Source organism: Pomacea canaliculata, linkage group LG13 (genome assembly GCF_003073045.1).
Source record: "Pomacea canaliculata isolate SZHN2017 linkage group LG13, ASM307304v1, whole genome shotgun sequence".
Classification (NCBI taxonomy): Eukaryota; Metazoa; Mollusca; class Gastropoda; order Architaenioglossa; family Ampullariidae; genus Pomacea; species Pomacea canaliculata.
Window position 1 is genome coordinate 9,838,758 of NC_037602.1, and position 70,662 is coordinate 9,909,419.

The window sequence follows — 70,662 nt, forward strand, 5'->3', positions numbered from 1 at the left end:
AGATATTATACAGTTAATACAGATATCTTTGGAGTTACAAACGTCATTTCTGGCAAATAAGATGTTAATAATAAAAGCGTTTTACATACCTGCATTGGATTCCGTCCATTAGACAACAGTTTACCAGTTTCGTTAAGAGAACAAAAGCAACTCTTTGCCACTTTTGATGGACGGTAGAGGACGGTGAGCGAGTCGTTTGTGGCACACTACTGTTACCACTGACAGACCTCTACTGGCATTAGTTCCTGAGTGTCACTGACTCACACTAATTGCTCAAGAAATGAACAACAACGTCGATGACGAGAATGATCCTATAGATGTCTCACGTCCTCCAGGCAGATGGCAAGAAAATGAACGGGTGGTCACGATGGGTTTGACCAGTCACTGTAACAGTCCAGGAGCGGTGACGATTGTCTTTTGTGAGGCGTTGAGAAAAACTGGGTGATGATCTTACATGGGTGAACTGTCGTCACTGTCACCCAACACAGGTGTGAATGGCAAGTCTTGTCTATTGTTTTGTCTATTGATGTACCCTCCATTACTACTGGGACGAGTGACTACCATTATACCGGCAAAAAGTTTTGTTTGCTCCCATTATAATATGAACTATTATAAACATTTCCTTCTACGCTATAGATTGCTATGTTTGAATAATAATTTTTTTCTGAAAACATAAAATATTCTACTTAAACTACCTTTTACTTCTCTGTATTTTATGCCATAAACTTCGCAGTAGATTCGCACATTCACTTCTAAATTTAGTTCCAGTTAGAAAATAGAGATAGAAATTAATTGCACTGTTTGCAGCACACAGTAGGTATAAGACATAAAATATCAAGTCCTCTTGCATGTTGCTACCATAAGGATTTAAATAAGGATATAATATTATGTATAAACGAAAAGGACCGGTCAATATAAAGAATGTTACAGATAGAGCAATCAAAGTCTTTGTCAAAGAAGAGGCTTTACTCTCACGTGTAGTGACGTGTACCGACTGGCCAATGGAAAGCCTTGACCTCATGTTTCTTGTCGAAGCAAACACAGCTCTGACCAGGACGATGTTGGACACAACCAGCAGACTGAACGGTGCCACTGAGGCCACAACTAGATCAATCCATGAAAAAATATTACTTTTAAAATACGAATATTCATCGCTGACAGCACCACAGTGGCACGTGCATGATGAGCTGTTGCATGACGGCACGACGATGGACACCTCAAACACAATGTGAGAGTATGAGGCCATGATGACCACTGTTATGACGGCGGTGACCACACGGGAAACATTGCGCGTGCAGACCACGTTCACACGATGAGGCCACACCACTGACATCGCCCGCTGCATTGTCATGACAACCAGGTACCATGAAGACAAAGTACTACTTATATAATCTGCACCATATATCAGTTTGCAGGTCAGGGCGTGCAAGCAGGCAAAGACAACATCGAATTGATAATATATCCAATAATGAGTCAACCATCCAAAAGACAGCATCACCATATCGGAGAGGGCCAGTGCAATGTAATAAGTGGACATTGCAGAGTAGTATTTCATTCGACAAAAAACAATTATAACCATAATATTTCCAAAGCTTCCAAAAATCAGTAACAGGGGATAAACCAATTTAATTAATAAAGAAATAATTTCTTCCAAATTGTTGAGAAGCATGATTGTTACTGTCTCATGTAAACAGGAAAAAAGTCCTTCTCAGTCAGCTAAAACTTCATCCAATCGCTAGTTACAGATGCTGAAAGAAAAGACAATACAAAGACATTGTAGTGCTATATGATATAATCAGAAGATGTAAGTTTGATGCTCATCCTAATCTAACTTAGAATTATAACTGATAAATTTAGAATCTTGTCTTTTGTTTAAAAGTATTGTGTGATAATGGTAAATCATGTGCTTGTCGGTAAATCATTGCAACTTTCATTTTAAACTGCATAGGGTGTCACCTGTGTAGTCACAATTTGGCTTGGATATAATTTATCTTCTGTAGATATATATCTATATACGCTGAAGCTTATGAACAGCCAAGCTAACACAACACTCACCTGATTTATAAGTAGACAACGAACACGAAAGTATATTTTGACAATTACTAGCACCGTGAACAACTCGGAAAGTTTTTATACAGAATCTGCCAGAGTTCCTTTTTATAATAAAAGTTCCCATTAGCAGTTTTTTTAAAATAAAACTATTAACTCTCGGAAATTTGAGTAAAGGGATTGTCCGCATGGGTAAACAGATACTGTATTCATTATAATGTGTTTGTTCCATCAGAAGCTATGTAAAAATGGGATCGGTAGATTATCTCAATTAACTTCACGGCAGAAATACATTTGCGAATCAAATCACTATTGGCTAGGTAAAGTTTAAAGCTGTTTGCAAGCAAAGTAATGTATCAGAAAATTAATGTCAGAAGTATTTCAGAATGTTTTACAATGCGACTGTTTACCTTTAGCATGCACAATTAGTATACATGGTGGGCGGCACGGGTGTGCAAAGAGAGTATTTGACTCTAAAATGCTGCTAGTAATCGACCTTAACAATTATATTTTTCAACACCATCACAGCTCTTCAATTTATAATCAAGAGAGAGAATTAAAATGACATGAAAAAAGTATTTTCTACTTTATGAATAAAAATTCCAGTTGTTCCGACTCAATCTATCGTGACATTTAAAATGTAGCTCTTCTGTTGTAACTACAATAAGTACTTGCATTTAAATGTTAGTCATGTGGGATTTTTCGAATTAATTTGTTTATGTTTAAAGTAAGCTTTAGAATACTTCTCAATTAAAGAAAAATGTTGTTAAAATATAGGCGTGACAGTGAAAAGGATAACAATGAAACCTCTGTTAAAAAGAAGCAATGTTTCACTTGGCGAGAGAACAATCAGCATTGTGAAACAAGATGGCTTTAGCCAATTAGTGATTCCTCTCTTGACGGGTACCTGTTGTTGGGAGGAGCACATGAGTAGATGTTGCACGCCTCTTGTCTGTTGTGGATGATAGCAGGTCCTGCACCTGACGACCTGTCCAGTCTTTTATGTTCGCAAGCCAATTCTTTCTCTGGTCCACGCCTGTTCAACTGAGAGATCCCGTGGTACCGAGGTCATGCTCATCAGGCACGGTCCTGCGGGACGCAACCTATGACCCCGGCCCTGTCCAGCTCTGTAGCGCTGACTATTGTAAGACCACCATGCTTTCACATTCTGTGACTTGATCAATTATAAAAGTTAATGAAAAGATGCTATTTAGCTGTTGTACAGCTGATTTGACCATCTCGTCTGAGATACTTCATCTGAATGAGCGTCAATTAAAAAACCCAAAACAAAACCTATTGTATATAGAAGCACTTACACTGCAAATACAGAAGACAATAAAATACAATATATAAGAAGCATATGTTATTGGTATCATGATTATTGCGTGGGCCTTGCATTGAGCAGTCTTTCGATGGTGGCCTTCGCTTTATTTACAATAGGCCAGCGCCACTGAGCTGGACCTCGATACCACGGGTTCGCTCAGTTGAACAGGCGTGGACCGGATGAGATAACATAAGTATAAAACTACTGTCTCTCTCTGCTCCGTACTCTCTCCCCTAGCGATAACCTGCAACTTTTTAACGGAGTTGTGATGTATGTCTTTGTTTTTCCACACGGATGCTTAAACATTTTCAGGCGCGAAGAAAAATCTTCACATGATGTGCTGTATGTGCACAATAACGAATATCTGTACACTTTAAAATGAAAGCATCTGCACATTTTTCTGTAGGGTGGGAGAAAAAATGTCGATTTTTTTTTCACGCCATGAACTACTTTTTACTCAGGTAAAGTACTGCAATTTAAAAAAATCATCTATTTGGTGAGATAGACCAATATTTCCAGACACACCCTGCTGTTCAGTCATCATGTTTGCCTGCTGAAGACAAACACACGAATAAAACGAAAACGTGACAAACAGCGAAATTCACAGACACTTTTAAAGCCATTTTTTCCATGATCGCCTTGATCTTAGCCAAAAGGCAATACTGCTGTCATCTCAAAGCAGTTTATTGTAATAAAACAATGAAATCACTGAAGTTTTTTTTTTATTTATTTTTTTTTTAAATATAAACTCCTCATGAGTAGAATGGTAGTGGTGTGATTGTGTCTGAGAGTGTAATGGTGCGTGCGAGCGTGGTTAAGTTGTAAAATATTTTTTAAAATCCAGTTTTTTTTATATTTCTGTAGTATTTTCGTTCTTGTAAAAATATTCGATATTTGCCCACGCGAGTGGCCTATTTAAAAAAATTAGCCGATTTTAGTTTAAGTCTATAAGAATAATTAAAGTAAAAGTTCTTTCCCTTTATCCAGGCAGTAGAACGCAGTTGTGTGCCCTTTTTATCTCGTTTTGTATTTTACATTGCTAAGATCTTTACAGGTTTAAACCGCTTCTGAGGTAAGTCGCGTTGGGTGAGTTGTCTGTTAACTTTGATGAATGTTTCCAGAAAACTAAATGTTATGCAGCGAAATTTATTAGAGGAAATGAGAAATAAATACTAAACATGCGTGTAAGGTTGGTCTTCGAACAAATACATGATTGCATAGAATAATGCTTGTGGAATATCATTGTATTTTTTAATTTAATAAACGTATTTCATAGTGAGCTATTTTTACTAAGAAATTGGTAAATATCCTAATAACTTGCGAAACAAAATGATTATGGAGTGCTTCCTGTTTTCCTTCTATTTCGAGTTGTATTTTCTGTTCTTAGTTCTAGCTTCTGTCTTTACCTTCTAAAACCTCGAAGGAAAGAAAACGCTCAAACTTATATAGTTGCGTTTGTTTCAGTTGCATTTCCTGAAGCTTTACACCTCTACAGAAACTATGAGAGCTTACCCCACGACCCACTGAACAGAATGGCGTCAAACCAAAGTTTTGATCAATCCATTGTTTTAACGATAAAAGTCGGCTACCCTATCATTCTAATATTTGGTACCTTTGGCAGTATCATGACAATAATTGTATTTCAACGTCTCAAAGATTACTCCGCAATGTCCACTTACTACACAGCACTGGCCATCTCTGACCTGGTGTCGCTGTACTCTGGATGGATGGCTTTTTCGTGGACACGTCTTCAATTTGATGTCTCCATTGTTTGCTTCCACACAGCAATTTGCAAAATGGAAGTTTTTGTAGCATATATAAGCTACGCTTTATCTTCTTGGTATTTGGTTGTCATGACGATGCAAAGAGCGATGTCAGTAGTGTGGCCTCATCGTGTGAACGTCATCTGCACGCGCAGTGTTTCCCGCGTGGTCACGGTTGGTATAACGCTGGTCATCATGGCCTCATATTCGCACGTCCTGTTGGGGTACTCCACATTGCCGTGCAATAGAGAATCTTGCAAAGTTTGTTCATGTGGGATAGCCGATTCCAGTTACATGTATTTTTACACCAAAGTGTGGCCCTGGATTGATCTAATGATCGCTTCACTGATACCATTTGTGTTACTTGCTGTGTCCAATATTGTTCTTGTGAGAAAAGTGCTGACCTCGGTGAGAGAAGCACGCCATAGCTTAGCAGTCGGTCAGTCAGTGCACGTGACTGCACGTGAGAGGAAAGCCTCCTCAATGATCGTGACGTTGATTGCTTTGTCCGTCACATTCTTTGTTCTGACCGGTCCTGTTCGTGTGCAATTAATTATAGCTCCGCATAATTATCTCTATGAGAGGGACATCTCAGTTAGCCAGTTCGTATTTTGTGCACTCCTCATACTGTTTAGTGTAAACTGTGCTATCAACTTTTATTTGTATTGTTTAACTGGTGAAAAGTTTAGAAAGAAGTTGTACGTCTTTTGTTGGGTTTATTTCTTAAAATCTAACGTCCAAGTAAAGGAGAAGCTCTAAAAAAATTGTCATTAAGTAAAATGATATAAATGCTTTTTGTAATGCATTTTTAATGTCTGGATAAATAATCACACAATTTCCCTTTTGATTTTGACAAAAACACCTAATATTAACACCATTTACCGACATCAGGGCGCAGTTGCTCGGCACGTGTTATACCTTAAATATGTTTTTCAAAAGCAAAGTTAGAATAGAAGTGTTTCAGGAAACTGTTTCTGAAACCTTTTTAAAGTATTTTACAGTGGAATGTTAGAATGTCTAGTGGTAGAGTTATTCTGTTGAGTCACGTGATCTGTTACACACTTGCAGTTTGCCACATCAGCAATGCATGTAACTTTATTTGCTTTACTCTTGTTAATTTGACAAATAAACAACTAATGCAATATGAACGGTTTATGTATTGGCTGACTTTTACTGGAGTTTGACGTGTCTTGACGAGAGTGGAAATTTTGTTTAAACAGTTTTATTTTATTTTAAACCCTTTTAAATGAAATGTTCTAACATTCTGTTAGGCGTCACACATTCTATAAAGCTGTTTTAACTAAATACATTAAACGCGTAAGTGTGTTAACATTTCGAAATGAGTTCTGCAACTGTCCCCAGAATTGTACTCGTTTAAATTGTAAAGACCTTAACCAATAGGAAAGCTGAAACAATATGTTCTTTAGTATTACTGCCTTAAAAATAACAGTAGGTGTAAGTATACTGGAATGAGCGGACAAGAAAGATAAATGATCGATATTTACTGAACAAGGAGAATATGTTCTTATTCATATGATACGTAGTATCATAGTGATAATATTATTGTTTACCGAAACAACAAGCTGTTATAACATGGACTATTAGCTTTGAGGCAAAGTCAGTTAGCAGCTACATTTTAAACGAGAACAGAGCCGAGCTTTTGTTTTCCTTCAGACGATCGGCATACTCAAGGGGTGAAGTAACAATCATATATACAGAGAAAACTCACTGGATAAAATAAACTTCAGTAGTTGATTTCGTGATTTACCTTTAATGGTCAACACTTCACATTATTGTGAAGACATAGGCTTTATATTTTAATCAGCTGGACCAGATCTGGTGAAAAATAGTGCTGGAAAAGGTGTAGATGTATGATGTTGACAGTTGTATTGTCAGTGGTCATGGAGTACAGCAGAAAAACCAGCTTGGAAAGAGAAGACATAATAACCCTAATAATAAATGCAAAATTTGCAAAACACATACTCACACTCCTAAGGAGCATGCTCTTTGCGCTTAAGAACAAAAACAAAGCATGGACAGCATACAAGGGACAGGAAAACTAACAAATAACATATGGACTATAAAAGAATAAAAAAAATCATATTAAACGAAGAATAAAATCACATACAAAAAACACGAAGAGGAACCAAATAACAAGAACAAGAGCTGAGAGTAACATGATATTGCAAAAGGAAGGGTGTGAAAAAAGACAAGTATTATGGAAAAGGTTTATACTACTACTACTACTAACAATAATAATAATAAAGTGGGCATTTATAAAGCTCAATATCTCAGCGCTGAACAAGATCATAAAATAGTAATAAAGGTTCAAAACAAAATCACGAAATAGTCACAGAGATTAGAACAAGTTAACAAAACAGTAACAAAGGTGTAGAAGGAAGAACACAATGTGAGGACTCGCTGCGTTCCGGCAGTAAAGGGAGATAACTGTAGATTTAACGCTAAAGACTCCAGAGAATTAGGTTAGTGACATCAGGAGAATACTGGAAAAATAGTGAGTAATCTTAAGAATATGAAGAAATTTTGTCATATAAAACTGCAAAAGCGTGATTATCACTTCAGTTTACTCACTGTAGCTCAAGGTCGCTGCCGAAAGAAGTGAAGCGGGAGGAATGGAATCCAGCCAGTAGATCCAAACAGTTCGCGCTTCAAAATAACAATATATACATTATTTACATTACATATATATACACCATCCTATTGCAAACCAGAAGAAGAAGAAAACGCAGCAGAAGCACATGTAAACATGAAGGTCCAACACTTTTATCCAAATCGAACCACGACAACAAAAGATAAACAAAATCAAGGAGAGCCGATGCTCTCAGTCTGTTGGGTGAAGGGAGAGAACTCCATGCTGCAGAGTTATCAACCCTACAATAAAAATTGTAAGTAATTTGGCTCGCTACAGACAATTTAGCTAATGTGTCAAAAACTTTGGAATATTTTCCGTTTTATCTTTATAATTTGACTAGAATGCATGAATCATCAACTGGGCTTAACAACAGTAAATGTACAATCTTAAAGAAATCATACCTGCTCCCATGTGTAGGTCTAAATCAAGTGCAGACAGTAATTCAACGGCTGCGTCTGTTGGTCGTAGATCAGACCTGTCTTGACATTTATACATGTGGTTGACCAGGAACATCAGCCTGTCCTGTCAGAAGCTCAGACGCAGACCAGTCGACTTGTACGTGTGTAACTTATTTTCATTGTGAGCACTAATGTTGGTACAACTATACAGGTACTGTCGCTAGTAGTCAGCTGTGCACTTCTATTGTCAGCATCGTTCAGATGTGTAACACATCGTTACATCTTTTTGTGACTCTCACTCCAGCTCCAGCACATTGGCCTCACCAAGCAAAATTGTATGAAATAATGAATCGTCTGTTTGACCTTCCAGTTACACCCCTTTTCGTCTCTGAATTTTCTATTTACAGAACAGTTGGTTTCAATTGCTAGAAAGTGTGTGAACAAGAGTGGATGAAATCCTACTAAGCAATGGAGACATATTAAGGCATAACAACAAACGGAATACACACGCAGTGGAAACAAGAACATACAGATGTGTACCATGATGTACAGCTGATATGGACGTTATTTTAGTAACCACCACCAGCTTCAGTCACTCCTTCTAAATATTATGTTTCTTCTGCTATTTCAGCTTTGCTTCTTCGATGCGTTTTCTGTTAATCAAACAGTTAGCGTGTCAATAAAGCTAGCCATCCTTACATCCTCTTAAGAAGATACTGCAAACTATGTCGCCTCTAAATATGCTTCTTTCTATAACACAAATGTTTTTGTGCACACTTCATTTTTTGTCTTAAATCCAGTAAAACATCCAGTGCTAGCTTGAAAACTGCAAATATACTCCTCACCTTCTTTCTCTTGAAAAATCCTCAACGGACTCCTAACACCTGTCTTAATTGTAGTAATCAGCATCAAAAATGTTTACTTTTTTATTTCGAGGCTGTGCCCTATTCGTTGTCTCATAAGCACTGTTGACTTTATTGTTTGCTCGTGCAATCACTTACTTTAGGTGGGAACATAGCCACAAAAAAAGATTGTACAAAACAGTCATAAGACTGCTCTCAAATATGAGTTGGCGATAAATAAAGTAAAATCAGATATTGCATAGAATGTAAATTAAATATTAGAGAACTGAAACTGATATGAAAATTTGTCTATATTTTTAGTGGCAAAACTTTGAAACTTTTCTTTAATTCAGTACTACTGGATGTTCATTTAACATAAGATTTACGACAAAACATAAACATGCGACGGATTTCTGCTCTAAATTTTGCTGCAGTCAAGCAGTACAGATAAACGTTAATAACGGCGTTTGATGAAGACATTAACTCCAGGCAACTTAGCATAAATGAGCTGGCACCCACAGTCATATTGAGTTTAAATACTTTTTGTTTGAAAAATAGAAATAAGAATAATCGAAGAGGAGCAGTCAGAACAAAGAATGTTACTGATAAAACAATTAACCTCACCGACAGAGAACAGGCTTTCTTCTCACGCGCAGTGACGTGCGTGGACTGACCGACCGCTAGTCTGTGACGTGCTCTTTTCACCGAGGCAATCAGGGCTTTGACGAGGAGAAAATTGGATACAAACAGAAAAACAAACGGCCCAAGGGACGCAAGAAAAATGTCGAGCCATAGGAAAAAGGTAGCAAAGAAATTTTGGTAATCTGATCCGGAGGGCATGCATATGTAGCTGACTGAAGATGATGAATTGCCCCACCGGGATGTGTAGACAGAGAGCCCATACAAAATGTGCGAATATGACAAAATAACTACAACGGCGATGACGGCCGTGACAACAAAGGAAACTTTGCGCGTGCAGATGACGATCACACGATGCGGCCAAACCACCGCCACTGCCCTTTGCGTCGTCATGGCAACCAAGTACCACGCCGATGAAGTAAAGCCTATAGTCGATAGAGTAGAAACTAGTTTACATGTGACATCAGAGGAGGCAAAGATGTTAATGTCAAACTGATACCAAATCCAAAATGGAAATACTTCAAAACACAGGAACACCAGGTCTGAGACGGCCAGTGCACAGTAATATGTTGAAAGAGCGGATTTATCATCCATCCGACAAAATACAATCATCGTCATTATGTTTCCGAAAATTCCCAACACCAGCTGAAGGGGCATAGTGATGTTCACAATTAAAAAAGCGGCATCGACAAGACTTTGATCTGAATTCATTTTTTTACAGACATGGATTTTCTTGCAGAATTAATTTATTAGATTGCTCTCTGTTGTGCTTGAGATGTGCTGTCTACAAAACCTTGTCAATAGAGGACTGAAACAAACAAAATTGTGGTCATTTATTTGACTACAAAGAAAAAAAAGGATTTTACTTTTTCGTAAAATTTAGTTTCGTTATGTTCTTTGATTTAAAAAAGATAGCGGTTTTTTTTTGTTGTTTCCAAAATGTTATTTCATTGTGTTCATGATTTCTTCAAAAAAGAGAAAAGAATAAGCAATCTAACAAACAAAATGTGATTAAATGTAAGATAACTTACCTTCTTTTCGATATGTAACATTGGTTGTAGGTGACCGGCTAGAACAGACGATGAGTTCCACTAGTGCTAAACTGGTTTGCTGCTGAAGTTGAGGGAGACTCGTGTTGCCGTCTGCTATTGAAGGCAACGAATGGTCCTCATTACGGATGCGAAATTGCTCTAGACATCTTTTCAAGTAACGGTTTTAAAAGTTCTGATAGAATGCTAATGGCATCCTTGTTGGGTGATGCTGCTGAAGCTTCTGCCACTACTTGGTCTGATACCCTACATTAAACCAGAACACAGCTCTTTCGATGCCTTATAAATTAATCAGATCACGTTCGCGCTCGCGAGCACACACTCACACACGCAGAGTATAATTATCTTAAGAATGTCCTTGAAACCCGATCGCATCTTTCATTTTCCTATTTTGACAGCAATGTTTGTTTCGATGATAGTAATATTTATTTTCCTAAAGCAATCACAATGCAAAATGAAAAATATACATTAATAATTGACGAACAAAACCAATCATTTCTTGTAATCATTATTTTGCCATTTAACGTAGGACCTACAAGAAATACATCTCATAAATTTTATTTAAGAAATTTATAATCTACAAACATTTCTTCATACACTTGTAGTGTACCATTAATATATTAGGTTTGAATTATACTAGAAAGCTATGTCTCATTAGGAACTATGTGATCTATTCGTACATAACAGTAAGCTGAACACCTCTCATCTTATCTCTCGATCCAAAGACAAGAGCTCTCTACAAACATATTCGGACCTGAAGAAAGGCACTAAATTGATAAGACTGGTAACTAGATGACCTTCAGCAAGCTACTAGGTTTACTTTAAGCAAAACCGATAAAACACAGTTTTCAAATTTCTTATTTTTTTCACGTAAGCAAAGAAAGAAGAAGAAAGGGAGGAGATAAGTGAGCTTAAGCGCGGGATTCTAAGCAGCTCATTAGGTTTGATAATCAATGTAGGGTCCTAACAAGCAAATCATTTTCAGCTGAGCAAGTGGTGGAAAGTGTTGACAGTCGAAGACAAATGAATGATCATATGGCCTTTTAAATGTTTTAACAGTAGATTGAAGCGAGTCGTAGGCAGTAGCTTGGGGTGTAGATATATAGAGAGATTCAAACTTTTATAAATTCTTTCTATTCTCCTTCCCTCCTTCGTATTCTGTACATGTCACCTACTTGTATTATTATCATCATTTTTATTTTTATCTGTGGATCCTTTTAAAGCTCCATCAGAACGTGTCGGGAAACACCGTCACGGTTCGCAACCTGTCTTCGCCGGTATTGTGCCCCCTTTTCAACGGACACTTCCAAGATGGCGCCGTTGTTGTCATCATCTAGTATCAGTTTCATTAACTTTGTCTTTATTCCTAGTCGGTATGAGTTATTGCACATGTCTACCAAAACACGATTTTTTCTCCGCGTGAAAATAATAAGGCATGGAAACTTTAGGAGTAAAGTAGACCTACATACGTTAATGACACAATTATCTCCCACACAGCTTACCAGGTAGTCAGAAATTACAGTGTGACATTTGGAATATCGTTATCAAACCTTTGTGCTGCTATTCATCCGACATGCCTTCGGCGCCATAATTTGTTTTTCTTCTTTGACATCGGTAACCTTTCATCGCTCAACAACAGAAACACATCTCGTTAAAATCAGTTTGCGATGTTCGTTAATTCAGTACACAGACAGGGACAGTGGCTCCGCCTGGTATGTAAGAAACACACCCTTTCCCCGAGGGTTAATGAGTGCAATGCGTCATCTGTAATTTGTTTTTCAAAGAAGCTTTGTCGGCTAAGGTCGTTGCCCAACGATTGGTTGAAAACAACACTGCTTACAGATTCCCAGATAAAATAGTGAACCGTGGTGATCCAGACAATTGCATACACAAAAATGTTTCTGTAGAAATATGTGTTTGTTGTTGACAAGAGAGCTGCAGTAGGATAACGACCTTGACATACAACCAGTCAGTGAACTGCAGGGTCACAGCTTCTGAACTTTGCTGCAAAACAACACTCCCTGGTGCGCCTGTCATTGCAGGCCATTTGTCACGAAATAAAACCGGTTATTTTGCAGTTTGCGGTGGTTTCCTCGGATACCTTGACCCTAGCATTCCTTCCTCCCATCCACTCTCATCACCTCCAGCATACTACTACATATACTAGTATAACAAGAATAATATTATTTCATTCTCTCAGTGTACTTTCTTAAAAAGTATCTAAAAAACTGCTTCTTCGCACTTGCATCTGTAACAAATATAAATGATTAAAAATGTGAATTTAGTTACTTAACAATTCAAAAAATTTCTGTTAGACATCACCAGGGTTATATTTATTGTCATTCGATGTCCTTCTCGAATTTGGATGTTCAAGTCAACAATGTCTGTACTTTGTCAGGTTTGTCATTGTTTTGCAGTTGACAGTTGTCTGTGTAGTGTTGATGTTTTATTTGAAGTGATGAGGGAGCAGGTTAGTTAAATGAGAAAGAGAAATGTGCATGTTTGCATGTATGTGTGAAAGAAAGAATTTATTTGAGTCGGGGTGTACAAATAACAGTGCCAGTAGTGGCGTCTGCGAGTGTGGGCGTGAGTTTGATTATAATTTGTCGAGTAAAGGTAACCATCAAGTCCAATTCCTAGTGTAACCGATTTTTCTCCTTTTCTTGAAACTAACAATTACCATTTACTCACACAGCAAACTAGACAACAAAAGTCATGCAAACTCTCAAATGCAAAAAAAAAAGGTCTTGAGATGTCCAGAACTGCAGGACTTGGTGCTCTCACGTACCTGGCCAATGAACAGCACGACAGACGCTCCACAATCTTTCCTGCGAAGGGGACACAACTATTACAGAGTTGCTGGCCGCAGCTGTTTGTCTCCCCCACTATCTCGTGTGGTTCCTATTAGTTCGTTGTCTCTGCTCTGAGAAGAGAGGTTTTAACAAAACTAGACTACAGCTTTTAACAGATATTTTTACAGTTTCTAACAATTTCTGCCCATTGTAAACAACCCATTACCATGGCCTAGTTAGGCGGTACAACTAGGTCAGGCAGGTAGAGCTCGCAGATTTCATGTTAGATGCAAGGTTCTCTTCTAGTGGGCGCCTCTCATCGGTGCAATGACGAGGTCATCAGACACGAAACAGAGGCTGGAGCAGAGAGAGAGAGATAGATGCGCGAAAGCGGGTCAAGGGTTAGTACAAAAAGCGCTGGTGTGGCTGCATCGGGCCGCACTCTTAAAAACTGGGACGACTGATATATCTATATGTAATCATTAGTGCCTTCACCACAAACATCTCCTCAGAACTGCTGCTGCAACCACACTGTAATCATGGACCCTCAGGGTAAAAGCGTGTTTCTTACGGGAGGAGCTCAAGGCTTGGGTCGCGGTATCGTGGAAAAGTTATTGTCGCTTGGAGCGAAGGTAAAACTTTTATTTAAATTTATTTAATAAAACCTTTTAATACAATGAGTGATACTTTACTTGTTCTAACGTTTTTATGTAAAACATCCACAAATTCAGCCTCAGCATCTCTTCTGTTTCTTTCTTTCGTCCGGCAAGAGTAATTAATTCTAATTTTGTAATGACTTTAAACAAAACATGGTAAAAGCATATTTGTGGTGTGGTAAGTTCGTGTAAAGAGACTTGCTATGAACAAATATATCGTATGCATACAAGTTGTATAGCAAGTGTATACACGTGTTATTATCTGCTCACTGAGGTGGTGGTCCTATATCGTGACATCACTGACCTAGCAAACACTAAGTCAAGACCAGAGTAGATATTATGACAATCTGTGTATTTTTTTCCAAAGATTCTTCGTAGATATGTCACAATTTTATCTTCGCTACAGAAAAAACTCCCATTACGCTGTAGTTAGTACTTGTATCGTAGAGTGTTTCGCCTGAAGATTTTTAAATAAATTGTGCTGCGGTCGTCAGGTGTTGTTCTGTGATGTCGATGTTGAGAGAGGGAGGGCCACAGAGTCTGAGCTACAAACACAATATGGCGCCTGACGTCGTCTTCTTCCACCCCGCCGACGTCTCGGATGGCGAGCAGCACAAAGGTATTCAAGATCACAGTACATGCTCAAACAGAAAACCTAAACGTTTGCATCATAGATAGTACTTATATTCTTTCCTCATATACTGCTTAAAACAATGGAAAGCCCATCTGCATATTTTTCTTTAATAGTTTTGTTTCCTCAATTTGTTTTCAGCGAATTACAAGTGTGGGTGAATAGCCGGCTTAAATTTGATGACAATCCAGTTTGTTCTTGTGCGTGTTCAGTACAGAAAAGGTCACTGAATCCACAAAAATGCGTGGAATTGCAAAATCTCCATATGACAAGGCAGAATTGAACATTAGAAAGTGCATAGATGTATAGTGGTCAATAGCTGTAAGTTATTATGATAATCATCTGTTTAGCTGATTTCTATTTTATGCTTTGATGAACAGCTGCGTTTGGGATTGCAGTGTCCAAGTTTGAAACTGTGGACATCTGTGTCAACAATGCTGGAATACTGAAGGAGAGTAACTGGGAGAAATTAATGGCAATCAACGTGGTGTGTATTATATAGTGCTGTTCACTTTGGTTTAACTAAAAAACAAAAACATGTTTACACTACCACAAACAAGCCCACACCTTCTCTATCTTTATCAAGAGAAGAACGCACTCACAGTTGGAAATGAATTATTCTCTGTTTCTGTCATCAAATCATTGCTCAAAACGCACTCACGTTCTTACATGTGTTTTTCTTCTGAAAGTCTAATAATCGCTTTTTCTTGTAGAAACAAATAATTGAAACAAAATATCTCAGTGTTTGCAGTAAAGGGATATTTTGTGTACAGTAAAAGCCTAATTGCACCAGTCATAGACCCCCGAGAACATTGTTGTCTTTGACTCTTATTTATCACTAAAAACACGAAACATGTTTATTTTAGGGGGCGGTAATCCGGGGCAGTCTCTTAGCCCTGGAGCACATGCGTTGTGACCGCGGAGGTCGTGGTGGGGTCATCATTAACGTCGCGTCTATCGTAGGTAAGTAAAAGAGTTTTCGGTCAAATATCAACTCATTCCTAAATAATTAAAAATTAAAGTAAAAATGACAATGAGCTCGTGCTCAAGTCAGTGCAAGCCACTCAAACTGTTTGTTGTGTGAAGGAGAAAGAAGTGAAGAAGTCCTACACATGGATGTGGATGAATTTTTTTTCAAAGGATTTTGTGATTACACTTCTTGTTTCTTTGTTCTTTAATACATGTGTGGCATACAGAAAAACATCCACTTAGATATTGGTGACAAAACACTTCATACACACATGTACAGGTAAGAAAGAAGAATGTCTTACCACTGGTATACCTGTTATTTACCTGAGTAATGACTGCTGCCTCTGTTTTCAAATACACAAGCTGGAGATTGGGTTGGCTGTTGCGTGGTGGTGATGGTTTATGTTTGATTGCGTGTGTATAGATAAATGTGTTTGTGATAGTATTTAATGTATTTTTTTAATACATAATGGCCCGTTTAGGTCTGACTGTAACTCCAGTGTCTCCGACTTATTGTGCGTCCAAGCATGCTGTGATCGGCTTTACCACCAGCTGGGCTGTGAGTTGACCCCTGATTTTTAAAAATGCTATTAAACTGTTCATCAGATTCCTACTTACAGCTTTACTCCCTTTTGATAATTTTGTCTTTGTCACCAATCAAAGCAGCATAACCAAAATCCAATGAACATGTCTGTAAAAAAATTTAAACATATACACCAGACTTCTCTTTACATAAGTAAAGTATCACGGTGAAACTTTTGGGGGTAAATACTTCATACTTGGTTGTATAGCTTCATTGTATACTCAATAAATGTAATTTTGTGGTATACGCGCTTTACAAACGTTTTTACAATTTTCTTTAAAAGCTGGACCAAGGGTACTGGAGTTAATGACAATAATATTGTTACAGATGAGTCCTGATCAGAAGGACCATGCCGTCCGGTGGTGTTGTTTGTGTCCAGACGCCATGCAGACCTCAATGATTGAAGGAGGGATATCCATTACCCAGAATTGCTCGAACAGTATCTAAAAGATAATGGAGTTGTGCCGTGAGTCAGTTGTTGTCTTGACATAAACACGATGATCTATCACACAGAATGCTTCTTAGTTCGATTAGTTCGATCTTGTGCTGCTTATCTCACGTATGCCACGAAACACATCTAGAATTTCTCATCCACGTATGTGATATTATTAATTCTACAGGGTCTCCCAGGTAGTAGATGCAGTCATGAAACTGATACAGGATCCAGACAACAATGGCGCCATCTTGGCGGTGACTCTGAAGAAGGGGGCGCGTTACCGGCGAAGGCAGGTTGTGGACCGTGACGGTGTTAATGACCTGGTGATTGTGGACACGTACTGAGGGACCAACAAAGCTCTTACAAAGTGAGATGCTGAAATGGAAGAACCAGTATAATAATATACACAAAGTCTTGGATTGGACTCGAACCATTTTATTGTAAAGTTCTCTGCTGTGTCAATTAGAGCATAATTATAATAATTATAACTATGGCAGCAGATTTCCCAATTCCTTGAATCGTGATGTTTAATCTAAACTGTGTCTTTTAAACTAGTCCCGACATTAAGCGATACGATTTATTTTATTTGAACATTTCGTTGTATTCTTCTGGTATGTTTGGTCTGCGTGTATTTTAAACCAGCATTATTCCTTTACTATATCTATTATACTCCATATTTATGGTATTTATAAAAATAAATTTTTATTACAAGATACTTCTTAATTCTTTGGAACGTCTGCGATTTAAAGCGCTCCTATATAAAGATAAAGAAGAAAAAAAAAATTAAGGGGAAGCAACGCGACAATACGTGACGCTGTTTATTACCTACCTTGTCTTATTATATGCGCCTGCTCGTTTGGTCTACACCTAAACCTTACAAGCTTCTTGAATAGAAAGTTGAAGATCTGTCTTACTTTTGAGAATCATGTAATGTTTTTATAAGTAAAATGATTACTTTTGTGCAAAGCATTTGTTGATCTTAGCATTTCCTTTTATCTTTCAGGATTAACGATTTAACGAGAACGCTATACCTCTGTAGAGATATTTCAGTATGAGTTGGTAATTTTGTGTTAGGTGGGAAAAAAGAAGACATATCTTGGTAGTTCAGCTGATCAAGTGTGTGTTTACGGCTGTCCTTTCTTGCGTAGGCCAAATCCCTCAGTTCATTTAAAATCATGTCATACAAATCAGGGTGGTTTTTTTTTTTTTTTTTTTGGAAACCTTTCAAACATTCTTCTTTTGCTGTAAAGAAGCAGAGTGAACTAACCCTGGCCAGAGTTTTGAGATCTTGCATGAATGTCCAGTATCATATTTCTCACATTTTTTCCGAGGGTGAACAGAATAATTTTAAAGTATAAAAATTTATAATAAAATCTAAGAAGGTAGTTATTGGACAGTGTTTGTAAGTCAAGTTTTTTTCTTTAATTATGTTTGCACAACTGTTTCAGACATTACATCTATTGGGTGTTTGCATTAGTATCTATGAATTAGCATGTCGTGGTAATGTATTCATATAGTTTCAAACTCACACTACAATACTCCACAAGAGTGGCTAAGTAGTGCAGTCGCGTTTAGACAATTGATACACAAAGTGAAGCATCGAGGTATTCAACTGTGTTTAGACAACTGAGAAACCACACGAAGTAGCTAAATATTCAGCCCAAGCAGGATTTTATTGACCATGTGACCCGGCACAACACTTTGTCTGAAACTTCCCTTCAAGGAACCTTAGATGTTGGTCGACGCTGCGATGGCCAGAGGACGAACTGGTTACACGACCTTGACATACAGCCAGTCAGTGAACTGCAGGGTCACAGCTTCTGAACTTTGCTGCAAAACAACACTCCCTGGTGCGCCCGTCACTGCAGGCCATTTGTCACTAAATAAAACCGGTTATTTTGCAGTTTGCGGTGTTTTCGCCAGCATTTGACCCTTGCATTCTTTCCTCCGATCCACTTTCATCACTTCCTGCATACTACTACTAGTAATAACGAAAATAATAATAGTTTATTCTCTCAGTGTACTTTCATAAAAGGTATCTAAAAAACTGGTTTCTTCGCACTTGAATCTGTAACAATTATAAATAAAAATGTGAATTTAAGTTATTTAACATTTTGAAAATTGCTGTTAGACATTATGTCACTGAAGAACCGATTTTTCTTCTTTTCTTGAAACTAACAATTACCATTTATGCATGCAGCAAATTAGACAATAAAAGTCATGCAAACTCTCAAAAAGAAATGTCTTGAAATGTTCAGAACTGCAGGATTTGGTGAGCTCCTGTACCTGATCAATAAACTGCACTACAGACGCTCCACAACCTTTCCTGCGAAGGGGACATAAGTAGTACAGAGTTGCTGCTCGCTGTTTGTTTCCCACACTCTCGCGTGCAGTTCTATTAGTTCGGTATCTCTGCTCTGCGAAAAAAAAAAAAAAAAAAAATACCTACATATACCATAGCTGATAACAGAGATTTTTACAGCTAGACTATGTTTTTAACAATTTCTGTCCGCTGTAAACAACTCATTTCCATGTCCAAGTTAAGCAGTACAACGAACATCTAGGTCAGGCAGGTAGAGCTCGCATTAATTCAGATTTGCTGCAAGGTTCTCTCCGAGTGGGTGGCTCTCAGTGCAATGACGAAGGCAGCAGACACGATACAGAGGCTGGAGCAGCAGAGAGAGAGAGGGGTGAGCTTTTTCCAATCAGTAGTCGGGAGGGAAAGGTGCTCGAAAGCGGGTCAAGGATTCGTACAGAAAGCGTTGGTGTGGCTGCACCGGGCCTCACTCCTGAAACTGGGATGACTGATATAGATGAGTAATCATTAGTGCCTGCACCACAAACATCTCTGGAATTGCTGCTGCAAGCACACTGCAATCATGGACCCTCAGGGTAAAAGCGTGTTTCTTACGGGAGGAGCTCAAGGCCTGGGTCGCGGTATCGTGGAAAAGTTATTGTCGCTTGGAGCGAAGGTAAAACTTTTATTTAAATTTATTTACTAAAACCTTTTAACACAGTGAGCGACATTTGATTTCAGCAAATTCAGCCTCAGCCATCTTTTCTGTTATCCTTTCTTTCTTTCAGCAAGAATAATTAATTCTAATTTTGTAATGACTTTAAACAAAACATGGTAAAAACATATTTGTGGTGTGGTGAGTTCGTGTAACGATACTTGTTATGAACGCATATATCGTATACATACAAGTTGTATAGCAAGTGTATACATCCGTGTTAGTGTCTGCTCACTGAGGTGGTGGTTCTGTATCATGACATCACTGACCTAGGCAAACACTAGTCAAGACCAAAGTAATATTATTCATAATGACAATATGTGTTTTTCCCCAAAGATTCTTCGTAGATATGTAACCTCTCTGCACTTCCATTTGTTTGCCAAACAAAAAAGGGAAGGCTAGTCACAATTTTATCTTCGTTGCATGACGCTATAGTTAGTATCGTAGTTTGTATCGTAGACTGTTTCGCCTGAAGATTTTTAAATAAATTGTGCTGCGGTCTTCAGGTGTTGTTCTGTGATGTCGATGTTGAGAGAGGGAAGGCTACAGAGTCCGAGCTACAAACACAATATGGCGCCGACGTCGTCTTCTTCCACCCGGCCGACGTCTCGGATGACGAGCAGCACAAAGGTATTCAGGATCACAGTACATGCTCAAACAGAAAACCTAAAATGTGTGCATCATAGATAGTACTTATATTGTTTCCTTATATACTGCTTAAAACAATGGAAAACCCATCTTCGTATTTTCTTTATTTTTAATAGTCGTGTTTGTTTCAACGGTGAGCAGTTTCTTCAATTTGTTTTCAGTGCATTGCATGTGTGGGTGGATAGCCAGCGTAAATTTGATGACAATCCAGTTTGCTCTTGTGCGTGTTCAGTACAGAAAAGGTCACTGAATTCACAAAAATGCGTGGAATTGTAAAATATCCATATGACAAGGCAAAATTGAACATTAGAAAGTGCATAATGTATAGTGCTCATAGCTGTAAGTTATTATGATAATCATTTGTTTGCTGTTTTCTATCTTATGCTTTAGATGAACAGCGGCGTTTGGAATGGCAGTGTCCAAGTTTGAAACTGTGGACATCTGTGTCAACAATGCTGGAATACTGAACGAGAGTAACTGGGAGAAAGTAATGGCAATCAACGCGGTGTGTAGTTATATAATGCTGTTCTCTTTGGTTCAACGAAACAAACAAAACAAACAAACAAACAAACAAACAAACAAACAAACAAACAAACAAACAAACAAACAAAATGTTCACACTGCAGAAACAAGCCCACACCTTCTCTATCTTTATCACGCATGACAAGAACGCACTCACAGTTCGAAATTTATCTCCATTTTTACATGAATTATTCTCTTTTTCTGTCAGCAAATCATCCGTCTAAACGCTATCATTCGTTGTTACACGTGTTTTTCTTCTGAAAGTCTAATAATCGCTTTTTCTTTTAGAAACAAATAATTGAAACAAAATATCTCAGTGTTTGCAGTAAACGAGTAGTCTGTGTACAGCAAAGCCTAACTGTACCAGTCACAGACCCCGAGAACATTCTTGTCTTTGAGTTTTTATTAACACTAAACATACAAAACTTTTGTATCTTAGGGGGCGGTCATCCGGGGCAGTCTGCTAGCTCTGGAGCACATGCGTCGTGACCGCGGAGGTCGTGGTGGGGTCATCATTAACGTCGCGTCTATTGCAGGTAAGTAAAAAGTTTTCATTCAAAGATCAACTCAGTCCTAAATAGTTAAAAATTAAAGTATAAATCCCAATGAGCTCTTGCTAGTCAGTTTAAGCTACTCAAACTGTTTGTAGTATGAAGAGGAAGGATATGTTTGTCGTGAAGCAGTCCTACACATGGATGTGGATGCGGCTGATGTATTTTTTTTTCAAAGGATTTTGTGATTACACTTCTTGTTTCTTTATTCTTTATTACATGTGTGGCATACAGAAGAAACATCTACTTAGATATTGGTGACAAAACAGCTTCATACACACATGTACAGGGTAAGAAAGAAGAATGTCTGGTATACCTGTTATTTACCTGAGTAATGACTGCTACCTGCTTTCAAATACACGCATGAAGCTGGAGATTGGGTTGGCTGTTGCGTGGTGGTGAACCTGGTGGTGGTTTTTGTTTCTTTGCGTGTGTATAGATAAATGTGTTTGTGTAATAGTATTTATGTATTTTTTTATTCATAATTGCCCGTTTAGGTCTGAATGTAAATCCAGCGTGTCCGACTTATTGTGCGTCCAAGCATGCTGTGATCGGCTTTACTACCAGCTGGGCTGTGAGTTGACACCTGACTTCTAAAAATGCTATTAAACTGTTCATCAGATTCCCGATTACAGCTTTACTCCCTTTTGATAATTTTGCCTTTGTCGGGAATCAAGGTAGTATAACCATAATCCAATGAACATATGTAAAAACGTAAAGATATCCACCAGACTCTTTCCATAAGTAAAGTATCACGGTGAAACTTTTGGGGGACAAATATTTGATAGTTGGTTGTATACCTTCATTGTATACCTAAAAAGGTAATTTTGTTGTATACACGCTTTAAAAAAGGCTACGAAAATGTGAAAGCGTTTTACAATTTTCTTTTAAAGCTGGACCAAGGGTACTGGATGTAATGACAATAATAATGTTACAGATGAGTCCTGGTCAGAAGGACCATGCCGTCCGGTGGTGTTGTTTGTGTCCAGACGCCATGGAGACCTCAATGCTTAAAGTGACGGATATCCATTACCCAGAAATGCTCGAAGAGTATCTAAAAGATAATGGAGTTATGTCGTGAGTCAGTTGTTGTCTTGACATCACATACGATGCCTCTATCATACAGAATGCTTCTAGTTTGATCTTGTTGTGTTGTTTATCTCACGTATACCACGAAACACATCTCGCATTTCTCATCCACGTATATTATTAATTTTACAGGGTCTCCCAGGTAGCAGATGCAGTCATGAAACTGATACAGGATCCAGACAACAATGGCGCCATTTTGGAGGTGACTCTGAAGAAGGGGGCGCGTTACCGGCGAAGGCAGGTTGTGGACCGTGACGGTGTTAATGACCTCGTGATTATGGACACGTACTGAGGGACCAACAAAGCTCCTACAAAGTGAGATACTGAAATCGAAGAACCAGTATAATAATATACACAAAGTTTTAGATTGGACTGGAACCATTTTATTATGTAGTACTCTGATGTCTCAATTAGAGTATTGTAGCTATGGCAAAAGTTTTCTTCATTGTATTTAGTGGTGATGCTTATTCTAAACCGTTACTTTTATGTAGTTTCGACATATAGCTCAATTCAGAAAGCAATAACAATTTATTTATACTTATCGCTATATACTACTGGTATCTTTGATCTGCGTGTATTTAAAGGCTGCATTATTCCTTTAATATATATCCTACTTCACTTTCATAGTATTTATAGCAATAAATCTTTACGTAGAGATACTTCTTAACTCTTTTTCAATGTCTGCAATTTATCTCACTCCAATGTGCAGATAAAAGAAAAACAAAACAAAAAAAAAAAACTTTATTAAGGGGAAGCAACTCGACTATCCGTGACGCTGTTTATTACCTACCTTATCTTATATGCGCTTGCTCGTTTGGTCTACACCTAAACCTTACAAGCTTCTTGACTAGAAAGTTGAAGATCTGTCTTACTTTTGAGAAAAATGTATGTTTTTTATATGTGAAATGATTACTTTTGAGCAAAGCATAATAACTTTTAAGTATATAAAAGAATAATAAAATCTAAGTCAAGTTTTGTTCTTTAATTATGTTTGCACAACTGCTTCAGACATTACATCTATTTTTCAATCTGGGTATTTGCATTAGTGTCTATGAATTAGCATGTCGTGGTAATGAATTCATATAGTTTCAAACTACAATACTCCACAAGAGTGTCTAAGTAGTGCAGCCGCGTTTAGACAATGGATACACCAAGTGAAGCATCTAAGTATTCAACTGTGTTTAGACAACTGATGACTGAACACATCACAGTCTCATAACAAAACACAAGCTAGCAATTGATACCAGAATTGTATTTAAGTGATCAACATGAGTAAGGTTGTTTTCAATGCATTCTCACGCTCAGTGTATATAGTGCTGCTGACAATGGACTGTCATCACACTCACGAGGGTGTCGGAGACCGTCTCTTGACTTACTGAAATGTCAACAACCCCGCTAAGTAGTCAACAATCCTACTGTTCAGTCGACAGTCCTACTATTCACCTATATTCTGATGGTGGCTCACTTAAAACTGTGTTCGCAGCCTGGCCAATCATGGATTCACGGTTTATGGAATGCTCTTTCCTGAGATAGTCGGGTCAAGGGTCAGAGGCAATGACTTTATAATGACTTCCTACTCATCCCGTTGATGTCCTCGTTGAGGTTCTAACGCTAAAACAATCTTCTTTAAATTTCTAGATAGTAATTACTTCTCATTAAATTGTCAGATAGTAATTCAGTTAAATACCACTCTAACAATTATCACAATTGCATGCATCATCAAAATAATTTTATAAAAAAGCAAAAAGACTTGAAATGCCCTGTAAGTGGGCAATATTGTTTAACCATTCTGATAACCATATTGACAGGGTCTAAGTAGAACAACACACACACACACACGATAATAACAGTATATCTCTGACACTTGTTTAGAAGATACACACAGGATGAAAGGGGTTGAGGCGACCCTTCATGTGAACGTCAGCCATGCTGTACGGGTAGGGCTTCTCAGCCTGCGACACCTTGTCCAACTCGATCATCTGAAACATCAAAACACACACACAATTGATTACAGAGGAGAGGGGAGAGAACTCTAGACTTTTTTGCAGGATGTACGAATTCCTACAGTCATCACAACACTCGCGACCTCTACAGATAACAGCAGGTCTTAAATACACTGAGCGTTTGAACTTATGAGTAGCGGGTCTTCGTCACAAACGTACAAGACGGCTTTTGAATGTTGGCCCTCATATCCGTTAGTATCCTCTGTTACCTGTGAGTGTGAACCCCTAGGGACCACTCAGTCTCCTCCATCACCTGTGGCATTAGCGAATGTCACAGCAACGCACTACGGGCATAAGTGTCTGTTACATAATTACTTACCTCTTCAGGTGTCAGTGTCCAGCCGTTGGCAGCGCCCATATTTTCATCCAGCTGCTGTGTGTTGAGGACACCAGTGATGACCGAGGCGACTATGTCTCTCTGCAGCAGCCAGCGGAGCGCCACCTGGGTCTGGGTCTTACCTGTGAGATAGTCAGGTAAGCTTGAATGAAAGAGTGTTCTGGTAACTTTACCCCAAAAGGCAAATCTCTGTCAAGAACTAAGTCACAGACATGGATCTCACAATGAAGAGAACTTTCAAGACTGTAACCATATTAGGTACAAATGAGAAGTTTGCGTGCTTAGCAATAGCTAAAGACGATAATTCTCAACAACAGATATTAAAGGCGAGTTGTCTTACCATGCTGGGCACCGATGCGTTTGGTGGCGTCCAAAATGTTCCAGATGCGGTCATCTGCTCGCAGCATATTCCAGTTGGGCGACCCATCAAGAGTAGTCTTTTGCTTTACCAACTCGCCCAGGCGCCCCGACTCAGGAGGCTTATCTCGGGTCACCTCCCCCGTCAAGATTCCCCTGCAACAGAACAAGCCACGTGTTGTTACTTTTCGTGAAGAGAGTACAGTAATGGGCCACAACTCTTCTCTCATCTCTCTACGGTTGATCTTTCGTAATCGCTGAGTAGCGTTGGAAGATTGTTTCTATCTGTTGGCTATTAGCTAAAGGTCGACCAGGCCACAAAGAAGGATGCCTATAAGGATAAAAGGGAAGATTAGACATCGGAAATCCCAGCTTTAATCTGAGAATTTTTCTATCCAGACCTTCAAGGTGCAAAATCTCCTTATAACCCTAACCCTTTCAGACCTCAGTGTCAAGAAAGTAGGTGTTGAGAATAGCAGGCTAATTCAGGAGTTCTTGGTGAAAGGGTGACATTATTTATTTTGGAATTTGCAGTTCAAAAATTATGTCTGTTGTTTTCTGTCATTTGTTCTCGTGACTGAGTCATTCACACGCCGGTGATGATTATAGTGTCAAGACTTCGAGGCGGTCTAGAGATACATAAACTCACCCGGCCAGTGGACTCCATGGCAACACCGCCAGGCCGTGCTCTTTGCAAACCTGGAAGGCCTCATATTCGGAATTCCGCTCTTTCAGATTGTAATTTTGCTGTAGACCACATCACAAAAACTGCAGTAAATCAGCAACAATGTTTTCACATATCTGACTGACATGAGGGCCTTTACCTGTATCAAGCCCATTCTCTCGATTTCTATTTGACGACATTACATTTTCTTTAAACGGTATGTTTCTATTCATTTTGTACGATATGATAATTTGAGTTGTACTCTTTATCCAACAGTCCACAGTACGAATAATAATAATAATCATCATCACTTCTTGCGCAGCTCATAAATGGAGATGTCATGTCAGTTCACAACGGTGAGACTGGGAAAGAGCCGAGTCTTACTTGGAGGGTGACGACACGTTCCAGTCCCAACTTTTCTTGCACCTGAATCCACCTCTCCATTTGCCACCCTGACAGGTTGCTGGCCCCCAGGTTTCGTACCTTGCCACACCTCACTAGGTCATTCAGAGTCCGTAACGTGTCTTCCAGGGGCACGGCGACATCCCAGATGTGGGTCTGCGAGAATTTACATAAAAAGTTTGATACCTTTTTGATCCTCCATATGTTTCTCTTCTAACATTTACGGACACACCTGTGTACGGAGGAACCAACAAAATCTCATGAAAAAAAACATTGTTGGTAACGCAAGGTTTAAAGACATGTACCCATTTCAACTGCTGTTTCCGGTGGAGAAGTTTGTTGCGGGTATCGAACCGGTGCACCTCTCAGTTCAGATTCGAGCGCTCTAGCCACTCCTCGTATAATTGCGACAGATCGGAAGATAGATGACAACAAACCTGGTAAAGGTCGATGAAGTCTGTTTGCAGACGACTCAAACTCTCCTCCACGGCACGTGTGATGTGTCGCCGGCTCAGCCCCACCTTGTTGGGGTCGGTGGGGTCCGTGTGCAAGCGAACTTTAGTGGCGATGACGAACCTGTCTCGCTCTTGCCTACAAAGTTACATCACGACTTCCATAGCACAATCTTCTTTTTTACATCGTGTAAAATTAATTGCCATTTTTACATTACGGTTATACACTGAAGGTTTCTTTGGAACAAAATAGAATAAGCATGTTTTGTGTACACCGCACAGGAGGAGTGAAAACAATCACACGTTGGGAATCAAATTTGATACGATGGTGCCAGAAGAAAGTGGCTACATTGTGTAAACACCTATAGAATGCCTCAAATGAAAATGTGACTGCTAGTAATTATTGTAATTACTGCTAGTAATTTATTTACATTATTTAAGTATCTTACTGTAATTTCAATTACACTTATGAATTAATAATTATTGATTATTAATTTTTCTGCCGCTTACTTAGTTAGCCAGCTGCCCACAATCCTCTCTGATTCCTTGGGACCGTACACATCCGCCGTGTCTATGAAGTTACCTCCCCATTCTACAAACCGATCCAATATTTTGTGTGCAGACTCCTCGTCTATGTTGTCAGTTAAAACTGATAACTGTGAAAAAAAGATGAAAATACATTCAACGTTGTTTGTAAACAAGGATAAAATAGCATGTAGAAACTACAAGGGTTTGTATAGCTTGTACTTGGTAGTGAACCTCATCTTATGGCCATGGCAGATCCTATCTATTCTAGCCATTGTAGTTGTCGCGATCCTGATGAAGATATCTTACTGCTGTTCTTGAAGAGTGTGGTTCCCAAGTACTCCAAGCTGCTTAGCACTAAAAGCTATGCGCTACTTACGGTTTTTGATTTCCCAAAGGTCAGGGTGCCCAGACACATGTTGGAGACCTTAAACCCTGTCTTGCCCAGGAACTCCAACTGACATTTCGACGTCTCTGGAATCGTGCTGTCTGCCATGTTGATTTTTGTAAACAGTGTTCAGGATCAGACCTGTGATAAGACATTTAATAAAGGTCAAAGTAGCGCTTCATAAACCTGTATAAAATAATTCAAGGTCTAACCCTGAGCTAACGAACTGTCTACAAGGGAGACTAATTCTTGAGGGTGGGGGCGAACTATTTTCTTTCATCATCGTTACCTTACTGGAGGCCCATATCAGGGGCCAGTTTCTGATCGGCAACTGGTGGATGGTCCGAGAGTTGCCCACACACAGATCTGAGTGGACGACCTGTGACCTGTGACCTGCTGCACAGTCGAGCCTATCAACCACCAGGATAGACAGACTTCATAGTGAAGTTTTCTAACTTTATTGGGATGGCGGTTCTTACCCTCATACTAACCACACATTCTCTCTCATGAGTCAGACACACTCGATCATTCCCTCACACATGAACACAAACACACTCGAACTAACACATGCATGAAAAGCACATGCGGAACAAAAAAAATGTAACACGGAAAGATAATGATGCCAGAAAATTCCAGAAACGCTCATATCCCCATCAACTTACCTGCACAGAGCTGCGATTTAGCACAAACTGCAGCAGCAGACGACAGAGTTTGTATGTGTGTGTGTCACTCTTTTTATACAGCTGTCAGTGTTCTCTTGTAGTGCGGGCTGTGTATCAGACGCTGATAGCAGCAACGTACTCATGAACCGAGGGTAAGTCGTTCACCGGGGGCAAAATGGGGAATAGGAAAAGATGTCAAAGTTTGTGAGTGACATTACACTATGATTTTATATCTCGTTACCATTTTCATCACTGATTTAAAAGCACTGTCCCAAAGGGTGAAGCAGCATCCGCTGAGTCATGATGATAATTTAAAGATACAGAAATAACTTTTGCTTCGTTATCACGGCCCTCGGGCAACAACAGAAATTATTACAAGGTCATTGATTGTGGCCGTGGCCTTCAGCTGTTATCAATGTTTTCTTGCAGTGCGTTGGTTTTGGGGTAGAATCCTTTTCAACATGATACTTTAGAGTTTTCTGCATCTAATGCAACTTGAGTTCTTCATTTCGTCCCAAACCTAGCTCAACGTCTCCAAGTGTTTTTACGCACGTGTTCGTGTATGTGCACGCGCGTATAAGATCACTTCCCCCACCAGTATTTCCCATTCTCTACAGATGCTTTCGGGAGAGATAAAACATCAAGAAAATCTGAACTAAGAAAATTTTAGAAAAAATAATTAGCAAAATAAAATGAATGAAGTCTATTATTAGTATATACTCAGATATGCCTTTAAATCATAATTTAATCAATGACGAATTGTTTACACACTGGCATCCCATGCACGTGCATGAGAGAGGACTCTTTCGGCAAATTTAGGTGTCACCACCACTTGTTTCTGAATTTATGAACCAACCAGAATGCCACTAGCCAAGACATCAAAAAGTGCAAATGAGGGTGGATAGGAAGCAGCTGACACCATTGCCAAGCAGGCGCTTGACTGGAACCCTCAGGGGAAGAGGAGAATTGGGAGACGAAAGAAGACTTAGAAAAGAACAGTACAGAGCGAGGCAAAGGACGTGGGAGCCACCTGGGCCCAACTGAATGGGCTGCCCTACACCGGGTCCTCGGGTGAGGTGTTGTTGGGGCCCTACGCTCCTCAAGGAGTAACAGTTAAGACTAAACTAACTAAAACTTCAGTCGTTTGCAGATTTCAGTTTATCCTAATCAGATTTTGTTGATGCTTTGTATGCGGGAGGCCCAGAGGCCGGCTAGTTATGTACTAAGTTATTTTATTTTCAGAGACCATCTGGCAGATGACAGACTACGGTGTTGTATGAGACGGTTTGTCATCACACGTGGGCGCACACCTAGCAAAGCCAGAGAGGTCACCAACGGGGGTCAGAGAAAGGTCGGGCCATGCAACTAAAATGTGGGAAAAGGGGAGATGGATTCTGGATCGACTGGCACGGTATAAATCCCCGGTTTTCAAACCGTTATGCGAAGGTATGGCGGGTGGCACGCAAACACCATGGGCCAAAATAAAAGAATGCGAATATACTGACTAAATCAAATACTAAATACAACCGGTGAACCTGCAAGAGTATAGTCTAGACAAGTATAGACATTCGTAGGGGGTAGGGTTGAAAAGGGGTACTCGGTAAATTCGAATTTTTGAAAGTGGTCCTAGTCTGGAAAAGTTTGAAAACCGGGGGTATAATAGCGTTGAGTGGAGAAACTAACTGATGGAGGAAGAGAGAGAACAGACACGCGATCGGTAAGGTCGATGATCAGTGTTCCCTGATTGATGACCTGTGAGTGTAAGTACTATTAGACATTGAAGTAACTTGTAGCTCTTACACATGTCACAGAAAGATAAAACATCAGTGCTCCCATGTCCCACGCTACTGACTGATAAAGCATAAGTGTTTACAGGTCACACACTTGTTACAGGTTAATGAAATATATGTTCACACACAACACACGAGCTGACTCGCAACACACCGTCACCCACCCTCCAGCCACATCGACGTCGTCTGGACGTGCTCACCTGTGAAAGTCTAGAAAGAAAAACAACAACATATTTATTATTGTTTACAAGAATTGTTCATAATAAACTGCAGCTGACACCAACACCAACAAATCCTAGTGGCGGTCTAAGCTGGCTGAGGGGCTTTGTTTCTCTGAATCATGCAGGTGATAGGCTACCTATTGTCTTTTGTGCAGGGCGCTGAATTTTTTTTAAAAAGTGCATCCATTGTCCTCTTACAGTGCACACAATGTCCTCTTACAGTGCACACAATGTCCTCTTACAGTGCACACAATGTCCTCTTACAGTGCGCTCGTGTTGTGTATTGCCGGCTGAGAGGCTTCCTAGCTTCGTAGACCGTTCCTCAAGTACGAGTATTAATCGTTGATAACCATTATAAAGCAAATATTACACTGATTACTGCAAGCTTCATAGTGTGTAAAGAAGTCGTTCACTGTCAGAGTGAGAACAGTCCGTCTCAATTGTAGGCTGGAGCCGCGGTTGAACGGTTGAAAAAGAATGCATTTTACTTTAAGAGAAAGTTTTTTAAACACTAACCTTTCTACCAGCGGAGGCATCTCTGCAGACAGTAGAGACCTTAACAATTTGTCGATTGTTACCACTACCGTGGGATGTTCAACAGACTGTTGGAAAATAAGTAAGATGTCTTTGAAAAAACAGAACCCAACCGCTTAAGTGCATTCAAAAATTCTGCAACTATTGAAACCCAGCAAACAAAGCAGCTTAAAAGATCACTCATTTAAAGAAGGGAAATGCCTAGATCTTTTACAGTGTGCTTATAATCCATGTAACATTTAAGAAATTCCACTCTCACGCTCATAGTTACACCTCTGACAGTGGGCCAGCAGTTGCGCTTGGTCCAAGTATAACGAAATTGAAGATGCAAATTATTAGCACAAAGTCATATACATCCTGTAATGTCGAGCATATCCTGACCTCTGTTCCAGAACTAACACTATTTAAACCATAAGAAGGGAGATAATCGGACGGCCGATTCTACTCAGGGTTGTCGTTCTGCAGGCTGCAGTTCGTTTCTCTTTGTGTTCACTGCTCTCGCAACATGGACCTGAGAGGGAAAGGCGTGTTTCTGACAGGCGGCGCAAACGGCTTAGGACGAGCTTTTACTGAGAAACTGCTGTACAGGAAGCGAGGGTATGGTCTTGTTATCTACTAGGGAGATTGTGTTGTATGTCAGTATGTTTATATTCTACATTATTACCTTTATGCGTTACACCTTGAGACTTCAAAGGTTGTCCCCTATAGCTATAGCTTGCTGGGAGTCAAAAAAGCGTGAAGCAAATCAGATGTTTCAAAACTGTCTGACCAGTGCTTCATATCACTCCCGATTGCAACCTACAAGCTAGATAACATAGATAACAGTAGGAAGTCAAAGCTGCGCGTGCATGTGACGAGTCCTTACCTTACAGGTGAGATGATGTTTTTCAGGTTCTCTTCTGCGACATCTCCACCGAGGCCGGCAAAGCAGTTGAATGCGAACTGCAGGCAAAAATATGGCGTCGACAATGTTATCTTCGTTAAAGCTGATGTCACGGTTGAGGAAGAACTCGACAGGTTTGTAACACATAATTTTATTCTTTTGTCACAGCGCGTGTACACTGATGCACCCTGTTGTGTGTGTGTTGGGGGGTTCAAGTCTCTCCCGACTTCCTAGATATAGTCTCTTCCCTTTGTCTTTCTTTCTACTGTTTCGTACTGTCTTCTTTTTTTATCGTTCCTCACTATGCAGTTTCTTGTTTTCTGTTTGTTTTTGTTTTTGTTTTTTTTTATTCCGTTCGTTTTTGCTTTCTCGCCATTCTCTTTTTCTTATCATGTGATAGCGGCATTTGAAGAGCTGCAGTTTCCAAGTTCGGCGCTGTGGACATCTGTGTCAACAATGCCGGCATTATGGACGAGAGGATCTGGGACAAGATGTTGGCTGTTAACACGGTATTTCTGTTTCTCTTTTTGCCTCTCTTTCTTTCTCTATGCATTTTTTTTTATTCTCCATATTTTCTTGTTTAACTAATTAGTTTCTTCTGCATGGGGAAGGATTGCCATAAAAATACGTAGCTTTCTTGTGCTATCATCCACCTTGATAAAGTATCTTCCTAACCACCTAATCTTTCCTACATCTACTCTTTATGAATTTAGATAATAGTGCTAAATATACAAATTCTTATAACTGCATTACAGCTGTAATACTTTCTACTAAAATAGTTAACCAAGTGAGACGAACTCAGATCAGTATTTTTGTTTTAAAGATACTTGTTTCAGCGAAGAAGGGAAAACTGTTCCTGAACCTGAATCTCTTGTTACGATTTTAATGATCGTTTTAAAGATACATCACTATCTTTAAAGAGCAAAGATATTATTTATAATTCCCTGAGGAAGAAAGAGTGAAAACTGAAGAAAAAGAATTGATTGGAGAAGATAATATTCTTAAATTAAGAGAAGAACACACGAATAAAAAAAATTTACGTGGGATTTGGGTTTATGTTTACCTTTGACTTTCCTAATTAATATACGTGTCAGGTGTCACACATCCGGGGCAGTCTGCTAGCGCTCGAACACATGCGCAAGGACCGAGGCGGTCGAGGAGGTGTCATCATTAACATAGTTTCCTTTGCAGGTGATGATTAAGCACGTAGCTATGTACCAGGTAAAAAGATTAAACATATATTCTCGGAGACAAGCAGGCTGTTGATAGGATTGTATATACAGTTAGTACAAGCAAAGCTTCAAACACTTATTTCATTGCTGCTGTGGCATTTCAACATTAATGTTTTGTTTCTGATGTTGATATTTTGAAATGTGTTAATTGTAAGATTTTACTGAAATAGAAAGAGCAAAAGATATGATTTATTAGAAAGCAAATTACAATACAATCGAAGTATTATAGTATGGAAAACTGTTATTCAAGGAGAAATTTTTCCTGTTAAACTGAAATTTTTTGATAGATTACAGATGGAATCATGGCATTTTAGTCTCAAAATTTTACATTTTCAGTTTAACAAGCAATTTCTCAATGGTATCGCTTCTCTGACCTCAACACATACATACACATCCAGAAGAAAGAAAAAAATAAGGCTTGGGATTGTGGTGTGTCGGGGATGAAGGAGGAGAGTAGATAAATGATTTGTTTGCTCTGTCTGCAATGTAGTCTGTTGTTGCAGGTCTGTTTCCGTTCTTTTATTGTCCCGCCTATTGTGCGTCTAAACATGCCATGATTGGATTCACTAGAAGCTGGGCTGTGAGTAATCAGCAACCAATTGCTTTCTTGTGTATACTGGTGAAAAGTAATCTTCGATTGTTTAGATAATTCTAATATTCATCACCATGTGCTCTGTGCTCTGTGTATTGATTAAAAGTAGAGATAACATCAAGAACTACAATTTGTTTCTACATTTTTACATCAAAACCAAAGGCTCTGTCATCGTTATCACTACTAACATTCATTACTATAATTGCCATCATTATTGTCACATGGTCAGTGTACTGTCTGTTACTAGATTAGCCCGGAGCAGCCAGATCACGGGGTCAGGTGGTGCTGTCTGTGCCCGCAGGCAGCTGACACCGAGCTGATGGTCTTCCGCGAAGATCGCATTTACATGAAGGACGCCATCATCCAGCGAAATGAAGAGAAAGGTTTGCTTCCGTAAGTACCTTCAGCTAGACCAGGTCAGAGGTCACATTGCGAGTGCATAGATTGCGCACGCCTGGACATTAGCTGGTGTACAGTACATCTTCTTTAGCAGGATGATTAAAGTAGAAATTACGGCGAGACATGGCCCTCAGATTTTACCAAAATTATATAATTTTGCCAATTTTGATATTGTTGCATATTAATAATGTTTAACATGTCCTCTAGCCACTCTCCATGTGGTCTTTTAATCATAAACAATCTAGAAATAAGTTTATTTTGCCAGTGACTGTTTTTATATTTATAAATCACGCGAATACGCTTCGGAAGTTTTCTAGTGTCTCACAATTCAGCTAGTTATGGCTTTCTAATGTAAACAACATGTCGGCACGCACGACAGTTTCCCATTCGCCTTCTAAAAGTAATAAAATCTGTGATAAAATCGCTACTAGAGAAGAATTTCGTTGCACACAGATGTACTTGCTTTGACATTCAGGGTTTTACATACTTTTTATAGATAATTGTAGATAACAGATCATTTGCTTCCGTGTACACCGGAAATCCTCCTCACCAAGAGAGAGGAACCTATGGATAAACAACTGTAAAGTTGTGGGGAGTGAGCAGGGGAGGTCACCTCTTTATGTGAAGAGATATGCAATAGCTTCCCTTTGCTTTAGTTCCTATAAAGCAGGGGTCTCAAACTCATATTAGCATGTGGGCCGCAGTGGAAAGTAACAGCCAGTCAGCACATCACGAAAAGAAAATGTAAATTTTACAACACTACTGTCACTGCAGTTAATTGCTAAAGATAAATAATTATTATTTACATTTAGTGTAGTTTATTACATGCACAGGCAGTTTAGTTTATTAAAATAAGTTGACGTTGTCCCTGTCACTAATAACGGGGGTAATTTTCACTGCGGGAGTTAATCAAGCACAACATACATATACACCGCGGACGTGGCCGAGGGCCGCACAAAAATGTTTCGCGGGCCGCATTCGGCCCGCGGGCCGCGTGTTTGAGACCCCTGCTATAAAGTATCCTAAAAGGCGGATTTTTTTTTCAGATTCTAAATTAACACGCATGCACGTGCACAAGTTACAAAACTATTATGAGATTCTTAAAATCATTTGCTACTTTTTTTTCTCTCAGAATTACCCAAGTAGTAGAAGCTTTTATGAAGCTGGTGCTAGACCCAGACAACAACGGCGCCATCTTGGAGGTTACCAGGGAGAACGGAGCGCGCTACCGGAAAACGACAAATGGTGGACCCTGACGGTGTCTCCAATCCAGTTCTAGTTGACAAAGACTGATTTACAGTCGGTCTCCTGGTATTGGTGACAGCCACACCATTACAATCTCGCGCCTGGTCACAAGCACATAAATACCACAGCTCACTGATGTCAACAATCGTGTTGTTTACAACATATCCGTTGTCAATGCTACACATATAATAATGTAGGCTGCATCCGCAATACGCATATTTGACTTAGGAATGATCGCTTACAGCTTACATGCTTATGCTGAAATGTCTCTATAGAAAAACAAATAATCTTTAAAGATATTGACAAAACGAATATCAACAAATGCATTATGAATAAAATATAATACTCAATATTAAAAATTCATTCTTCTTATAAATTATCGAGCCATATTTTCAAATAGATATTTAACAAGCTGGTAAGGTATGAGTTGTAACTTTATTGAGCAGGTGCATGAGATAACACAAGGTAAGTAATAAACAGCATCGCGGTCAGCACGTGCATTGCCAAGCTTCACCTTTAAGACATCAGTTCGGTAAATGACTCGAGCGAAAGTAACAGAAAGCATTTTTCTTTCATAAACGTTGCTTTATTTTATTTCTATATATATATATTTTGCCTAAGTAGTGCATTAGAAGAGGAATAAAACATACTACCACAAAATGCATGCATATCAAAGATTTCAAAAAAGTTCAATGATAAATGATACAGAGCGATGTTCCTTCACCTAACTGGCTCGAGGATGACTCCTCTTCTTCAATTTTTATATGGATTAATACCAGTCTGCAATGATAGACATCATGTATCTCACGGAAGCTCAGTGAAATATGTCGCTCAGACTAGTCTGAATGATGCTGATTAAAACCGACTTGTTTTTGAGCTTACTACTGTACTTATGTCTTTCTTGCAACTAGTAGCTGGTAAAGTTCATAGATTCAAGAGTGACAAGAGGCTAAAGAAAGACAGAAGTCAGTAGCAAAGTATATTGTGTTTGTCCCAAATCTCAGCTGCTTCTCCACCAGCAAGTCGGCCACACATCACCTTCTCACCATTGTCAGAAAACAAGTTGACGGTCACATAACATCAGTGAGTCATCATTATCAGAACTAGTCATCGCACAGTTTGAAAGTGTGGCCTGAGACTATCAGATATAAAAAGGAATATACAAAGGTTAAAATATACATTGATTCTTCAACTGTTTTTGAGACTAATATCCATTCTTTTGATTTTTGTTTTTTTCTTTTTTAGTAAAGCGCTTTGAGCCCACCTTTAATGGTGGGTAAATGGCTATACAAATAAACATTATTATTACATGCAAAAAAAAACCCTTTCATATCGACCCTTGACATGAACAAAATGTCGATAATAGCTAAAATCAGCAGCGTAGAAGCAGCATCACCACAATCGAAAATAAAGAAATCTTTTTGCTACAGCGATAATACTTTAACCAATACACTAATGAACAAAGCAGCATTTTGTGTATATTAACCCTTTCCTGTAATGGTATGATAAGCTAGGCTGTTTAGTATATTAATTTGCAAGTATTATGAGATGTCATGGGAGCTGTCCTTTAGTAGGTGTCCACCACCACGAGGTCAGAAACACCGTCACGGTCCACAACCTGCCTTCGCCGGTAATTCGCTCCCTTTCGAAGGGACACCTCCAAGATGGCGCCGTTGTTTTCCGGATCTCTTATCAGTTTTATGATGACCTCTGCTACCTGGGAGACCCTGCAAAAAATAAAACATGATATGATAGTTATATTACATAAAATTCTAGATTTGTTTTGTGGTTTCGATAAGATAAAAAGCACAATAAGATCGAAGTAGCCATTTTGTGTGTTATGTCTAAGGAGAGAACAACTGACTCACGGCATCACTCCATTTTCTTTCACATACTGTTCGAATAGTTCTTGGTGATAGATGTTGTTGTTGTTTTTAATCATTGAGGTATCTATAGGGTCCGGACACAGGCAGCACCACCGGACACCATGGTCCTTCTGATCAGGACTCATCTGTAACATTATTTTTGTCATTACTTCCGGCATCCTTGGTCCAGTGTCAAAGTGTAGTGGTTAATGTGAAGCATGTATACAATAAAGTATAATACTATTTACCATTATATTCATTGGGTATATACTAAAGGTGCAAACGTATTTTCAGGAACAGTACCACCGTCATACTTCAGATATGTTTAAGAGAAATCATGGAGATATTTTCAACTTTCTGTGTACATATTTAGCAGTTTGCATCCATATTGCCTTGATTAGCGAAAAAGGTAAAATTACCGACATTAAACAAACAACAACAACAACGACAACAAACAACAAAAGTACAGTTGTAAGCAAGAATCTGACGAACAATGGAATAACATTTTCTAAGAAATCAGATGTCAACTCACAGCCCAGCTGGTGGTAAAGCCAACGACAGCGTGCTTTGATGCAACATAACTCGGGAAACAAAGAGAAGGAATAAGACCTGAACAGACGATTATGCAAGCGCACGCGCACACACACACACACACAGACACAAACACATAAACAAAATTAATCATCTTTATAATCATTGTCGTTGTCAACGTCGTCGTGATCATCATCATCATCATGATGAATGCGTTAGAAATGACCAAAAGATCTATTACTGACCTGCCTTAGACGCGACGTTAATGATGACCCCACCACGACCTCCGCGGTCACGGCGCATGTGCTCCAGGGCCTGCAGACTGCCCCGGATGTATCCACCCTGAGACGAGAGCGTTAAGCATTTTTAATGAAGGTATACTTTAAAAATCAATCAATTGAGGCAAGAAGATTTTGTGTAGTCTGTGTTTGGTGCACTTAAACTTTGCTGTGTCCAGACTAACCCTTGACTGCAAACACTGAGCTGTTTTGTTCTGAAAAAAAAATGTTATCGAAGGTAGAGAATTCCAAAAACTGCTGGCAGAGAAGAGTTAGTACCGTTGAGTGTGGCTTGAATTTTGTTTTTTGTATGCTTGACAAAAAAAAAAAAAAAAACAAGTATTGGCTTGTTTTCTAATTACCAATGTCAACATCCTCATGTTAATGTAAAGTAAACAAGACCATCTCTCTATATATCTTTAAATCTCCATCATCCTGTTGTAAAAGTGAGCGGTGTTTGTTATATGAAAATATGACTGTATGGTCTTTGGTGATTTAGTATACTTCTGTATATGATTTATGTACAGTGCTTTAAGTTAATCGTTGGAAAAGCGCTCTACAAATGTTTATGATTATTATTATTATTGACACACAACATACCACGTTGACTGCTATCATTTTCTCCCAGGTATTCTCGTTCATTATCCCAGCATTGTTGACATAGATGTCCACAGTTCCAAACTTTGACACTGCCCTCTGAAACGCAGCTGTTCACCGAATCACAAAATGGGGAAAAAAGTTAACAAAGAATGAACATATAGTAAGTTACAGATAATGGAGCGAACATACATAACACAAAAATATTATTACTCACGTTAAATATGAGGACCTAATTCTCATCCCCCCAACCAAAAGTATCTACAATAATCGAGTCTTAGATTTTCTATCAAAGTTAAGCTGTATTTTTAGGAAATGTTTTGTGCTGACCTTTGTGTTGCTTGTCATCCGAAACGTCTGCCGGATGAAAGAAGACGACATCGACTCCATATTGTTCTTGCAGCTCCGCCTCTGTGGCCCTTCCTTTCTCAACATTGATATCACAGAACAACACCTGGCAAAAGTAGCACGATTTATGACATATTAAGAAATTTCAGGTAAAACAGTCTACACTACACTATTAATCTTCAATACAGCGGGTTTTTTTTTTTTATTCGCAAACGAGTGAAAGTTTAGAAAGGATGCAGGTTTACAAAGTATCTTTGGTATGATTTTAAACTAGTTTCTCCTAAAGGGATCACCACATTATGATTAAGCACCAGTGAACAAGTTCTAGCACTTGCGTATATGCTTGATATATACGTGTATGTATTCAATATATTTATTAATACCAAATATCACTACATGAGTTTTCAACGGCAATCAAGCGTCTAGCAGCAGCTTCTAGAAAATATTTCAATATTTTATGAAATACGTAATAGCATAAGAACTATGGAAATGTGACCGTCTGTAGTTACAGTTTTAGATTGTTTTCTGACCTTTGCTCCTAAGGACAGTAACTTGTCCACGGTACCACGACCCAAGCCTTGAGCGCCGCCTGTAAGAAACACACCTTTGCCTTGCGGGTCCATGACTACAGTGAGCTTGCGAAAAGTCCTGAGAAGATGTTTGTCGTCCCGACACTAATGTTCACATAAATATAAGTTTGCATCTGTTGCTACCCGACTGGGTCAAACTTCGCCTCGCTCTCAGCTCCAGCCTCTGTATCGTGTCTGATGACCTCGTCATTGCACCGATGAGAGAACCTTGCACCGAACATGAAGTCTGCGAGTTCTACGAGTTTCCAATGGGGAGAGATTGTTAAAAAACATATTCTCAGTAAAAATCTGTAATAAGCTATGGTACAAGTAGGTCATTATTTTTTTTTAAATTCTCTTTTCGCAGAACAAACATCTAATAGGAGCTGCACGAGTGGGTGAGTCAGACTAACACCTGCGGCCAGCATCTCTGTAAAATTTATGTCCCTTGCGCAAGATGTCCCTTGTCGTGCGGTTCATTGATCAGGTCTTACTGACATCTCAAGACTTTTGTAGCCTTTGAGAGTTTGTGTGACTTCTTTATTGTCTACGTTGCTGTGTACGTGTATGGTCACTGTTAGTTTAAAGACAAGAAAAAAAAAAAAGAGATTTATTTGCCAAGTGACAAACCCCTGACAAGAGATTTGCAACGGTAAATCGAAGCCTCACTCATTCCTTAACACGTGGAAAACCTGCTCTCCCATTCTCAAACCAAGTCTTAGTCCTTATTTGTTCTCTCTTTCTTCAAAAACAGTCCTTCCTACCAACAATATACTTCTGTGCATTTCACTTTTCATTCATTTTTCAAATACAACAATTAAATAAATGGCATTTATATTTTTCTGCAAACCACTATACAAAAAGGCAATACACGAGAGAATAAAATATTAATTTTAATATCCAGGACAGACTGTTGGCGATTATTTGTATATAATTTTCGTGAAAGTTTGTATTTTCAGCCGACAATACGCATTTGTGGCATTTACAGCGGATATGCTGTAAACAACAACACGACTGGAGTTGTTGACATCAGTGAGCTGTAGAATATATGTTTGTCACCAATACCAGGAGACCGACTGTAACATCAGTCTTTGTCAACTAGAATTGGATTGGAGACACCGTCAGGGTCCACCATTTGTCGTTTCCGGTAGCGCGTTCCGTTCTCCTTGGTAACCTCCAAGATGGCGCCGTTGTTGTCTGGATCTAGCACCAGCTTCATGAAAGCTTCTACCACTTCGACAACTCTGAAAAAAAAAACAAGCAGCAAATGATTTTAAGAATCTCATGACAGGTTGTGAACTGCGCGTGCATTGTGCTAAGTAAGAACTTTAAGAAACAGACTTAACAAACCATCCGCTTTTTAGGAGACATTATAAGCACTGAAGCAAAAGGGAGCTATGGAATCTTACATCTCATGACATATTTTGATGACTTCTCTTGCACCCTTCTGTTACTTTCCATTACAGTTGTTTTCCATAGCTTTCTCTCTCTCTCTCTCTCTCCCTCTAACTATTAACAGGGAGATTAACGAATTGAGGGACAAGAAACTACTACTAGAGAGGAGAATTAGCGCATCAAGTAAGAATAATTTTATGTTGCACGGACTTGACAGAAATGTCAATGAAACAGTAGAAGAATGAATATAAATGTACATTACAACGCGACAGTTTATTGGCGAGAAAACTGGATTTGTCAGAAAATGTGCAGTTTGATGGAGAGCATAGACTGGATGGCAAGACAAATTCCCTATTATTGCATGGTGTCCTCTCTACATGTATGCACGCACACAATACATCAACGTGGGAAGCTGCTCGGCTCAAGCACCACATCAGATCGTGGGCTTGCCATAAATCAGATGGACAGGCTTTGGAGATACAGAAACGGATGAGGAACACAAACTGGGAAAGTGGTCAGGAAACTAAATACGATAATGCGAGAGAGGTAAGTGCGTAAAGATGCCCCGTACACCGCATCCCAGGTAGTGTCGTTGATGTCGAAGCCTGCGAAATATGTGCACACACAATGTGACCTCTGACTGGCCGGCTGAAGGTACTTACGGAAGCAAACCTTTCTCTTCATTTCTCTTGATGATGGCGTCCTTCATGTAAATGCGATCTTCGCGGAAGACCATGAACTCGGTGTCCGTTGCCTGCGGGCACAGACAGCACCACCTGACCCCGTGATCTGGCTGCTCCGGGCTAATCTAGCAACAGACAGTACACTGACCATGTGACGACGATGATGGCGATTACAGTAATGAAATAATAATGCTAACAGTGATGATGGTGATAAAGCTTTTGTTTCTGATGTCTTAAATACTGTAGGAACAAACTGTAGTTCTTGATATTATCTGTTAATCTACAGACAGATGCACAGAGCACCATGATGATGACTATTAGAGTTTTTCTAAACTAGCGGAGATTTGCTCTCTTTTTAACCAATATATAAATGCACAATATTATTGTAAATATTGGTTGCTGATTACTCACAGCCCAGCTTCTAGTGAATCCAATCATGGCGTGTTTAGACGCAGAATAGGCGGGACAATAAGAGAACGGAAACAGACCTGCAACAACAGACTACATTACAGACAGAGCAAACAAATCATTGACCTACTCTCCTCCTCTCTCCCTACCTTCCTCTCTCTCTTACACACACACATGATGTCAAGCCCTTCTTTCCTCTGTGTGTGTGCACAGAGTAGGAGTCAGTAAAAGTCAGAGTAGGAGCAAAAAAGGAGGGAGTTATTGTAGAGAAATATCTTGCTGAAAATGAAAATTCAATTTTTCAGTTTCAAATGGACATACTTCCAAGTCTTCGATCAAACAATTTTAATTAAATTGGAAAACAAGAGTTTTAAGCATTGCTAGTCCCAGCTTTACATGCAAGCCTATCGGTAGTCTCCTTCACTGATAATATGATTGTGTGTTACATCCCTGTACATGACACCTAACTACGTGCTTAAATTATTACCTGCTAAAGCAACCACGTTAATGATGACACCTCCACGACCGCCTCGGTCCATGCGCATGTGTTCGAGCGCTAGCAGACTGCCCCGGATGTGTGACACCTGACATATATAATTAGGAAAGTCAAACGGGACAAACTACTAACAACAATAAAACTTTCATAAGGATTGTGACAGCATGCTCAAACTACATATTTTTACTTAGAACCTTGCCCAGTAAGAGGAAACTAATTAGTAGGAAAATAACGAGAGAATAAGTGATAAGTGAGGGGAGAGAAAGAGAGGAAGAAATAAATACCGTGTTAACGGCCAGCATTTTGTCCCAGATTCTCTCATCCATAATGCCGGCATTGTTGACACAGATGTCTACTGCACCAAACTTGGACACTGCTTCTTTAAACGCATCTGTTACGTGTAAACACAGAACGCACGCACCGGTAAGACAGAACAAATATTTTTTTCCTTTAAAATGTTCAAGAGCAAATATGCAAACTGTTTGGGAGGATTTTAGGATGACGCCAGGTAAACATAGAAAAAGAGAATGACGAGAAAGTCAAAAGGAACGACAAAGAAAAAAAATTAGAGTCAGGGTTACCCAGGACAAGAAAATAATGGGACAAGGGGAAGATATTATACATATAAGGGAGGGGACAGACTTGAACACACCCACTGGCAGACACACAAAGACGAAGGAGCATCAGTGCATAACGGCTCAAAGAAAAGAATAAAATGATGTGTTACGAACCTGTCAGCTGTTCCTCGTCTGTGACATCAGCTTTAACAAAGATAACATTGTTGACGCCATATTTTGCCTGCAGTTCGCACTCAGCAGCTTTGCCGGCGACGGTGTAGATGTCACAGAAGAGAACCTGAGTAACATTATCTCACCTGTGAGTGAAGGACTCGTCACATACATGCGGAGTACTGTGTAGCGCGGCTTTGACACAGCGTGTCGCCTCCTAGTGTTATCTGTGTCACGTGATTGTGTGCTCATGACGGGGTGCTTTGTTTACAGTGCACTTGTACCCGTTTTCATTCAAAACCGTTTTCGTCAAATATTTACTGCATTGATGATAGTTAACATGATGAATGAGGGTGCAAGGACAGATGGTGACTGTAAACGTGACAGATCACATCATGACACTGTTAGGTGAAAGGTTATAGGGCGACAGTAAGTGAAAGATTGACAACGGTCAGTCACTGTGACAGTGAAGAGTCAGTTGGTGACAGTGAGGGTGGCTGGTTAGATGACTACTGCAGAGAGGTGAAACGTTAGTGATGACTATAAGAGTCAACGCTTAAATGATGACTGTAAGGGTGAAAGGTAAGATGATGAACACAGGAACGAAGACAACAGAGAAAATAAAAGTACGGAAAGAAGTATATTATCGTCTTCTCAAAAGTTCCTTTCAAGTATTCGGTAGGTTGAAATCGTGAGTGATAAAAAGCACGCGTCACATTGTTTTGAAACATCTGATATGCGTTTTTGACTTCCAGCAAGGTGACACGGATACAACCTTTGTGAACTAACGTGTAACGCAGAAAGGTGACAGTGTACATGACAAACACAGTGACCTAAGCACAGGTAATCTAGTCAGGTAAGAAGTAGACACACAAGATAGACAGACAAGAATACCATACCCTCGCTTTCCTGTACAGCAGCTTCTCAGTAAACGCACGTCCTAAACCGTTTGCGCCGCCTGTCAGAAACACGCCTTTCCCTCTCAGGTCCATGTTGCGAGAGCAGTAAACACAAAGAGAAGCGAACTGCAGCCTGCAGAACGACAACCCTGAGTAGAATCAGGCCGTCCGATTATCTCCCTTCCCAGAGATCGCCTTACTTTATGAGCGTGAAGATGTGTTGTGATTGTCTCACTGCACTCTGTACACCAGGAGACCCTCTGTCCCTAAAGATAACACATTCTACTCGGGTCACGCATGTCATTTTATTGCCGCCTCTCGTTTCGCTCTTACTATCTCTCCTTCCCTATTCCATAGGGTAAGGTCAAGCGATAAGTAACCAGAGATTTGTTAATTCTTTGAATATCAGGCTTTCGATCGCGTTTCAAATTAAAACTATTATTTGTTTTTAGCTCAGAATTATTTTCCTGCAGGAAACAGTTTTTGCTGGAAGAACGGATCTGGTTCCTAGTCGATGTTTACTTGAGAGTGGAGAAATAAAGACATTCTGTCAGATGCAGTTACACATGTTAGGCTGCAGCTGGAGGGTGGACGCCATACTCAGCTCTTATTACAACAGATAAGAAGATTTAGATGCATCATTAGAAAAGCTTCGCCTTCGCAGTGTATAATCAGTTTTGTAGCAATAATATTTGTTGTCTTGATGGCGCTATAGCGTGTAGAAAACCAAGCAACCATTCAAGCGATCAGCCATATTAATTAAAAAAAAAATAATTAGAAGCGTTTCATTGCCTAGCAACAGCACAATATAGGGAAGGATGTTAATTTTAATAATTTCAGTATTTTTTACTTCAGTATAATAAAACAGATATTAAACAGTTTTGCTATTAAATAACTCAGAAAGTTAACCAATAACTGGTAGTGCAGTTAAAAATTTAAATGACGAGAAAGCACATTTAATTTATGTAAATACGTTGTTTTTTGTTTCAAATGTACGTAGACATATTCAATGTAGCAAATTATATCTTTGAGACATTCGAAGTGCAAAATAGTTGACTATTCATTATACAGTCTGTGTATCTTCTGATGTATGTCCTGTTGCATCGTCTTATATTATGTATCGCTTTTGGATTCCACTTGAAAGAAGAAGAATGTCTCTTCAATAAATAAATCAATGAATGAAATTTCTTTATTTACTTTTTGCAGAAACAAACACAAGACAGTGTCATTGTACACTATTTTTGCATTGTTGTCCTGTCATTTTGACGTCACAGTGACAGGTCAAAACTTTAACGTCAGTCCAGATGACAATGTTCCTGAACTCTCAAGCTTGAAAAACCACACTTTGATGCTGTTGCTGCTGCTGCTGTTGCTGCTGATGTGGATTATTATCAATCTGCCACATGATCGCAACGCATAGAAGTTAACAGTACAAGAGGAAAACACGAGAAAGCGAGGAAAAAAAACAAAAACCAACAAGGTTTGCTCTTGTCATTTTGCTAGTCTTGTTGCGGTGTTGTTTTCTTGGCATTGTCCCCCATTTGCTTTTCCTGATTCGAACTAGGTACCCTCTAAAATTATTACTTTAACAGACAGTACAAAACGTGATGATGGTTCAAGTTGCAAAATTTATACATTTTTATCGTTCATAAAGTAGAAAACTCGTCCTCACCTGTAGCTGGGAGAGAAAAGTGGTAAGGTTGGGAGGAAGAGGGTGACAATTCATTATTATTACAACTACTACTACAACATACGAGGGTGGTAGAATAGGAAGAACACATGGTACTTTGTACATGTTTATGCATGCGTTGCATGTGTGTTGTGCGTGCGTGCACATGCTTTTTAAGATTTATAATTTTTTTCATTCATACAGAGGAATTCTAAGCATTGAATTTGTCAACAACGTGAACCACCGCCGAAGACAGCACGATCATCTGCCGAGTCTGTCTGTCGCAAGCAACATCCACGTCCCTACATCAGCAGCAACAGCAGCAATCTGTATAGCAGCCCTCCCGTCTGTCATCCCTTTACCTGTATCATCTCCTTGCTGTGTTATTCCAAGTTCCTTTTCGTCAAAATTTGTGAGAGATAAGCCCTGAATTTACTTCAAGGTGGCTTTCAATTTGATTTTGTTTCTAATATAAGCAAATGTTGTATGGGGATTTCTTTTTTTTTTTTTTTTGTCTTAAGTTTGGTTCATTCTGTCTCAATGAGTAATCTATTGCCTTACTTTGTACTGTCTCTGATATTTTAGTGATTGTTTTACCTGTGGAGTTGATTGCTTGTAATCCATCAGTTCTTTCGTCCAGTTTCTCAAGAAAGAAGTGCCTTTTGCTTAAGACTGTCACCATGGTGGAAAACTATGTCTGTTTGGTACAGCTGACCAGCTCTAGCTACTATGCCGAAGGTACACGACGCTGCACCACAGGAAGCCAGGAGAACCGTGATGGGTACATTCTCCGATCATGCCATCACACGCGAGTACTACAGAAGGACCTACCCGCGGGGCTTTCGCTATATCTACGCAACGTTGCTGAAGAAGATGCTACGTGAGCCCACCCCGTACAAACTGGAGTATGCTGCAAACCTGCTGGAGACCATGCTTGAGCGCAGGACGAAGGAGCTGGACTTGCTGCCGGATTGGCCCTACTTCAACAAATTCCTTCGACGTCTGGACAGTTCTCGAGTTCCTCGCAAGTCAGCAAACGCTCGGCCTTCTAGGCTATTGAAGGAAAATCCGTCTACTTCTGGAAGTGCTGCTGTTCAACATCACCCCCTTCAACGTCCAAATGATTTTTGTTTCTCTGTGAACGACAGAAAACAGTATGCCATTTTAATCTGTCTCTTATCCTTAAATTCCGGTTCAATGCAGCTTGATTGAATGATACATACCCCGTTTGCATTTATATTTTTGTGTACTGTCAACACGTGTGAGCAGTGTTGTCGAGAGAACGTAGCGTCAAACAGGGAAGGGAGGCTAATCAATCTTTCTTGTCCGCAAGCAAATGACAAGTAGTCTCCCTTGGATCAGCAAAGAATATTTTTTCACGACTGTTGCATTTTCCTTCGAAGTCCTGTCGCACAGTTTCACCTCCATTACTATCTTTGTAACTATTGTTTCAAACATTTTCTTCGAAGCAAAACAATATATATATATACTTCATGTAAGTTTATAGTTTTAGAAAGTTCATCGCATTTTTTATCAAATATTTCATGTCGGTGCTGATGTAATCATTTCTGTCTGCTGACTGGAAGATTACTTGCCGGAATAAATGCAAATTAGATTTCCCTACCCCAAATACAGCCTACGACGAAAATACTTGGAATCAGGGAACGCTATTTAAAATTGCTACACAGATAATAGTAATCATGCTGCTCTTATGCCGAAAAACACGCAAATAAAGACATAGATAATTAACTAATGAATTAATTAAGTATATTTCTACAGCTCATTATCCAGTAAGAATGTTGCAAGGAAAATTGGCCGTAAATAGAGCAAAAAGCGTTAAACACCTGAAGGGTAGAGATGATTTAAATTAGACACGAAAATCCAGGAGTCGAATGATATAACTACGAGGTTTGAGACCGTTAGACGATGAAGAAGAGAAAAATTGAGCACAGCTCAGGAAACAACAGATCAGTGGGAGGCGAAAGACGCAGCAAAAAAGCTCAGATTAACCGTAGTCAGCAGACACCAAACACGAAAACATAGAAAAGAGAAACAAAAATAAAAGAACTGATAGAGAGCAGAACAGAAAAATACACGTTAGAGATATCTTCACGTTTCATTATTTTTGTCTTCATGGAATATCTAGATACACACACAAATGCTACATCATGACTTCGCATACCAACGCCATCTTAGTCACGTGGTTTTGACGCTATCTTTTCCTGACGTCACAATCATATGACGTCAAAACATAATACGTCAGCGGAAGAAAGATGCTGTCGTCATGTGTTATCTATGGCCTCCAAGCCGATGCAGTGTGCGCTGCTATGGTGACTGTATTTCCAAATTCATCGGCAACAAACATGTGTAATCAGTAAGAAGATCATAACGAGGTTTGTCTTGTTACTGTTTGCTTTATTCCTTTATTTTTTTATTACGTTTCTTTGTATTTTCTTGCAATCTTGCTTGATAACGTAAGTCATTTAAAGTCTTTTGTACTCATCGGTCTTGGATTGGGATCGCTGTAGACAAAGTTGACAAATGCAGACTATAAATATAGCAAATAATTTTATAAACTGTGAAATGAACGGTTTACAGATACAAGTCGTCACTTCAGTTTTGCTTTGCACAAAGTAGAAGAATTTTTTAATGTTGTGCAAGTTAATTTTTTTGTAAACAATTACTTACTTCTAGATTGAGATGTAATCGATAAAATTGAGCCAATCAAACTGTGTTTAACAAACTCGGATAACACCGAAATTAATCTCTTATTTTTATCATTACTTCAAATTTGCGGGACAATTATTGTTTGTGTATTTATTATCTGTACATTATCAGATGACAATACTACGACTAGTTCCACTACCAGCATGATGATGATGATGAAGATGACGATGACGACGATGACGACGACGACGACGACGACGATGATGATGAAGTGTGTTAATAGAGTCAGCCAGATTGTACTACACTCTTATTTGTTTTAACTTTGTAACATTAGAGCAATGCGGGATAAAGCTGTTACAAAATTTGCAATATCTCTGTATGTATACAATCTGACGTTTCTACATCAACAGCTGGTACAGAAAACTAGAATCTGGAAAGTGATTCAGTTGATGATGTTAATAGGTCTTTTTTGTGTATATGCGTGTGTGTGTGTGTGGATCGTTTTCCGGTGGCTTTTGTTGCCTCCTCCTCTGTCCTCTGATTGTTTTTCGTGACTCAGTTATTTCGAATTCCCGGCTTCCAATTCCGCTTTAACTAAAGGTCTTTTGTCAAACTGAGCCACGTGTATGTCAAATAGTCAAGTTCCTTTGTGTAGTCATGAAGACGGACATTAAAAGGTCAGCGGAGTAATACCTCACATTTCAGTGCAGTTCTCCGGCCGCCTGTTTCCCTTGTGACCACGGAAAGGGGCATGATCTACAGTACTTTCTTGTTTTGTTTGCTGTATTTTAGGTTTTACATCTACCGACATTATTTTTTTACCGTGTATACATCCGTTGTGATCTCTCAGTCTCTCTTTCTGGACCTGCTGTAAAGACTGGCTGAATAATTTATATACAAGCGTCTAATTCTTGAGAAATTTAGAATTGGGCCAAAAAAGAACTTAATTAAAAAAAACTATGAAAATTCATTATTTATACAAATTTCAGGGGTAAAATTATAAAGCAGGACCTTAGACAAGTCAGAGACTACGTAAAAATGTACGATAATGTCACTGACGATTTAAAAAAAACAAAACAACCAGTCAGATATCAAGCCAGTTAATGTTGGAACCACGATGATGTCCAAGAATAGACAAAACGACAAGACACACGTTTCATACCAATGGCTTCCTGACAGTACAATTATACATAATTGTATGGACCCAGACATGACTATAGTCTCAATTCAAATATGATGCATGGCATTATTTTTACATCAGGGTGATAGAAAAACGACATTTTAACAGTTGGAAAACGTTGACTGTGGTACAAAAAATAAGTAAATCATCACTTTTCTTCATCGTGATACCTTTCACTTACCTTTATTCTACACTCCTTTAAATGTTTCTTACTTTAGTATGGGTTTCATAAGTAGTTATGTTACTTCGGGTATTTTAAACAATGCATTTTTATCTCCGGCTTTTGTTAACTGTCCCACTGATGTTAGCTATGTGAATTGGTTAAAACTGGTATTTATGCGTTCACATGTGTGTGTGTGTTGATAGTCATCTGTTTTCGTGTGCTGGCGTGAATCGCAACACAATGACAAAAGCCAGAGATCCAAGTTGGCTGCAGTGATCGAGAGTTCATACGAGATGTTTCCCATGTCGGCTGACCTCACGGGAGACACATGCCATCTACAGTCGGTAAGATATTATCTTAGCCTGTTCGAATCCCTTGCTGGTAAGATGAGAAAACAGATCCATTGTAAACTGCCCTGTCGGAGGCAAAAGGTCACGGGTCATGAAACATCGCAGTTTTCAATCAAAACAAATTTAAGGTATACCTTTTAGGTCAACATCTCGTCCGGATCCTACATTTTCTAGGTCTGCTCTTACATTTTCCGTTATTTTTCTCTCATCTACTTGTCTGCTTAAGTTTAGGATCCATAATGTTAAGTGTTTTTAGTTGCGATTCTCTTGACCACCAACTGTGTGCATTGATTTGAACATCTCTATACTTTGTCAAAAGCAAGTTCTCTAACATGATTTGGCTCAAAGAAAAATTACTCAGATTAACTTCCAGTTTGTATAAATAAAACATTTGTTGTCAGTTAGAGCTGTTTGAATAATTGTATTCTAAACGTGATATCAAAATGAAATATAAAATAGAGTGTCTCAAATTTTAGAACAAATTGTTATGTACGTTTCAATCACAGAATTGTTCTTTTTGTCTTTCTGGAGAAAATACTGAAAGCATGATTAAATTGTTTATATTTCTATATAGATCTTCATTAACTGTATTTCTCTCACAGAAGATTAGCTGAAACATCTGACCATCTTCAAAGTCTTGGAAGGCAGCGACACACAGAGTTTACACCGTACAAGGAGGCCAAAGTGTAGATTCCCCTGGCCCTAAACACTTCCAACACAGAGTCCAGGGGTTGCAACCATTAACATTATTTATCATAAAAAAGAAGAAGCAGTCTTCAGAGTGTTGCACATGTTTGTCTCCCTGTCATCTTCTTCCATCTCTGTCCTCGTCGCGCCGACTTCTATCGCCTTCCTGGCGTTCTCCAGCTCTTGTCCATCATCTGATGTTGAGCATCTGATTCTACTGTGAAGGTGATTAGATTAATTTGAATTCCGCACATTCTACATCAAATAAAAGGAACAATTATATTTATTTTCTATAGCTTAATTCTCCTTTATGTTTAGCAAAATTAAAGGTTTATAATCTACACCATATCCCCCATAATCCTCAATACTAATTCTCTTGGCTTTATGGTTCGGGTATGTCTCGGCCAAACTAACATTTTTTTGTATCATTAATCCATTTTCACAGCTCAATACCCAATGTCTTGTCCACAGCTAACCGGCTTGCTAACATGGCACAAGGCTGCTCCTGTGATAACAAAACTATCTTGCACAGAGTCTCCAGCAAATGTGTCACCGAGGAGTACTGGCGCCGGAAGTTGCCTCCCGGTTTCCGCTACGTGCTGGACACTGTAGCCCGCAATGTGATGCGCAAATCCCCACAGGACATCTATCTGTACTCGAGCATCCTTCTAGAAGAAATGATGCTGCAGCGCCGCAAGGAGCGTAGCATGCTGCCGGACTGGCCCTACTTCAACAAGTTCCTTCGGCGCATTGAGCCTGCTCGGGTTCCACCCAGGACCAGTGTGCCTAAGGCCCCACCGCCAGCGATCCCACCAAAGAAAAAGTAAGTACGCAAGTTCTTACAAAAGGGTCTCACTCACTGACTTCAATGTATATTACTTTCTACCTCATTGATAAACCTCTCAGCTATGTGTCGCCATGACCCAGGACTATGCTATTTTGCTGTTTGTTTATTTCTTTCATTTGTTTCATTTATTCGTGTGTATGTATATATAACACTATCATAATAAAGCAATACGTACCATCATCCTAACACAAGCTAACTTGACCCAAGCAACACCCAGTCTCTTAAAGGACCGTAGATCTTTTCAATCACACCCCGACACACTTACACACACCTCCTGTCTTTATAACACCGATGTGAGTATTTATAATTGCCTTCAAGTTCAAATGAGTGCATGAGAACTGTCTCTGGGGGAGGTTTGTTCTATGTTCCTGTGAACGGACAAGAGAACAGACAGCGCTATCAGGATTCCGACAGGAAGTCTGTCAGACAAGAGCATCACATATGTCATTTCAGAAAAAGTCCCAAGCGTGTTATTTCAGGTTAAGATGATCATTGTGAGTGTGAAACACAAGGCTGATATGGCCCCGGGGATGTGAGCAAGGGAGAAAATCGAGCAGCTCATTTGTAATTACTCTTCGATCAAAGTCTTTCTATAATAAGACTCCTTTCAAGAGGGAGAAAAGAAGAAACAGAGATCAACCTGTCAGAAAAAATGTACTTTCATTGTAAATATGAACCTAATTGATTAGTGAAATAACCTATTGTATTAGGAGCTCACATCCCTTGTTCGCACATTTTCACCAAAAGATTTATCATACATTGCATGCCATATACTTTAATACACTTTTATGAATTCATTCATTCTAAGCAGAAGGTGCAACGACCCAGTCGGCATGGAGACTCTAAATAAAAGAAGTTTGTAGAATAAGAATTAATAAGAAGGTAAGGTCAGCCCAGTTCCACGGAAGATATCCTTTACAGGTGTTGCAAGTGTGGCCGAATATTAGAGGATGAACAACGCCCTGTCCCGGGGATCGGTGTGTACACAGAAACGCCGGAGGATTGGGAGGGGCGCAAGCTGGTGTGCGGCGGCAGCTGCCGCATCTTGGCCTTGGACCTCAGGTACAGAAATGATGTTTCTTCTGCTAAGGCTAAATTCTTTGGGGTCCCAGGGACCCCTTCTTCATATTTTTAAGGGATCCATGTTCTTCGCCCAAATTTGAAGCGGACCCCATTGACGAAAATTGAAGGGGTCCTCCGAATTTTTAATGCGTACTGTACGCAATTTTATGCGTAAGCAGAAGCCCTGAATGTTCTCTTCCTGTTGACAACGTGCTTGCCAAGCATGTAGCGAATTAGCTGAATATTTCATGGTTGAGTAGAGGCTTAATTAAAAAAAAAACCTTGTCGTCGTCGTCGTCGTCACGATTTTACTTCGCTAAAAGTTCTGAACCACTTCGATTCTTTTGTCTTTTGAGTATGGAGCTGAATTTAAACTACATTTTTATTATTGATGCACGGCATTGTGTTTGCGCTGCGCATGCTACCAAAACATGCTTTGCTCTAGACCTAACTTTGTTTTTCTCCTATTACACTTAAATTTTCTTGCAGCTTCCACAGCTCAATTATCTCAACTAATGTCAAATGCTGACTGTCGTTGCCATTTTTCAGCAAAGATCCTTTCGGACATCGAGACACTCGTCGCGAATTTCCGGACAAAGAGCCGTCCATCGTATCCTGCCGCTCGCTGGCGATGCTAGTTGATTACTAACCTGCTGGTGGTGTAACCAAAGTCATGGCAACACACAGGTCACGTGATTCAAAACTACATCCCACTGCTGGGTGGCAACAGCCTCAATGAACATGCAAATTAGACTTTTGAGTAGACAGAGGGCAGTTAAATTGTCGTTAGTAGCACTCTTCTCTCGATCTCTTTTTTTCTCACACTGATGAAGTTCTTAACACGTGAGTAAAATGGTCAGCAAAAATTCTTAAAACTGGCGTTTTCGATGAAAATCGTGATTAAAAACAAAATACCGGTCATTCAAGAATTGCTAACCAAAACAAGCCTGCTACATTTAGTTACTTCTGTCTGTCAAGAAGATTCTTGGTCCAATCGACAAGAAACAGAGAAAAAAAAACCGAGAAACTAGTAACATGTCTGGCATGCAAAACGGTTCCCAGTCACTTAATCACCAGACACTTCATCCCCGACACTTCATCCCCGACACTTCATCCCCAGACACTTAATCCCTAAACTAAATCCTTAACTATAAAATTATGAAGTCAGCAAAAAATTTAATTGAAATTCAAATTCAAATCATGCTTTTAACTTCAACGTCATTTGAACATCTACAACATTAGTTAAAGTTCATAAGCTAGTAAATTTAATGTTCTTCAACAATATGATATGAAAATTGTTGTTGAGTGTCGGGGATGAAGTGTCGGGGATGAAGTGTCGGGGATGAAGTGTCTGGGGATTAAGTGACTGGACACCATGCAAAATATTTACGACGAACGACCAACGGTCAGTTGTTAAAAATTAAATATTTCCGATATAAATCCTTTTCTCTCAGTCTTTCTGTCACTTTTACGTGAAGAAAAAACTTTTAGCGCATGTTTATGTTGATGATGACTAATAAAATGTTTAAAGTTCATGTTTAAAGTGATCTCAAAGCGGGTACACAGCGGCTACAAAGTAACTAAGCTTTCCTTTTAAAGTGCTTGGTAAAGGAACATCTCCGTTATGAAAAATAATGTTTAAAGGGAAATGAAGACATTGCAGCCACCGTTGTCGCGATGTGAAAACAATTGCTTGCTTTTAGCAAAACAAAGAGGTTTAATGCATTTCTTGTTTTCTTACCCAACAAAGTTAAAATCTCTCTACACTGGACTTGGAGAGGAGAGCACAGGCATTGCAATAATATTGTCTGTGCATAGCATCTGTAAGAGGCATCTTCCGCTTCTCATATTGAAGGCCGTTGTTATTTGTGAAATATGAACACCAGCGTGTCCAGACTACGCAGGTTTGAGGGGAGGTAATAGCTCCGGAAGGAGAACTCCACAAGCAAGTAAATCAACTAGGGTCAACAATTATTTTTCTATATCAGACACTGTCATATGCGAACCCTTTTAAGCATAACAAAAAATACAAAAAAGAGAAAGAATGGCGAAGAAAAGGAAACATGGTAGTGTCTTTAAGCATGTGTGTGTGTGTTTGTGTTTGTGTGTGTGTTTGGTGTGTGTTTGTGAGAGAGAGAGAGAGAGAGAGAGAGAGGTGTTCACTCCGTGCAATCATGCATGAGACTATGTGCACACGAGTAAAAAAGAAGCTCAGTCCTAATTTGCACGCGCATGCTTGGTACAGTATGTCAGGACGTCTGTAAATAAATAACATGTTCCTCGACATAAGGGATGTTAACCAAACATTATTATGTCTCCAGGAATCTCTTCACAGAAATCATTTTCAGGTCACGTTCCACCCGGTGTTTTGTTTCGGTGAACCTGCGGAATGTCATTATCTCGTTTATACCACCCACCCCAACCTTAACTCCTATTACACCTTCATATGTTTACAACCCACAACATTGTTCTCGTGTTTTCTCAGAGTTTCTTGTCTCTCGTACGATAAAATCTTTCTGGCTGTCTTGTCGGCTTTTGCTATGTCTTGCCTTTCTGCTAATTATGGTCTTGTGTCCATAAACTTGTGACTAGACAAGATGCACTAAACAATGTGAACGTAGAGAAAGTAGGAGTGAATGAAGGACATGATGGTTTTGTGATATGAATAGATAACGAAGGACGGGTAAAACTGAGACAGAGTTTTAATAATGGACAGATATTCATTTCTTAGTTCATTTTTTGCCTCGATCTCTTTGCAGTAGCTCCTGTCACCAATTCAGTGATGATTGACTGTGCTGGATTCAGATCTCGTCTCGGGCACGTTGTTTTTTTTTCTCTCTCCATTTGACATCTGTTACAGTGTTTTAGTGTCTGGCTTGGCGTAAAACAATAATTTACAGCTTCCTCATCGCAGTAGGTATGCAATCTTTTACGAAGATATATGTTATTGATAGCTTGCAGTCTTTTTGTATCTGTCGTTGTCGTCCTCAAGGTATGTTGCTCATAGAAAAGAACTCATTTCTGTTAAACAGAATGATTTTCATTTGTAGAGATAATATTTTGAAATTAATTTTACATTTATTTTTAGATGCAGCAATCCGGGTCTGGTTGTAAAATTGCCTTAAACTTATGGAGATAAAATAAGGTAAGGGTTAAAAGAATCGCTGATCATTGAAAAAAATCTTCAACCTGTATCGTTGAAAGAAAATTTTGTCTGAATCAGATAAACGTGGTTCCTAGATAAATCATTGCACAATCGATCACGTGTGCTTCAAGGAAACATGTCGGCCAGTCTCTGATGGCCTCAGCAATGGTCCTGTAAGGTTCCTAATTTTCAGTTTCTCCAAAAGTCTCGGCAACTATTACCAGGCCGTCTGCTGAAGGAAGACTAAACCTTCACCTACAGTTCATGTCCTGTCATGCAAAAAGAAGCAGGTTACGTGTTTGCCCTTTGCACGTAGTTTAAGGTTCTTTACCTAACATCCCATGTAATTGATTGTTGAATCTACCCCACTACCCGTACTCATGTAGAGGAAGATTAAAGAGCTGAAGGAGAAGTTGTCTGAGTATTCCAGTAGTATACAATGATGACAGTAAAAGAACAGCTTCATAGGTTACAAGCTCAGCGTTTTATCCTGACTTTATTTATCTTAATCTCTCTTTCACTTTGTTTGGGAAGTCATGTCAACAACTTGGACTAGAAATTAACTGATAAAAATAAGGTTAAGGCTTTTAGAAAGGATGGTCTCCTAGGGCGAAGGAAAGAAATGGTCTATTGTGGAGAAACTGCTGGAAGTAGTTAATATCTATGTCTATTTGTGATTACCCTTCACTGCAATAACGAGTTCTCAGAAAGAGAAAATGTTAGCAATCAAGGGGAAGAAAGTGGCAGTGGGTATAGTTACTGCCTCCTCCTGTTGGCACCTATAGCGGTACATACGACATCCCCTAGAGACCTAAATTTTTGTCTACCTGATTTTGTTTGATATCTTCCAGCTTCCACTTTCATAGAGGAAGACCGAAAGGACATTGCTTCTGAAGATTTTAAAGTTTGTATTTTTCTTAGAGCTTTGGGCTTCCAAGTTTCTAAGACTACAACTTGCAGTAGAAACCTTCAGGTTCCTTTGACATGAGTCTTTAAGTCCCTCGTGTGCTCGTCTTTAGAAAATGCGAGCGGACTTATCGACTGTCCTGAAGTTTCTAGCTCTTTCTTTTTTTTTCTTTTTTTGTGAAGGAGAGAGATTTCCCCAAGAACAAAGAGCATGTCTGTCACACGATAAACATTTTGCTGTTGAACTTTTACATAAATGATAATCAGTACAAAAACTGCAGACGACGTGATTAGTTGAAGAGGTTTCATTCAACTTGAGCTGAAACAATTACTGTCAGTCGTCCAGCTATGAACAAAGTGAACGAAATTGTTGGCTTCGTATAAAAATAAGCACTAGTCACGACACCACATAGGACTGAGATTTCTTCGCGGCCTTTTGGATGTACTTCAAATTTTTATTATAGAAAAAAAATTTGACATCAAAGCCGTTCTTTACTTTTTTTGGATGCTTAGGTTTTCTTCTATCAGTCTTCACAGCTACATGCAGCTCGCATTTCTTTTTATGTTTTAGTCAAGAGTTTGTCATCTGTCTTTCTTAGAATTCATTGGCGCTGGAAAGAAAATAATAAATGGATAAAAAGACTGTCCCTTGATCTGACTGTTGGTAAGGCGATGGTGTTTTACAGATGTAGCAGGTGTCAGAACTCAGATTGAGATCTTTGCTCCTCGGTGGCCATAAAGTCGGGCAGGTGGAGGTAAATCCACACATTTACTTTCCTCAGACTCCTATTTCTCTGACCTCACCGTGCCTCCATCTTAGATAACTGATGAGCACAGTGTCATGGTATGAAATAACAATACATCTTCAAAAACTTTGAACTACTTTACTTTGAATCGGTCATACAGTCTCATGAACTGTGTGCAACTTTATTTTAACTTTAACCGACATTGTGATAATTGTCTCTTGTCCCATTCGTATTTGAGATAGAAAACCATTGTAGGGTACAGAGCTGCCATCTAGCCCTCTACCAGAGTGTCTTACCCGAGACCAGCTTCACTTTTTTCAGACAAAAACGCGGAAAATTGTAATATAACTGTCTAGTCTCATGTCTCTAAAGTCTGACTGTAGATAGAAATAAAGATAGATAAAGAGATAATAAACTTCACATCGTCCAATACAGATAACGAGGTTTCATAACTCCATTGCCCTGTGGAGACAGTGGTAACCACAGATGGTATCCCCTCTCCCGGGATAAAAAAAAAAAAGAAACCCACATTACGAAATGTACATTGATCTCCAATGAAAACAACTGGTCATCGATCATCGTGAATGTTTCATGTTATGTGCCATCAGCTGAGTATGCGACTGTACTTTGTCTTCAAATATACCTTTTTTCTGAAAGAACGAAAGAGGTGTTATGCGAGAACCTGCAGGAGAAAATAAGTGAACTGGCAACAAGAGACACATCAGAGGCAGTAAAATGTCGTTGCCCGGCAAGCACAGCCCATCAGTCCAGCCATCAGTCCAGCCCAGCCTCCGTTTAATGTTCAGTGTAACAGGAAATCGCTGTCCCACCAGATCATGATCGCAGCTTTGTGGAGCTGATGGTGCACAGTGGATGCAGCTGTTGGAATTCCTGCGTCCACTTAGTCGCCATCATCAGCCGGTCTCGATGATGGAATACATGAGTTGTCTCTTACGCCAGAGGGCGCACATACGACTAGAAATGCAACATAAAGTGAATATAAAACTTTGTATGGAAATGTCACATAAATTGCAAATGAATGTTGGTCTTGCTGCTGGAAATTTCCCATAAATTGTAGAAACACAGTTGCCTGGAAATGTCACATATATTGTGCAAGAAAATGTTCCGGTGTTTCTAGAAAAATCAGGAAAATTTTAGTATTAAAATATGATCTGTCTGGAAATTCCATGATCATCACAGATATATTGCATCGATTATGAAAATGTCATTATGTCTGGAAATGTCGCATATATTATGTAGTGATCCCCCAAAGTTTATTTATGACCTCTTTTATATGAAAGACTTTGTTGTATTGTTACTCTATGTATTTCAGGGTTTTTAAATAAATTTTTATTCCTTCTCGTTCTGTGCTTTCACCTCCAGAAAGATGACAACTCATAGTGTTGACACTTAAGAAAAATAAACAGTGAAAATTGCATTTGTTTAGGTGTGTGTTCACGCGTACATATATTCATGTTTACACTTAGTTGCCAGGAGGAGGTGTAAAAGGGAAATGAGTGAAAAAGATTTCCGCTGTGGTCAGTGAAGAACGACATGACTTTATTTACGAAAGTGCAGGTGAGCGGCTTGCTGTGCCAAATCCATTACTCTTATTACGACACACAAGCGAGGGTGGAGGAATGCTTCATTAAAGAAGGGATAGTTTTTTGATCGTCTTCCTCCAGTCGTTTGCTGTCCAGAAAAGTTCAAAAGCAAGCGAAAATAGCGGACCCATGCAGAGTCCGGGTGTGGAAAGACTATCTCTGAAGTCAGTGTGGGCGGAAGCTGCTTTTACGAGTATTTCTAGCTTTTCTGAAGAGTGATGCACACACCAGTCTGTGGCATCCTGAGAAATAAAATACTGATGGAACGAGGGAACTTATTTTTTGTCTGGCACGCAGCTGAAGGCAGTGATGCAAGTGCAACCTGGGGTCAGGTGTAAACAACTTTGGTCAAATGTTCTCGGGCAGAAGTCAGTGTAGACAATGGAAAAAACAACAGTAGTTTACCCTGATGGCCCGATATAACATTTATTTATTTTAAAGTTGTTCATTTATCATGAGCAGTGGCCCAATGATTCTGTGCCCTGTATTTTAACTTCTTGTGTCCAGAAAGCTCCACCTTACAGCCATACTTTTACCTTTCTAGCTATTTCTCTATGGGTTTTATCAGATTTTCTGTGAATTTGAAAACTTGAGGTCTACAAGTGTCTAAACATTGAAAAAGTAAAAATGACAAACATTTCGAAGACACGTGTATGCTCAGTCATTTAGGAATCATGAAGCGAATGTGAGCTTGAGATGGGCAAGACTACTGATAACAGCAGGCAACACCGAAACAACAGGTTCTTCCTTTCAAGCAACATTTTTTTGTGAAGATTTCTCGTGGCTGCCATGGCAACAAGGAGATGCTGTCTTGACACAAACCGTCTAAATGTTAACGAAAATTGTGTCCGCCTTGGATATGATGGGCAAGATGGTTCTCACAAACTTTGTCAGGCCATTGCATCAGAAGTAGCAGCAAGAGAATACAAAACAAGATAACAATAAAAAAGAAAGATGAACTAGTTTAAAATTATGTTCTTGATTGGCAAGAAACATACACCAATGACAGACGCCCATCATCTTTTATCAAAAAGACGATAAGACATTTCCAAATCATCACCAGTCCTTGCTGTGTTCATCGCTGTACCTAATTACTCCTGTGCGTAGGCGAAAGAAATGAAGAGCAGTAAAACTTGAAGGGAAATCTTTATCTGTCGACCGCTTTTACAGACCCTAAAACCTTAATGCGTTGACTTCCCCCATTCCTTGTTTCTCTATCTCTTGTCTTTTACTTATCTCCTGCTTCTTGGCATACGAGAAACACCTGTGTGACGTCACGATGCTGCTTCCGGCGGAAGCCTGTGCAAGTTACGAAACATGAATCTATGACTTTTAAACGATTTTCATGCTCCCCAAGATGTCCAGAAGCAACGGTTTTATCAGATGTTGGAAACAAAACCTGGTTTATAAATTTCCTTCAGTTTCATTCAGAGAAGCACTAACCGCTGTAGGTACGAGAAATAGAATGGTTTGTCTGCCAGAAAGCTCAAGTAGCATAAAGTGTGCCAAAACTTTCTCTGGACCATTTTCTGTGAGTGACACTAAAAATGCATTCGAATTTTCGTTCGAAATTTACGATAGCTCCATCAAAGTCAACACAAGTAACAATCTTTAACTGAGCAATGGCCCTAAATGTTTTCTTCTGCCAAAATTATATCAGTCAATTTTTGCTGCTGTTTGTCCTTCTTTTCCAAATCAAAAATATTGTTTCTTTCAAACATTCGTTTTTTTCTCTTTTCATTCCGAAGAACATCGAAGGTATGGTTATAACATCTATTTTCTCGTCAAAGGAATGAATGGAAGAGGATCACATGATGAAGTGAAGAAAAACAGGCGAAGTAACATTTTCTTCTCAAATCATTTCTCAAACCATAATTTTCCGTCCTTTCTTTCTGTCCATAGTTTTGTTTTTGTTTGTTTTGTTTTTTTGCGTACTTTACCCTAGCAAGCAGAAATAAAAAAAGTTCCATACCTAAAAACTGCCGATTATATGAACAGCAAATGGAAATGGTTCATCGTATCTCGGGTACTCATAAGGTATCCTTTCTGCTGAATAGATGCTACGCAGCCAAAGGAAGTTTTCCTCCCCCAACCTACCTTCTGGAACACTTACCACCATGTAATGAATCCATAAAGAAAATATTGAAATACTTGGGATCACTGCTAATAATATGTTATTTCTTTAAATAATAAAATACTGCAAAACAAAGGCAATACGCTGCTCCCATGAGGTTCAGGTTTGACACAGAAAGTGCAGACAGGACATGACAAGAGGTGGAGATGGAAGGCAGCATGGTGTGACCTACAGGCATAGAACAAAACCCATGACAAATGGAAAATAATATCGAGGGAAAAACTACAGGCGATTAGAATAAACTCTGTACAGTAATCTATTTTTTTAGACCTCAAGGGGAAAAATAGATATGTGAGAAATGGATTTTCTTCGACAAGCACGATGTGGTGAATATAATTTTCTTCTGGTCTGGGCAGCTAAAAAAATAAAGGAAGATATTAGAAAAGGAAAGGAGCTAGCTGGTGTGACCATCGCATGGAGCCATTTTAATAGTTTATGAAACGAGATGGTTAAAGCACCTGTTACAACTTCTTACTTTCTCTTTGTATTCTTTGCTTACATCCCTTAATATACCTTACAATTGTTATACATATTTATTTTGTTAGTCTTCTCTCTTTTTCTCGCTGTTTGTTTAAAGACAGGTTCCGATGGTAGGCTGGTCGAAGAAAGGTTGTTCCCATGACAACTAACTCCCTGAGAAGTAGCGATGATCTGTTGACATGACGAGGTCATAGTCGTCCCTGTCCTGGGATGCGAGCAGCACTTGGCTCGCTGGAGGATGTCCTAAAGTGCCTGTAGCAGCCTGTCTGAGTGGACAGCTGGCCTTGGTGCCGGACACACATTCTATTTACACGTGCCTGAGATGCATTATCCTTCCGCCCCCCAGCACTCGTTCCTTTCTCGACTTTTACTCCCCTTGGTACTCACAGTTCTCTGCCCCTTGCTCTCATCGCGCTCGGCCTCTTGGCGTTCAGCTTGCTCAGTTCTTCAAATCCATTCCGTGGATTGCTTCAAGTGTCCGAGCAGACATTTTGCAGTAGGAGACGTTTGTTTGGTTAGCAATACTCCGAAACTATCCCTTTCCCGAAAAAAATTCCTCAAAAATTAAAAAAGAAAAAAAAAACGAATCGCAAAACAAAATAAATATTGCTTTAAAATTGTAGTTCGAGATAAGAAAAAAAATATAGAAACTACGTTATTAAAAAGAACTTGTTTTTAGACATGACTGGTGAACGTTGTCACGTGTCACCTATTTTTCAAGCCAGACGAAGGAGGCCTGGAAATCGTCGAATCCTTCAGCCACTTCCAGACACAAAGTCTTTTCCTGGAAGGTTTTCCAGTCCCTGGAATGTTCCACTAGTCACTTCACAAAACCCCTCCCAATCGTGTTCGGCTATCATTTAATACACAATTTAATTATTTAATTGTCAAAATATAAGCCCTCAAACATTGGCATTCTCTTTTATTTAAATCTGAATAGTCGTTCTCGTCATTTCGGCTGCTTGTTTTATAACTCTCTTTTTTTATCGTTGAACCTCCCAACCAGTCACTGAACACTGATATATGTTTCTATTACAACATAGGTAATCAAAATAAAACATTTTATCTGACAGCTTAAAAATAAATAAAACTTGACATTATAGATCTGTTATATATCTGCAATGACCTTGTCTGGAGGTAGACCTCACTCAATATTGAAAAGGCTGATATCTCTCAAATAAAGTAATAGTCTCCCCTTGACGTTCGGAGTATTTCTCTCCCTTGTGACAAACATGTTCTCGCGAAATAAAAAATTTTAACATGATGCATTAATACAAATGTCATGTAGAATAATTGCCCCACATAGTTCCATATTTAACAATGAGAAGGTGTGATTGCAGTGTCGTCTACAAGCTCAGTAAAGATTTATGCACAAGCGTCACTCCATCTTGCGATGTCACGTGGTGCAGATGCTGGTTGAGCCAACGAGAATACCTTCCTGCGGGGATGAAGGTGCAAGAAGCTGCAGACTGTGGTTGTTTTTGCCATAAAATGTTATTCCAGGAGTCAGCCTGCTGCTACGATGCTGAAGACTGTTCCAGGCGCACTGGAGGGGGGTCCTGGCCCGAGGTGCGCACCGACAGCCATTCGTTTACTTCTTGGATGGTGGCAACTGGCGATGGAGCACTGTGTTTATCATTTCACAACTTTATTTTGCCAGTGGCTAATGTATGCAAAACTCTTTGAGTAAGTTACGCAACTGTAAATTTACTCACGAGTAACAAATATATAAGCAGAAGTCCGTCTCTACCTTAATCGGCAGATGTTCGGATTTTGGACGAGTTCCATGAGCTATTTTTGTTGTTGTTGTTGTTGTTGTTGTTGTTGTTGTTGTTGGATAGTCGGTGTCAGTGTATATGTAAATGTTCTATTATAGCGATATTTTTTAATAATAATTAAAAAACATCCCAACTAGGTTGTTTTCTCCCACATTCTTCCAGATTCAGAGATGCAAGCACTAACTACACATACACTTTTCCGTTAACATTATTATTTTTCCTCTTTAAATGCACACAAATTGATATACATTAAGAAGTCAGCTGTCTCTCGCTGGACATTTGAGACTGTATAATTTCATTATTTGTTTTAACGAAACAATTATTTTAAAGAATAAGTTAAAATCACAAGCAGATGCTGATGCTTCTTCATTGATCCACATTAGCAGATTCAACAAGGATCGAAAACCATCTGACAAGCTAAAAAAAAAAAAAACAACTGGATACTCTAATGACACCCATCGATGGCATGCATACCGAAATTCCATTTTAGTCAGAATTAATTTTTTAGCAGACGACTCGGCCGTCAATGACAGTGCGACACGTATCATCACCATCCATCAAGTCGACTGCAAAATCTGAGTTAAAAAATACAGTCAGCAAAAATGTTTCTCGTCAGCCTTATCACACGCCACTCTCCATACGCAAAAAAAAAAACAAAAATAAAAACTTCCATTATTTGTCATGATGATGATAAAAGCTAAGAGAACACGAATGTGTCGACCATATTTTCGAGGCCATGAATTCACAGACGTGGGAATGAGATCAATTATACATTTATCAACATTTCTTCGATCTTCGATCAAAGCAGGCTAGGATGAACCCACATCCATATAATTTTATTCTGGCATGCCAGAGCATAGAACAGCAAACAGAAGAGAATCGTGGAATTGGCAAAATTCCAAAGTAGGAGGGTCAATGACTCACTATTACACCTAACTTGAAAAAAAAACCATCTTGCAAATACCAAACGTAAGCTGGAAACGCATACGCATACGCACACGAACATCATTTTTTTTTCTCGTTTCCTAACGAGGGCTAGAAATGCCTGGGGGATGACAGTGTAAATATAATGTTTGTTAACGTGTTCTGGGTGTTAACATGTAAATATGATGTTTGCGGACGTGGCAGCAATCAACTCCATTGTCCTCTGACAGCAGTTGCGCGAACATGACTCTCATACTTGGTGCCAGTACAACACAAATTTATAAAAAGTCTTTTACAAATTAAGATTAAAAACAAACAAATAGCAAGTTCAATAAAGATTTTTATTGGACTTTTCCCAAAAAAACTGGTTAGAGTGTCTTTTCAACTTGTTTTTAAGCACGAGCAGTTGGTGTGAACGCTGGCGGTTAGTGAGGACTCGAACTACACCGGTTCCATGAGAAGGTTATGAGCAGTGTGTAGACTTTCTTGCGTTTGGAAGCAATGTGATCCAATCGTTTGGCCAATAAAAGGGAGTTGAAACAGAGTCTTGATTGCCATTGATTTTCAAAGCATCTCATCTGTTGCCTTCTATTTTTAGCAGCGATTTACTGGTCCTCGATAGCGCAGTGGCAAAAACAATTTGCTATCCGCAGGCTGCGATCGGTTTGTTGTTAAAACTTTCAGAACAAGTTTATGCTTTCTGGCTGTGAGTTTTTCTCGAGGTGTCTGTCACTCCATTTCTTTTTTTGACAAAAAGTAATTAAAGTGGGTAGACATTATAGACTAACGTAAATAAGAAATCAAACAATTGGAGGCAGATTGAGAAAAAATGTAGGGAAGAAAGAAGAAATTAAAATAGAGAAAAGGAAAAACAGAACAGAAAAGGAATGAAAAGAATAAGAAAAATAATATAATAATGCTTTTAGAACAATTTGCTGAAAAAGGGTTTTTTGAGATATAAGCATTCTGCATAAGTAAAGGAGGAATGAAACAATAATATTAGAGGGAAACACATTCTTATCTTGGAAACACATTTATAGGAAGACTTTGTTACTCAGTAACCTGACAACAGTCTATCGACATAGAAAGGGAATGAGGTGGGTTTGGTATCTTTCTGTCAGCAGAATGTAATTCTACAGGTGCTTTTCCTAAATGGCACTGATGACACGTGGGCCAACAGGAAAGATAAATGATTACCAGAGACGCAATATCAGAATTGTTTTGAGGGTTACCACCAAAATATAGAAACACAACTTAGTACCAAGAAAATCCAGAAAGTACAGAACTCTGTTGCTGGTGCTTAGAGTAGGACACGTGACCTCGCCATCCCTCTACTTCGTTGTCTACGAATCTTGCGTGTTTGCTGGGTTCTACTCTCATCGCTTAAATCGTAAACTGTACAAAACTTTAAAATAAACTGGTTTCCGCATCTCTTTATAGCTGTTTATCTTGGTATATATTAATTACCACCGCTGTCTGTCTGTCTTTTTTAAACCCGTTTGTCTCTCTCTCTCTCTCTCTTTCTCTCTTTCATTACTTACGTTCATTATGTGAATCGAAATATTTTTTCATTCTCACCAGCTGGGTCTTACTTGCAGCTTGGCACTTCCTTCTCATCCCCCACCCACCACACCATCTTGTTTTCATTTTCTCTCGCAGAAGACTAGTTATATTTCTTGTCCAGCTTCCTGGTATACAGCAAATTACGAGATAATTAAAAACAGAATTTCTTGTAGAGCTCTTGTGTACCACCATTGATTTTACTCCTGAACATTATTGCAATGTTTACTCACTCTGTGTGTGTGTGTGTGCTTGTGATAATATACGATTATTCAAAAACAACGAATTCGGCAAACAAATGCGTGCTGCTGTGATGGTGCTGCTCATGAAGCGACTGTGCCTCCATCTGAAACCACTCCGACATTCTGTCTATACCCACATGTTCCTCCATTATCTAGAAAGTCACTAAAGGCATCTCATGGCAGTCTCTGACATAATACACCTTTTCACCAAACAAATGGAAGGCCATCAAGCTCAGAAAAAATTCCTCAAAAAATTACAATTTAATTCAAGTCGGTCATTCTGTACTTTGTGAACTAATATATGATTAAGGGATGCTCTTTCCGTTCCGTTGACAAAGTTCCTGACTTCATGTTTAAGAAGAGGAAAAAAAGAAGTGGATCAAAGAAAGAAAGGAGAAGAGAAAATGCATCGAGTAATTTTATAACTTCTTTCTGGAAGGATTATTTGTTTAGTGTAGCAACATGTACAGTGTCTTTCACCATCATCCTTTGATCGTCAGTAGACAATGTCTATCCTGAAAATGTGTGTACAGCCATATTTTGAAATTTTGGAAAAAGCAATAAACTTTACTCTCAAAATGCATTTGATAATATTCTCTACATTAATAACTAACGTCTTTTAATACAATACAACATGAAATACATTTCTCTTGCAATAAATAACCTTTAATCTTAGACCAGGCTTCATTTTATACGTTAGAAGTCTACTAGCATATATCATCAGGTGCCTAACTGAAGATATTCCAACATGCCAAAACTATACTTGTTCCAACATTAGCTTACAATATCCTTCAAGGATTTTAAAGAAGCACAGCTCGGACTGGCAATGATCTACCATTGACCCACTACGAATCCAGTAATGACAAGCAAATCCAAGAGAAAACAGAATCGTTGAGAACGTTGAACCCAAACCCAGTGCTAACCAGACGCAAAGGGTCGCCTAAGGATGTTAGGTGAAGGTTGACAACTGCTATTTCCCCCAAGCGGAGGAAGAAGGCTTTAGCCCCGTCCCTCCACCTCAACCAGAAGGGAACTAACCTCTCTACCTGCAGAAGAGGTCTGTGGCGTATCGAAAATTGGATCTACTGCGCCCCGGCCCCAGCCTCGCTCGGCACAGCCTCCTTTGAAAGACGGAGTCCCTTTGCCCATCGCAAATCAGATTTTCTGTTTGACAGGTTGTCAGTCATTTGGGCACACGGTGGCCTGCCCAACACTCACCCTCCCAGACATACCTCTGCTTCATCCGCTGCTTCGTCTCACGAACCCTTTCTAAGACCTGTTCCTCCACCTTCTCCTTCTCTTCTTCCTTCTCCACGACCGCTACTTCGTTACTCCTTCAATGCTATTTGAACATACGTGCACGTACCCGAAATATTCAAACTTTATTATTATTATTATTATTATTATTATTATTATTAGAAATTATCGCGGTCAGAATCATTTTGTAAGTAATCCTTTCGGAGAGAGAAAATTTATATTTTACACCACTGAAGTCCACCCAGCTTTGTGAATAAATGCCACATTCAGAGGAAGAACAGAGTGTCCGAAACAAGAATTGAATTTTTTAAAAAAAAGACCAACTGACTGTCACTATTCTGGCGACAAACTACAGTTATTAGTAGCAGTTTGAGAGAGAGAGAGATGGAAGGGAACCTTTCTGTTCAATTTCCGAATTTGGAATAAAGCAATCTGACAGACCAGCCTGAACTGTCGCACATTAGCCCCCTGAACTCGGTAAGCTTGTCTCTAAATCTTCATTCTAACCTGTCTGAATGCTTGACTGGCTGCTTACGTAGGTGCATTTCATACAAGTCCGTGTGTCTGACAGTTAGATGCTTTCTTGATTCTTTTTCTTTTATCTGCATTAATAGACTTTCTGGAGCTGAGGGCGAAGTTGTTTCCCTTCTCTTTCATGGACATGAAATGGCTATTGGCATCGATTAGATTTATTTGTTCGTTTTCTCCTCCGTTTCCATAGATCAAGTTCCTCCAATAACTGCGGTGCACTCTTCTCGAAGGACGACCACCATGGCAATAAACCGCTGAGTTTCAATCTTTTTGCAGACGCTGAAGGAGGTACTGTAGGCTCCGATGCCTCAACATGAGAGGCATCGGGATGAATAAGTCATGCCTTCTTCTCTCTGAAGGAATCTGATCTGTCGTTGAGGGTGTTGCTTCTTTTTTGTTGCTGCTTGTGATAAAAGTAATTCAGCTGTTGGTCTTGCTCCTTCTTGTCCTGCCACCACCATCATCAAAACCACAACAAAGTACTGCTACTGTGCACGTAAGGAATCCATAAAAAACATCTATAGATGATTATTAATGATTTTATTAATCTTTGGGTATAATTCAAATTAGAGAAATTGACTGTTGTTCAGAACTTTAAACTGTAGGTAAACGTTTTTCTCACACCTGATCACAGAAAATCTTATACTTGATATTAACCATATTGAAACAATTGCTCCAAAGTGCTGGGAGTAAAATGAAACACGGTGTAAATCGGGCAAAAGCAAGAAAAAGAAAAAAAAGAAGTGAAAAGCGAATATAAATCAAAAGAAACAAAAAAAGAGCAAAGCAAACATTTAAAAAACAATATAAACAAATTCATAGGTTAATAATAAGATTGATATCGAAATTCTCGGTTGACTGGACGATGGAGACGCAGATCATCGTGTACACATAAAACTGTTATATTTTATACACATATTCTTACTTTTATTTATTATCTCTCACCTAGCAGACATATATATCCTTAAAGATATTAGTGGCATCAATCTACCAAAGCGATGGAATGGAACTCTAATGGAATAGTTCGTGAGGAGCATCTTGAGGTCTCAAGGAAGCAGGCAGACAGCTCCATCCTCAGACCTCCATGGCCATCAGCAAACCACGCAGCCCAAGGCTGAGCCATGTGGACAAAAACAGTTAAACATAGCAACAAAATCGAAAGGTATGCAGAAGGAGGGGCAAAATCATCTTCACCACCAAATGAAATTCACCCTGCCCCAAAAAGCCAGTAACATTAGGAAAAGGCAGAAACAGTGAATAGGGTTTCTCTGGTGTTTGTGTACGGACCTGCAACAAAGATAGGATTTTTCACGAAGAAACTCCGGTTTTATCCAATTGGTATGGTGAGGAATTCTCCTAGGGGGACTCGGGGGAGAGCAAACATAATCTGTCTGCGAGAAATACCTCCAGGAGATGTTGAAATGTAAGACTGTAGAAAGAAGAAACAACGTAACCGCTGGGAATTATTATTTTTTTCTTTCCTTTCGAATTGCGTATTTCTTGGCACTTTAAAGGAAATGAAGTGAAAAAAACCCTGATATTTCCATTTTCTGAATGGGTCGTAGAGAAAGAAAGAAACAGTAAGAGAGGGATGGGTGAGAGTTATGGTGATGGTGGGAGGGGCAGAGAAAGTGAAGGAAGGATCAAAAAAGGACAACGTGGCGAAAAGAGGGACGGGGAAGGGTCTTGCAGGGGATTACAGAAGAACATCTATATGACCAACCTGATAATCTAATAAAAAAAAAATTTCACTTCATAATGTCTTGTGCTAATGAACATCAAACTTGTAAGTACTTGTTGTACTTAATATTACCTAATAAACTTTGGACACAGCAACGTGAAATCTCCTTTTGTAAAAGCACTTAATTTTTGTCGTTTAATTAAAATGCATTTGAAAGATACAGTGGCGAAAATTACAGGTGATAAAATAAACACCGACAGAGGGGAGGGAGAGAGGTATGAGATAGACAAATGACATAAACACTCGTAACATAACCAAACTTCTAACACTTATATTCTCCACAAGATTATTTTACTTTTTAGGGCATGGATAACTAGGACAAGGGGTCCAAGTTTCCATTCCGAAGACATCAGGGAAGGACACCCTTAGGGTCATGAAACTAAAACGCATTTAAATACACGCATTTCGGAATCTCTGGGAAGTGTTTACATACAGCAAGGTAGGCCTCGGGCAGATGTCACACGAGAGGCGAGGCTCTCGACTGGTTGCCCCTGGATGTGACGGTGCTCTCTGAGGTCACCGAAGATGATCTGGCCTGATCCAATCAGTGTCCAGCCAGGACATCTAGACCACCGAGACATCTTTCACGCACAACACTGTTGAATCCCAGCAAGTGTGAACACGCAGACCTGATTTCCATGGCACGCAAAGACAGCAGTCGGGGGTCATGCAATCCTGTCCGTGGAAGAACTTGTAAGTTGGACGTTACAATGTCGTGTACCGTTCTTTGATGCCTCGACTCTCACAATCTTTAATACTAATGTAGTTTTGTTATTAATTAACAATAAACATTTTAGCGAATAAACAAGAACTCCCTTAAAGTTAACTTCTTAAATGAGCTTTTTAGTTACATAAATCACTCATAAAAAGGATTCTCGTTCCTCCATCTTTAGATAATCGC

At 39.2% G+C, this 70,662-nt stretch overlaps 5 protein-coding genes and 1 long non-coding RNA gene across 11 annotated transcripts; 4 read left to right on the forward strand and 2 right to left on the reverse strand.

The window, feature by feature from the left end:
• The first annotated feature begins 13,888 nt into the window (after positions 1 to 13,888).
• Positions 13,889 to 23,567, forward strand: LOC112554076 (15-hydroxyprostaglandin dehydrogenase [NAD(+)]-like). 5 transcript variants are annotated; one of them, XM_025221671.1, is made up of 7 exons: positions 13,889 to 14,141; positions 14,660 to 14,784; positions 15,195 to 15,283; positions 15,663 to 15,759; positions 16,248 to 16,324; positions 22,454 to 22,593; positions 22,738 to 23,567. In XM_025221671.1, the coding sequence occupies exons 2-7, from the start codon at positions 14,673 to 14,675 to the stop codon at positions 22,895 to 22,897; spliced, it is 675 nt and encodes a 224-aa protein (XP_025077456.1). In that variant the 5' UTR covers positions 13,889 to 14,141; positions 14,660 to 14,672; the 3' UTR covers positions 22,898 to 23,567. The 5 variants fall into 5 exon arrangements, with proteins under 5 accessions (XP_025077456.1, XP_025077455.1, XP_025077454.1 ...); XM_025221670.1 differs by having other exon boundaries at positions 13,890 to 14,141; positions 15,177 to 15,283; XM_025221669.1 differs by lacking the exons at positions 15,195 to 15,283; positions 15,663 to 15,759; positions 16,248 to 16,324 and adding exons at positions 20,842 to 20,948; positions 21,405 to 21,501; positions 22,014 to 22,090 and having other exon boundaries at positions 13,892 to 14,141.
• Positions 23,568 to 23,836: 269 nt separating this feature from the next.
• Positions 23,837 to 28,458, reverse strand: LOC112554075 (uncharacterized oxidoreductase YajO-like). 2 transcript variants are annotated; one of them, XM_025221665.1, is made up of 10 exons: positions 28,396 to 28,458; positions 28,023 to 28,143; positions 27,725 to 27,874; positions 27,331 to 27,476; positions 26,806 to 26,959; positions 26,351 to 26,524; positions 25,952 to 26,049; positions 25,286 to 25,458; positions 24,928 to 25,067; positions 23,837 to 24,584 (listed from the first exon to the last, which is right to left on the reverse strand). In XM_025221665.1, the coding sequence occupies exons 3-10, from the start codon at positions 27,839 to 27,841 to the stop codon at positions 24,474 to 24,476; spliced, it is 1,113 nt and encodes a 370-aa protein (XP_025077450.1). In that variant the 5' UTR covers positions 27,842 to 27,874; positions 28,023 to 28,143; positions 28,396 to 28,458; the 3' UTR covers positions 23,837 to 24,473. The 2 variants fall into 2 exon arrangements, with proteins under 2 accessions (XP_025077450.1, XP_025077451.1); XM_025221666.1 differs by lacking the exon at positions 28,023 to 28,143.
• Positions 28,459 to 31,799: 3,341 nt separating this feature from the next.
• On the forward strand, positions 31,800 to 35,650 carry LOC112554077 (15-hydroxyprostaglandin dehydrogenase [NAD(+)]-like). Its single transcript, XM_025221672.1, has 6 exons — positions 31,800 to 31,957; positions 32,224 to 32,332; positions 32,918 to 33,014; positions 33,559 to 33,635; positions 33,895 to 34,040; positions 35,179 to 35,650. Exons 2-6 carry the CDS (start codon positions 32,291 to 32,293, stop codon positions 35,300 to 35,302), a joined length of 486 nt encoding a protein of 161 aa, XP_025077457.1. The 5' UTR covers positions 31,800 to 31,957; positions 32,224 to 32,290; the 3' UTR covers positions 35,303 to 35,650.
• A 57-nt stretch (positions 35,651 to 35,707) lies between these two features.
• Positions 35,708 to 44,271, reverse strand: LOC112554400. Its single transcript, XM_025222160.1, has 14 exons — positions 44,089 to 44,271; positions 43,193 to 43,316; positions 42,746 to 42,852; positions 42,453 to 42,549; positions 41,969 to 42,045; positions 41,537 to 41,682; positions 40,570 to 40,723; positions 39,441 to 39,584; positions 38,893 to 39,016; positions 38,566 to 38,672; positions 37,933 to 38,029; positions 37,689 to 37,765; positions 37,160 to 37,302; positions 35,708 to 37,018 (listed from the first exon to the last, which is right to left on the reverse strand). The coding sequence occupies exons 1-14, from the start codon at positions 44,179 to 44,181 to the stop codon at positions 36,859 to 36,861; spliced, it is 1,650 nt and encodes a 549-aa protein (XP_025077945.1). The 5' UTR covers positions 44,182 to 44,271; the 3' UTR covers positions 35,708 to 36,858.
• Positions 44,272 to 45,965: 1,694 nt separating this feature from the next.
• LOC112554101 lies at positions 45,966 to 46,994 on the forward strand. Its single transcript, XR_003097198.1, has 2 exons — positions 45,966 to 46,199; positions 46,468 to 46,994. It is a non-coding gene; the product is annotated as an uncharacterized LOC112554101 (long non-coding RNA).
• A 1,009-nt stretch (positions 46,995 to 48,003) lies between these two features.
• LOC112554061 lies at positions 48,004 to 53,581 on the forward strand. The gene is made up of 6 exons (XM_025221646.1): positions 48,004 to 48,150; positions 49,971 to 50,111; positions 50,720 to 51,029; positions 51,276 to 51,627; positions 52,573 to 52,713; positions 53,263 to 53,581. Exons 4-6 carry the CDS (start codon positions 51,293 to 51,295, stop codon positions 53,360 to 53,362), a joined length of 576 nt encoding a protein of 191 aa, XP_025077431.1. The 5' UTR covers positions 48,004 to 48,150; positions 49,971 to 50,111; positions 50,720 to 51,029; positions 51,276 to 51,292; the 3' UTR covers positions 53,363 to 53,581.
• Positions 53,582 to 70,662: the final 17,081 nt, after the last annotated feature.

Bases quoted from the DNA above. Each gene is read 5' to 3' on its own strand.
- LOC112554076 (XM_025221667.1), top strand. From the start codon at position 19,664: ATGGACCCTCAGGGTAAAAGCGTGTTTCTTACGGGAGGAGCTCAAGGC. The intron at 21,502-22,013 runs GTAAGTAAAAAG...TTGCCCGTTTAG, and splicing joins TAACGTCGCGTCTATTGCAG to GTCTGAATGTAAATCCAGCG. The intron at 22,091-22,453 runs GTGAGTTGACAC...ATAATGTTACAG, and splicing joins GCTTTACTACCAGCTGGGCT to ATGAGTCCTGGTCAGAAGGA.
- LOC112554075 (XM_025221666.1), bottom strand. From the start codon at position 27,841: ATGGCAGACAGCACGATTCCAGAGACGTCGAAATGTCAGTTGGAGTTC. The intron at 26,960-27,330 runs GTAAGCGGCAGA...GTAACTTTGTAG, and splicing joins GTGGGCAGCTGGCTAACTAA to GCAAGAGCGAGACAGGTTCG. The intron at 26,050-26,350 runs GTAAGACTCGGC...TGTGGTCTACAG, and splicing joins AACGTGTCGTCACCCTCCAA to CAAAATTACAATCTGAAAGA.
- LOC112554077 (XM_025221672.1), top strand. From the start codon at position 32,291: ATGGACGAGAGGATCTGGGACAAGATGTTGGCTGTTAACACG. The intron at 32,333-32,917 runs GTATTTCTGTTT...TATACGTGTCAG, and splicing joins AGATGTTGGCTGTTAACACG to GTGTCACACATCCGGGGCAG. The intron at 33,636-33,894 runs GTGAGTAATCAG...GTCTGTTACTAG, and splicing joins GATTCACTAGAAGCTGGGCT to ATTAGCCCGGAGCAGCCAGA.
- LOC112554400 (XM_025222160.1), bottom strand. From the start codon at position 44,181: ATGGACCTGAGAGGGAAAGGCGTGTTTCTGACAGGCGGCGCAAACGGT. The intron at 42,853-43,192 runs GTTCGTAACACA...TACACGTAACAG, and splicing joins AGACGAGGAACAGCTGACAG to ATGCGTTTAAAGAAGCAGTG. The intron at 41,683-41,968 runs GTGAGTAATCAG...GTCTGTTGCTAG, and splicing joins GATTCACTAGAAGCTGGGCT to ATTAGCCCGGAGCAGCCAGA.
- LOC112554061 (XM_025221646.1), top strand. From the start codon at position 51,293: ATGGCACAAGGCTGCTCCTGTGATAACAAAACTATCTTGCACAGAGTC. The intron at 51,628-52,572 runs GTAAGTACGCAA...TATCCTTTACAG, and splicing joins GCGATCCCACCAAAGAAAAA to GTGTTGCAAGTGTGGCCGAA. The intron at 52,714-53,262 runs GTACAGAAATGA...GCCATTTTTCAG, and splicing joins ATCTTGGCCTTGGACCTCAG to CAAAGATCCTTTCGGACATC.